Here is a 70,273-nt window from a genome sequence, read left to right as displayed (position 1 = left end):
GAGAGGCAGGGTATCAGAGGCGGGTAATCAGAGGCGTGGAATCAGAGGCGGGGATTCAGAGACACAGAAAGAGAGGCGTGGAATCAGAGGTGCGGAATCAGAGCCGGTGAATCTGAGCCGGGAAATCAGAAGCAGAGCAACAGAGGCGGTGAAACATGGGTGCGGAATCGGACGCGGGGAATCAGAGGTGGGGACTCAGAGGCAGGGAATCAGAGGCAGGTTATCAGAGGCGGGGAATCAGAGGCGGGGAATCAGAAGTGGGGAATCAGAGGTGGGGAATAAGAGGCGGGGAATCAGATGCGGAGAATCAGAGGCGGGCAATCAGATGCAGGGAATCAGGGGCAGGGAATCAGACGCAGAGAATCAGAGGCAGGGAATCTGAGGCAGGGTCTCAGAGGTGGGGAATCAGAGGCGGGGAATCAGAGGCAGGGAATCAGATGAAGGGAATCTGATGCAGGGAATCTGATGCAGGGAATCTGAGGCAGGGAAACTGAGGCAGGGAATCTGTGGCAGGGAATCTGATGCGGGTTATCAGAAGGGGGAAATGAGATGTGGGAAACGAGATGCAGAGAAAGAGGCACGGAAATAGAGGAAGGGAAAGAGAGGCAGGGAATCAGACGCGGGGAATCAGAGGCGGGGAATCAGAGGAGGGGAATCAGAGGCGGGGAATCAGAGGGGGGAATCAGAGGTGGGGAATCAGAGGCGGGGAATCAGAGGCGGGGAATCAGAGGCAGGGAATCAGAGGCAGGGAATCAGATGAAGGGAATCTGATGCAAGGAATCTGAGGCAGGGAATCTGAGGCGGGGAAACAGGCGGGTAAACAGAGGCGGGTAAACATAGGCGGGGAATAAGAGGCGGGGAATCAGAGGTGGGGAATCAGAGGCGGGGAATCAGAGGCGGGGAATCAGAGGCGGGGAATCAGAGGCGGGGAATCAGATGCGGGGAATCAGATGCGGGGAATCAGAGGCGGGGAATAAGAGGCGGGGTATCAGAGGAGGGGAATCAGAGGCGGGGATTTAGAGGCGGGGAATCAGAGGTGGGGAATCAGAGGCGGGGAATCAGAGGCGTGGAATCAGAGGCGGGGAATCAGAGGCGGGGAAAGATATGTGGGGAAAAGTAGGCCAGGAAAGTTGAGCGGAAAGGGAGGCAGTGAATCAGCGGTGGGGAATCAGAGGCGGGGAATCAGAGGCGGGGAATCACAGGCGGGGAATCAGAGGCGGGGAATCAGAAGCGGGGAATCAGAGGTGGGGAATCAGAGGCGGGGAATCAGAGGCGGAGAATCAGAGGCGGGCAATCAGATGCAGGGAATCAGAGGAAGGGAATCAGAGGCAGGGAATCAGAGGCAGGGAATCTGAGGCAGGGAATCTGAGGTGGGGAATCAGAGGCGGGGAAACAGGTGGGTAAACAGAGGCGGGGAATCAGAGGCGGGGAATCAGAGGCGGGGAATCAGAGGCGGGGAATCAGAGGCGGGGAATCAGAGGCGGGCAATCAGATGCAGGGAATCAGAGGCAGTGAATCAGAGGCAGGGAATCAGAGGCAGGGAATCAGAGGTGGGGAATCAGCCGCGGGGAATCAGAGGCAGGGAATCAGATGAAGGGAATCTGATGCAGGGAATCTGAGGCAGGGAATCTGAGGCAGGGAATCTGTGGCAGGGAAACTGATGCGGGTTATCTGAAGGGGGAAATGAGATGTGGGAAACGAGATGCAGAGAAAGAGGCACGGAAATAGAGGCAGGGAAAGATAGGCAGGGAATCAGATGCGGGGAATCAGAGGCGGGGAATCAGAGGCAGGGAATCAGAGGCGGGGAATCAGAGGCGGGGAATCAGAGGCGGGGAATCAGATGCAGGAAATCAGAGGCGGGCAATCAGAGGCGGCGAATCAGAGGCGTGGAATCAGAGGTGGGGAAAGAGATGTGGGTAAACGTAGGCCAGGAAAGTTGCGCGAAAAGGGAGGCGGTGAATCAGAGGCAGGGAATCAGATGCGGGGAATGAGAGGCGAGGAATCAGAGGCGTGGAATCAGAGGTGGGGAAATAGATGTGGGGAAACAGGCGGGTAAACAGAAGCGGGTAAACATAGGTGCATAAATAGAGGCGGCAAAAGAGATGGGCGAAACATAGTGGTTGGAACTTGTATGTTGAAAATGAGGTACACGGAACAGATCAAACAGAGTTGTTGAAATTGAGGGAGGGAAAGAGAGGCACGGAAAGAGTGGAGGGGAAAGAGTGCAGGCAAAAGAGAGGCGTAGAGACAGAGGTGGGGAATCAGAGGCGGCGAATCAGAGGCGGGGAATCAGAGGCGGGGAATCAGAGGCAGGTAATCAGATGAAGGGAATCTGATGCAGGGAATCTGAGGCAGGGAATCTGAGGCAGGGAATCGGAGGCAGGGAATCTGAGGCAGGGAATCAGTAAAAAGTTATCAGAGGCAGGGTATCAGAGGCGGGGAATCAGAGGCGGGGTATCAGATGCGGGTCATCAGAGGCTGGGAATCAGAGGCGGGGAGTCAGAGGCGGGGTATCAGAGGCGGGGAAAGATATGTGGGGAAACGTAGGCCAGGAAAGTTGAGCGGAAAGGGCGGCAGTGAATCAGAGGTGGGGAATCAGAGGCGGGGAATCAGAGGTGGGGAATCAGAGGCGGGGAATCAGAGGCGGGGAATCAGAAGCGGGGAATCAGAGGTGGGGAATCAGAGGCGGGGAATCAGAGGCGGAGAATCAGAGGCGGGCAATCAGATGCAGGGAATCAGAGGCAGGGAATCAGAGGCAGGGAATCAGAGGCAGGGAATCTGAGGTAGGGAATCTGAGGTGGGGAATCAGAGGCGGGGAAACAGGCGTGTAAACAGAGGCAGGTAAACACAGGCGGGGAATCAGAGGCGGGGAATCAGAGGCGGGGAATCAGAGGCGGGGAATCAGAGGCGGGGAATCAGAGGCGGGGAATCAGAGGCGGGGAATCAGATGAGGGGAATCAGAGGCGGGGAATCAGAGTCGGGGTATCAGAGGAGGGGAATCAGAGGCGGGGAATCAGAGGCGGGGAATCAGAGGCATGGAATCAGAGGCGTGGAATCAGAGGCGGGAAATCAGAGGCGGGGAATCAGAAGTGGGGAATCAGAGGTGGGGAATCAGAGGTGGGAAATCAAAGGCAGGGAATCAGAGGCGGGCAATCAGAAGTGGGGAATCAGAGGCGGGGAATCAGAGGCGGGGAATCAGAGGCGGTGAATCAGAGGCGGGGAATCAGAGGCAGGGAATCAGAGGCAGGGAATCAGAGGCGGAGAATCAGAGGCGGGCAATCAGATGCAGGGAATCAGGGGCAGGGAATCAGACGCAGAGAATCAGAGGCAGGGAATCTGAGGCAGGGTCTCAGAGGTGGGCAATCAGAGGCGGGGAATCAGAGGCAGGGAATCAGATGAAGGGAATCTGATGCAGGGAATCTGATGCAGGGAATCTGAGGCAGGGAAACTGAGGCAGGGAATCTGTGGCAGGGAATCTGATGCTGGTTATCAGAAGGGGGAAATGAGATGTGGGAAACGAGATGCAGAGAAAGAGGCACGGAAATAGAAGCAGGGAAAGAGAGGCAGGGTATCAGAGGCGGGTAATCAGAGGCGTGGAATCAGAGGCGGGGATTCAGAGACACAGAAAGAGAGGCGTGGAATCAGAGGTGCGGAATCAGAGCCGGTGAATCTGAGCCGGGAAATCAGAAGCAGAGCAACAGAGGCGGTGAAACATGGGTGCGGAATCGGACGCGGGGAATCAGAGGTGGGGACTCAGAGGCAGGGAATCAGAGGCAGGTTATCAGAGGCGGGGAATCAGAGGCGGGGAATCAGAAGTGGGGAATCAGAGGTGGGGAATAAGAGGCGGGGAATCAGATGCGGAGAATCAGAGGCGGGCAATCAGATGCAGGGAATCAGGGGCAGGGAATCAGACGCAGAGAATCAGAGGCAGGGAATCTGAGGCAGGGTCTCAGAGGTGGGGAATCAGAGGCGGGGAATCAGAGGCAGGGAATCAGATGAAGGGAATCTGATGCAGGGAATCTGATGCAGGGAATCTGAGGCAGGGAAACTGAGGCAGGGAATCTGTGGCAGGGAATCTGATGCGGGTTATCAGAAGGGGGAAATGAGATGTGGGAAACGAGATGCAGAGAAAGAGGCACGGAAATAGAGGAAGGGAAAGAGAGGCAGGGAATCAGACGCGGGGAATCAGAGGCGGGGAATCAGAGGAGGGGAATCAGAGGCGGGGAATCAGAGGGGGGAATCAGAGGTGGGGAATCAGAGGCGGGGAATCAGAGGCGGGGAATCAGAGGCAGGGAATCAGAGGCAGGGAATCAGATGAAGGGAATCTGATGCAAGGAATCTGAGGCAGGGAATCTGAGGCGGGGAAACAGGCGGGTAAACAGAGGCGGGTAAACATAGGCGGGGAATAAGAGGCGGGGAATCAGAGGTGGGGAATCAGAGGCGGGGAATCAGAGGCGGGGAATCAGAGGCGGGGAATCAGAGGCGGGGAATCAGATGCGGGGAATCAGATGCGGGGAATCAGAGGCTGGGAATAAGAGGCGGGGTATCAGAGGAGGGGAATCAGAGGCGGGGATTTAGAGGCGGGGAATCAGAGGTGGGGAATCAGAGGCGGGGAATCAGAGGCGTGGAATCAGAGGCGGGGAATCAGAGGCGGGGAAAGATATGTGGGGAAACGTAGGCCAGGAAAGTTGAGCGGAAAGGGAGGCAGTGAATCAGCGGTGGGGAATCAGAGGCGGGGAATCAGAGGCGGTGAATCACAGGCGGGGAATCAGAGGCGGGGAATCAGAAGCGGGGAATCAGAGGTGGGGAATCAGAGGCGGGGAATCAGAGGCGGAGAATCAGAGGCGGGCAATCAGATGCAGGGAATCAGAGGAAGGGAATCAGAGGCAGGGAATCAGAGGCAGGGAATCTGAGGCAGGGAATCTGAGGTGGGGAATCAGAGGCGGGGAAACAGGTGGGTAAACAGAGGCGGGGAATCAGAGGCGGGGAATCAGAGGCGGGGAATCAGAGGCGGGGAATCAGAGGCGGGGAATCAGAGGCGGGCAATCAGATGCAGGGAATCAGAGGCAGTGAATCAGAGGCAGGGAATCAGAGGCAGGGAATCAGAGGTGGGGAATCAGCCGCGGGGAATCAGAGGCAGGGAATCAGATGAAGGGAATCTGATGCAGGGAATCTGAGGCAGGGAATCTGAGGCAGGGAATCTGTGGCAGGGAAACTGATGCGGGTTATCTGAAGGGGGAAATGAGATGTGGGAAACGAGATGCAGAGAAAGAGGCACGGAAATAGAGGCAGGGAAAGATAGGCAGGGAATCAGATGCGGGGAATCAGAGGCGGGGAATCAGAGGCAGGGAATCAGAGGCGGGGAATCAGAGGCGGGGAATCAGAGGCGGGGAATCAGATGCAGGAAATCAGAGGCGGGCAATCAGAGGCGGCGAATCAGAGGCGTGGAATCAGAGGTGGGGAAAGAGATGTGGGTAAACGTAGGCCAGGAAAGTTGCGCGAAAAGGGAGGCGGTGAATCAGAGGCAGGGAATCAGATGCGGGGAATGAGAGGCGAGGAATCAGAGGCGTGGAATCAGAGGTGGGGAAATAGATGTGGGGAAACAGGCGGGTAAACAGAAGCGGGTAAACATAGGTGCATAAATAGAGGCGGCGAAAGAGATGGGCGAAACATAGTGGTTGGAACTTGTATGTTGAAAATGAGGTACACGGAACAGATCAAACAGAGTTGTTGAAATTGAGGGAGGGAAAGAGAGGCACGGAAAGAGTGGAGGGGAAAGAGTGCAGGCAAAAGAGAGGCGTAGAGACAGAGGTGGGGAATCAGAGGCGGCGAATCAGAGGCGGGGAATCAGAGGCGGGGAATCAGAGGCAGGGAATCAGATGAAGGGAATCTGATGCAGGGAATCTGAGGCAGGGAATCTGAGGCAGGGAATCGGAGGCAGGGAATCTGAGGCAGGGAATCAGTAAAAAGTTATCAGAGGCAGGGTATCAGAGGTGGGGAATCAGAGGCGGGGTATCAGATGCGGGTCATCAGAGGCTGGGAATCAGAGGCGGGGAGTCAGAGGCGGGGTATCAGAGGCGGGGAAAGATATGTGGGGAAACGTAGGCCAGGAAAGTTGAGCGGAAAGGGTGGCAGTGAATCAGAGGTGGGGAATCAGAGGCGGGGAATCAGAGGTGGGGAATCAGAGGCGGGGAATCAGAGGCGGGGAATCAGAAGCGGGGAATCAGAGGTGGGGAATCAGAGGCGGGGAATCAGAGGCGGAGAATCAGAGGCGGGCAATCAGATGCAGGGAATCAGAGGCAGGGAATCAGAGGCAGGGAATCAGAGGCAGGGAATCTGAGGTAGGGAATCTGAGGTGGGGAATCAGAGGCGGGGAAACAGGCGTGTAAACAGAGGCAGGTAAACACAGGCGGGGAATCAGAGGCGGGGAATCAGAGGCGGGGAATCAGAGGCGGGGAATCAGAGGCGGGGAATCAGAGGCGGGGAATCAGAGGCGGGGAATCAGATGAGGGGAATCAGAGGCGGGGAATCAGAGGCGGGGAATCAGAGGCGGGGAATCAGAGGCGGGGAATCAGAGGCGGGGAATCAGATGAGGGGAATCAGAGGCGGGGAATCAGAGTCGGGGTATCAGAGGAGGGGAATCAGAGGCGGGGAATCAGAGGCGGGGAATCAGATGCAGGAAATCAGAGGCGGGCAATCAGAGGCGGCGAATCAGAGGCGTGGAATCAGAGGTGGGGAAAGAGATGTGGGTAAACGTAGGCCAGGAAAGTTGCGCGAAAAGGGAGGCGGTGAATCAGAGGCAGGGAATCAGATGCGGGGAATGAGAGGCGAGGAATCAGAGGCGTGGAATCAGAGGTGGGGAAATAGATGTGGGGAAACAGGCGGGTAAACAGAAGCGGGTAAACATAGGTGCATAAATAGAGGCGGCGAAAGAGATGGGCGAAACATAGTGGTTGGAACTTGTATGTTGAAAATGAGGTACACGGAACAGATCAAACAGAGTTGTTGAAATTGAGGGAGGGAAAGAGAGGCACGGAAAGAGTGGAGGGGAAAGAGTGCAGGCAAAAGAGAGGCGTAGAGACAGAGGTGGGGAATCAGAGGCGGCGAATCAGAGGCGGGGAATCAGAGGCGGGGAATCAGAGGCAGGTAATCAGATGAAGGGAATCTGATGCAGGGAATCTGAGGCAGGGAATCTGAGGCAGGGAATCGGAGGCAGGGAATCTGAGGCAGGGAATCAGTAAAAAGTTATCAGAGGCAGGGTATCAGAGGCGGGGAATCAGAGGCGGGGTATCAGATGCGGGTCATCAGAGGCTGGGAATCAGAGGCGGGGAGTCAGAGGCGGGGTATCAGAGGCGGGGAAAGATATGTGGGGAAACGTAGGCCAGGAAAGTTGAGCGGAAAGGGCGGCAGTGAATCAGAGGTGGGGAATCAGAGGCGGGGAATCAGAGGTGGGGAATCAGAGGCGGGGAATCAGAGGCGGGGAATCAGAAGCGGGGAATCAGAGGTGGGGAATCAGAGGCGGGGAATCAGAGGCGGAGAATCAGAGGCGGGCAATCAGATGCAGGGAATCAGAGGCAGGGAATCAGAGGCAGGGAATCAGAGGCAGGGAATCTGAGGTAGGGAATCTGAGGTGGGGAATCAGAGGCGGGGAAACAGGCGTGTAAACAGAGGCAGGTAAACACAGGCGGGGAATCAGAGGCGGGGAATCAGAGGCGGGGAATCAGAGGCGGGGAATCAGAGGCGGGGAATCAGAGGCGGGGAATCAGAGGCGGGGAATCAGATGAGGGGAATCAGAGGCGGGGAATCAGAGTCGGGGTATCAGAGGAGGGGAATCAGAGGCGGGGAATCAGAGGCGGGGAATCAGAGGCATGGAATCAGAGGCGTGGAATCAGAGGCGGGAAATCAGAGGCGGGGAATCAGAAGTGGGGAATCAGAGGTGGGGAATCAGAGGTGGGAAATCAAAGGCAGGGAATCAGAGGCGGGCAATCAGAAGTGGGGAATCAGAGGCGGGGAATCAGAGGCGGGGAATCAGAGGCGGTGAATCAGAGGCGGGGAATCAGAGGCAGGGAATCAGAGGCAGGGAATCAGACGCAGAGAATCAGAGGCAGGGAATCTGAGGCAGGGTCTCAGAGGTGGGCAATCAGAGGCGGGGAATCAGAGGCAGGGAATCAGATGAAGGGAATCTGATGCAGGGAATCTGATGCAGGGAATCTGAGGCAGGGAAACTGAGGCAGGGAATCTGTGGCAGGGAATCTGATGCTGGTTATCAGAAGGGGGAAATGAGATGTGGGAAACGAGATGCAGAGAAAGAGGCACGGAAATAGAAGCAGGGAAAGAGAGGCAGGGTATCAGAGGCGGGTAATCAGAGGCGTGGAATCAGAGGCGGGGATTCAGAGACACAGAAAGAGAGGCGTGGAATCAGAGGTGCGGAATCAGAGCCGGTGAATCTGAGCCGGGAAATCAGAAGCAGAGCAACAGAGGCGGTGAAACATGGGTGCGGAATCGGACGCGGGGAATCAGAGGTGGGGACTCAGAGGCAGGGAATCAGAGGCAGGTTATCAGAGGCGGGGAATCAGAGGCGGGGAATCAGAAGTGGGGAATCAGAGGTGGGGAATAAGAGGCGGGGAATCAGATGCGGAGAATCAGAGGCGGGCAATCAGATGCAGGGAATCAGGGGCAGGGAATCAGACGCAGAGAATCAGAGGCAGGGAATCTGAGGCAGGGTCTCAGAGGTGGGGAATCAGAGGCGGGGAATCAGAGGCAGGGAATCAGATGAAGGGAATCTGATGCAGGGAATCTGATGCAGGGAATCTGAGGCAGGGAAACTGAGGCAGGGAATCTGTGGCAGGGAATCTGATGCGGGTTATCAGAAGGGGGAAATGAGATGTGGGAAACGAGATGCAGAGAAAGAGGCACGGAAATAGAGGAAGGGAAAGAGAGGCAGGGAATCAGACGCGGGGAATCAGAGGCGGGGAATCAGAGGAGGGGAATCAGAGGCGGGGAATCAGAGGGGGGAATCAGAGGTGGGGAATCAGAGGCGGGGAATCAGAGGCGGGGAATCAGAGGCAGGGAATCAGAGGCAGGGAATCAGATGAAGGGAATCTGATGCAAGGAATCTGAGGCAGGGAATCTGAGGCGGGGAAACAGGCGGGTAAACAGAGGCGGGTAAACATAGGCGGGGAATAAGAGGCGGGGAATCAGAGGTGGGGAATCAGAGGCGGGGAATCAGAGGCGGGGAATCAGAGGCGGGGAATCAGAGGCGGGGAATCAGATGCGGGGAATCAGATGCGGGGAATCAGAGGCGGGGAATAAGAGGCGGGGTATCAGAGGAGGGGAATCAGAGGCGGGGATTTAGAGGCGGGGAATCAGAGGTGGGGAATCAGAGGCGGGGAATCAGAGGCGTGGAATCAGAGGCGGGGAATCAGAGGCGGGGAAAGATATGTGGGGAAACGTAGGCCAGGAAAGTTGAGCGGAAAGGGAGGCAGTGAATCAGCGGTGGGGAATCAGAGGCGGGGAATCAGAGGCGGTGAATCACAGGCGGGGAATCAGAGGCGGGGAATCAGAAGCGGGGAATCAGAGGTGGGGAATCAGAGGCGGGGAATCAGAGGCGGAGAATCAGAGGCGGGCAATCAGATGCAGGGAATCAGAGGAAGGGAATCAGAGGCAGGGAATCAGAGGCAGGGAATCTGAGGCAGGGAATCTGAGGTGGGGAATCAGAGGCGGGGAAACAGGTGGGTAAACAGAGGCGGGGAATCAGAGGCGGGGAATCAGAGGCGGGGAATCAGAGGCGGGGAATCAGAGGCGGGGAATCAGAGGCGGGCAATCAGATGCAGGGAATCAGAGGCAGTGAATCAGAGGCAGGGAATCAGAGGCAGGGAATCAGAGGTGGGGAATCAGCCGCGGGGAATCAGAGGCAGGGAATCAGATGAAGGGAATCTGATGCAGGGAATCTGAGGCAGGGAATCTGAGGCAGGGAATCTGTGGCAGGGAAACTGATGCGGGTTATCTGAAGGGGGAAATGAGATGTGGGAAACGAGATGCAGAGAAAGAGGCACGGAAATAGAGGCAGGGAAAGATAGGCAGGGAATCAGATGCGGGGAATCAGAGGCGGGGAATCAGAGGCAGGGAATCAGAGGCGGGGAATCAGAGGCGGGGAATCAGAGGCGGGGAATCAGATGCAGGAAATCAGAGGCGGGCAATCAGAGGCGGCGAATCAGAGGCGTGGAATCAGAGGTGGGGAAAGAGATGTGGGTAAACGTAGGCCAGGAAAGTTGCGCGAAAAGGGAGGCGGTGAATCAGAGGCAGGGAATCAGATGCGGGGAATGAGAGGCGAGGAATCAGAGGCGTGGAATCAGAGGTGGGTAATAGATGTGGGGAAACAGGCGGGTAAACAGAAGCGGGTAAACATAGGTGCATAAATAGAGGCGGCGAAAGAGATGGGCGAAACATAGTGGTTGGAACTTGTATGTTGAAAATGAGGTACACGGAACAGATCAAACAGAGTTGTTGAAATTGAGGGAGGGAAAGAGAGGCACGGAAAGAGTGGAGGGGAAAGAGTGCAGGCAAAAGAGAGGCGTAGAGACAGAGGTGGGGAATCAGAGGCGGCGAATCAGAGGCGGGGAATCAGAGGCGGGGAATCAGAGGCAGGGAATCAGATGAAGGGAATCTGATGCAGGGAATCTGAGGCAGGGAATCTGAGGCAGGGAATCGGAGGCAGGGAATCTGAGGCAGGGAATCAGTAAAAAGTTATCAGAGGCAGGGTATCAGAGGTGGGGAATCAGAGGCGGGGTATCAGATGCGGGTCATCAGAGGCTGGGAATCAGAGGCGGGGAGTCAGAGGCGGGGTATCAGAGGCGGGGAAAGATATGTGGGGAAACGTAGGCCAGGAAAGTTGAGCGGAAAGGGTGGCAGTGAATCAGAGGTGGGGAATCAGAGGCGGGGAATCAGAGGTGGGGAATCAGAGGCGGGGAATCAGAGGCGGGGAATCAGAAGCGGGGAATCAGAGGTGGGGAATCAGAGGCGGGGAATCAGAGGCGGAGAATCAGAGGCGGGCAATCAGATGCAGGGAATCAGAGGCAGGGAATCAGAGGCAGGGAATCAGAGGCAGGGAATCTGAGGTAGGGAATCTGAGGTGGGGAATCAGAGGCGGGGAAACAGGCGTGTAAACAGAGGCAGGTAAACACAGGCGGGGAATCAGAGGCGGGGAATCAGAGGCGGGGAATCAGAGGCGGGGAATCAGAGGCGGGGAATCAGAGGCGGGGAATCAGAGGCGGGGAATCAGATGAGGGGAATCAGAGGCGGGGAATCAGAGTCGGGGTATCAGAGGAGGGGAATCAGAGGCGGGGAATCAGAGGCGGGGAATCAGAGGCATGGAATCAGAGGCGTGGAATCAGAGGCGGGAAATCAGAGGCGGGGAATCAGAAGTGGGGAATCAGAGGTGGGGAATCAGAGGTGGGAATTCAAAGGCAGGGAATCAGAGGCGGGCAATCAGAAGTGGGGAATCAGAGGCGGGGAATCAGAGGCGGGGAATCAGAGGCGGTGAATCAGAGGCGGGGAATCAGAGGCAGGGAATCAGAGGCAGGGAATCAGAAGTGGGGAATCAGAGGTGGGGAATCAGAGGCGGTGAATCAGAGGCTGGGAATCAGAGGCGGGCAATCAGATGCAGGAAATCAGAGGCAGGGAATCAGAGGCAGGGAATCAGGGGCAGGGAATCTGAGGCAGGGAATCTGTGGTGGGGAATCAGAGGCGGGAAAACAGGCGGGTAAACAGAGGCGTGTAAACATAGGCGGGGAATCAGAGGCGGGGAATCAGAGTCGGGGAATCAGACACGGGGAATCAGAGGCGGGGAATCAGAGGCGGGGAATCTGAGGCGGGGAATCAGATGCAGGGATTCAGAGGCGGGGAATCAGAGGCGGGGTATCAGAGGCGGGGAATCAGATGTGGGGAATCAGAGGCGGGGAATCAGAGGCGTGGAATCAGAGGCGGGGAATCAGAGGCGGGGAATCAGAAGTGGGGAATCAGAGGTGGGGAATCAGAGGCAAGGAATCAGAGGCGGGGAATCAGAGGCGGGGAATCAGAGGCAGGGAATCAGAGGCGGGAAATCAGATGCAGGGAATCAGAGGCAGGGAATCAGAGGCAGGGAATCAGAGGCAGGGAATCTGACGCAGGGAATCTGTGGCAGGGAATCTGATGCTGGTTATCAGAAGGGGGAAATGAGATGTGGGAAACGAGATGCAGAGAAAGAGGCACGGAAATAGAAGCAGGGAAAGAGAGGCAGGGTATCAGAGGCGGGTAATCAGAGGCGTGGAATCAGAGGCGGGGATTCAGAGACACAGAAAGAGAGGCGTGGAATCAGAGGTGCGGAATCAGAGCTGGTGAATCTGAGCCAGGAAATCAGAAGCAGAGCAACAGAGGCGGTGAAACATGGGTGCGGAATCGGACGCGGGGAATCAGAGGTGGGGACTCAGAGGCAGGGAATCAGAGGCAGGGAATCAGAGGCAGGTTATCTGAGGCAGGGCACCAGAGGCGGGTAATCAGAGGCGGGGAATCAGAGGCGGAGAATCAGAGGCGGGGAATCAGAGGCGGGGAATCAGAGGCGGAGAATCAGAGGCGGGCAATCAGATGCAGGAAATCAGAGGCAGGGATTCAGAGGCAGGGTATCAGAGGCTGGGAATCTGAGGCAGGGAATCAAAGGTGGGGAATCAGATGAAGGGAATCTGATGCAGGGAATCTGAGGCAGGGAATTTGAGGCAGGGAATCGGAGGCAGGGAATCTGAGGCAGGGAATCAGTAAAAAGTTATCAGAGGCAGGGTATCAGAGGCGGAGAATCAGAGGCGGGTTATCAGATGCGGGGAATCAGAGGCGGGGAATCAGAGGCGGGGAATCAGAGGCAGGGTATCAGAGGCGGGGAAAGATATGTGGGGAAACGTAGGTCAGGAAAGTTGTGCAGAAAGCAAGGCAGTGAATCAGAGGTGGGGAATCAGAGACGGGGAATCAGAGGCGGGTAATCAGAGGGGGGAAATCAGAGGCGGGGAATCAGAAGCGGGGAATCAGAGGCGGGGAATCAGAGGCGGGGAATCAGAGGCGGGGAATCAGAGGCGGAGAATCAGAGGCGGGCAATCAGATGCAGGAAATCAGAGGCAGGGAATCAGAGGCAGGGAATCAGAGGTAGGGGATCTGAGGCAGGGAATCAGAGGTGGGGAATCAGAGGCGGGGAATCAGAGGCAGGGAATCAGATGAAGGGATTCTGATGCAGGGAATCTGAGGCAGGGAATCTGAGGCAGGGAATCTGTGGCAGGGAATCTGATGAGGGTTATCAGAAGGGGGAAATGAGATGTGGGAAACGAGATGCAGAGAAAGAGGCACGGAAATAGAGGCAGGGAAAGAGAGGCAGGGAATCAGAGGTTGGGAATCAGAGGTGGGGAATCAGAGGCGGGGAATCAGAGGCGGGGAATCAGAGGGGGGAATCAGAGGCAGGGAATCAGAGGCGGGGAATCAGAGGCAGGGAATCAGAGCCGGGAAATCAGAGGCGGGGTATCTGAGGCGGGGAATCAGATGCAGGGAATCAGATGCGGGGAATCAGAGGCGGGGTATCAGAGACAGGGAATCTGAGGCAGGGAATCAGAGGTGGGGAATCAGAGGCGGGGAATCAGAGGCAGGGAATCAGAGGCAGGGAAATCAGAGGCGGGGAATCATAAGCGGGGAATCAGAGGTGGGGAATCAGAGGCGGGGAATCAGAGGCGGAGAATCAGAGGCGGGAAATCAGAGGCACGAAATCAGAAGCGGGGAATCAGAGGTGGGGAATCAGAGGCGGGGAATCAGAGGCGGAGAATCAGAGGCCGGCAATCAGATGCAGGGAATCAGAGGCAGGGAATCAGAGGCAGGGAATCAGAGGCAGGGAATCTGAGGCAGGGAATCAGAGGTGGGGAATCAGAGGCGGGGAATCAGAGGCAGGGAATCAGAGGCAGGGAATCTGAGGAAGGGAATCAGAGGTGGGAAATCAAAGGCGGGGAATCAGAGGCAGGGAATCAGATGAAGGGAATCTGTGGCAGGGAATCTGATGAGGGTTATCATAAGGGGGAAATGAGATGTGGGAAACGAGATGCAGAGAAAGAGGCACGGAAATAGAGGCAGGGAAAGAGAGGCAGGGAATCAGAGGCGGGGAATCAGAGGTGGGGAATCAGAGGCGGGGAATCAGAGGCGGGGAATCAGAGGGGGGAATCAGAGGCGGGGAAACAAAGGCGGGGAATCAGAGGCAGGGAATCAGAGGCGGGAAATCAGAGGCGGCGAATCTGAGGCGTGGAATCAGAGGTGGGGAAAGAGATGTGGGGAATCAGGCGGGAAAACTATAGCGGTAAACATAGGTGCATAAATAGAGGCAGCGAAAGAGATGGGCGAAACATAGTGGTTGGAACTTGTGTGTTGAAAATTAGGTACACAGAACAGATCAAACAGAGTTGTTGAAATTGAGGGAGGGAAAGAGAGGCACGGAAAGAGTGGAGGGGAAAGAGTGCAGGCAAATGAGAGGCGTAGAGACAGCGGTGGGGAATCAGAGGCAGGGAATCAGAGGCGGGGAATCAGAGGCAGGGAATCAGATGAAGGGAATCTGATGCAGGGAATCTGAGGCAGGGAATTTGAGGCAGGGAATCGGAGGCAGGGAATCTGAGGCAGGGAATCATTAAAAAGTTATCAGAGTCAGGGTATCAGAGGCGGAGAATCAGAGGCGGGGTATCAGATGCGGGGAATCAGAGGCGGGGAATCAGAGGCGGGGAATCAGAGGCAGGTTATCAGAAGCGGGGAAAGATATGTGGGGAAACGTAGGTCAGGAAAGTTGTGCGGAAAGCTAGGCTGTGAATCAGAGGTGGGGAATCAGAGACGGGGAATCAGAGGCGGGTAATCAGAGGCGGGAAATCAGAGGCGGGGAATCAGAAGCGGGGAATCAGAGGTTGGGAATCAGAGGCGGGGAATCAGAGGCGGAGAATCAGAGGCCGGCAATCAGATGCAGGGAATCAGAGGCAGGGAATCAGAGGCAGGGAATCTGAGGCAGGGAATTAGAGGTGGGGAATCAGAGACGGGTAATCAGAGGCAGGGAATCAGATGAAGGGAATCTGATGCAGGGAATCTGAGGCAGGGAATCTGAGGCAGGGAATCTGTGGCATGGAATCTGATGCGGGTTATCAGAAGGGGGTAATGAGATGTGGGAAACGAGATGCAGAGAAAGAGGCACGGAAATAGAGGCAGGGACAGAGAGGCAGGGAATCAGAGGCGGGGAATCAGAGGCGGGGAATCAGAGGTGGGGAATCAGAGGCGGGGAATCAGAGGCGGGGAATCAGAGGTGGGGAATCAGAGGCGGTGAATCAGAGGCGGGGAATCAGATGCAGGGAATCAGAGGCAGGGAATCGGAGGCAGGGAATCAGAGGCAGGGAACCTGAGGCGGCGAATATGAGGTGGTGAATCAGAGGCGGGGAATCAGAGGCAGTGAATCAAATGAAGGGAATCTGATGCAGGGAATGTGAGGCAGGGAATCTGAGGCAGGGAATCTGTGGCAGGGAATCTGATGCGGGATATCAGAAGGGGGAAATGAGATGTGGGAAACGAGATGCAGAGAAAGAGGCACGGAAATAGAGGCAGGGAAAGAGAGGCAGGGTATCAGAGGCAGGTAATCAGAGGCGTGGAATCAGAGGCGGGGAATCAGAGACACAGAAAGAGAGGCGTGGAATCAGAGGTGCGGAATCAGAGCCGGTGAATCTGAGCTGGGAAATCAGAAGCAGAGCAACAGAGGCGGTGAAACATGGGTGCGGAATCGGACGCGGGGAATCAGAAGTGGGGACTCAGAGGCAGGGAATCAGAGGCAGGTTATCAGAGGAAGGGAATCAGAGGCGGGGAATCAGAGGCGAGGAATCAGAGGCGGGGAATCAGAGGCGGGGAATCAGAGGCGGGGAATCAGAGGCGGAGAATCAGAGGCGGGCAATCAGATACAGGGAATCAGAGGCAGGGAATCAGAGGCAGAGAATCAGAGGCAGGGAATCTGAGGCAGGGACTCAGAGGTGGGGAATCAGAGGCGGGTAATCAGAGGCAGGGAATCAGATGAAGGGAATCTGATGCAGGGAATCTGAGGCAGGGAATCTGAGGCTGGGAATCTGTGGCAGGGAATCTGATGCCGGTTATCTGAAGGGGGAAATGAGATGTGGGAAACGAGATGCAGAGAAAGAGGCACGGAAATAGAGGCAGGGAAAAAGAGGCAGGGAATAAGAGGCGGGGAATCAGAGGCGGGGAATCAGAGGCGGGGAATCAGAGGCGGGGAATCAGAGGCGGGGAATTAGAGGCGGGGAATCAGAGGCGGGGAATCAGAGGCAGGGAATCAGAGGCGGGCAATCAGAGGCGGCGAATCAGAGGCGTGGAATCAGAGGTGGTGAAAGAGATGTGGGGAAACGTAGGCCAGGAAAGTTGCGCGGAAAGGGAGGCGGTGAATCAGAGGCGGGGAATCAGAGGCGGGGAATGAGAGGCGGGGAATCAGAGGCGTGGAATCAGAGGTGGGGAAAGAGATGTGGGGAAACAGGCGGGTAAACAGAAGCGGGTAAACATAGGTGCATAAATAGAGGCGGCGAAAGAGATGGGCGAAACATAGTGGTTGGAACTTGTATGTTGAAAATGAGGTACACAGAACAGATCAAACAGAGTTGTTGAAATTGAGGGAGGGAAAGAGAGGCACGGAAAGAGTGGAGGGGAAAGAGTGCAGGCAAAAGAGAGGCATAGAGACAGAGGTGGGGAATCAGAGGCGGGGAATCAGAGGCGAGGAATCAGAGGCGGGGAATCAGAGGCGGGGAATCAGAGGCGGGGAATCAGAGGCGGAGAATCAGAGATGGGCAATCAGATGCAGGGAATCAGAGGAAGGGAATCAGAGGCAGAGAATCAGAGGCAGGGAATCTGAGGCAGGGACTCAGAGGTGGGGAATCAGAGGCGGGTAATCAGAGGCAGGGAATCAGATGAAGGGAATCTGATGCAGGGAATCTGAGGCAGGGAATCTGAGGCTGGGAATCTGTGGCAGGGAATCTGATGCCGGTTATCTGAAGGGGGAAATGAGATGTGGGAAACGAGATGCAGAGAAAGAGGCACGGAAATAGAGGCAGGGAAAAAGAGGCAGGGAATCAGAGGCGGGGAATCAGAGGCGGGGAATCAGAGGCAGGGAATCAGAGGCGGGGAATCAGAGGCGGGGAATTAGAGGCGGGGAATCAGAGGCGGGGAATCAGAGTCAGGGAATCAGAGGCGGGCAATCAGAGGCGGCGAATCAGAGGCGTGGAATCAGAGGTGGGGAAAGAGATGTGGGGAAACGTAGGCCAGGAAAGTTGCGCGGAAAGGGAGGCGGTGAATAAGAGGCGGGGAATCAGAGGCGGGGAATGAGAGGTGGGGAATCAGAGGCGTGGAATCAGAGGTGGGGAAAGAGATGTGGGGAAACAGGCGGGTAAACAGAAGCGGGTAAACATAGGTGCATAAATAGAGGCGGCGAAAGAGATGGGCGAAACATAGTGGTTGGAACTTGTATGTTGAAAATGAGGTACACAGAACAGATCAAACAGAGTTGTTGAAATTGAGGGAGGGAAAGAGAGGCACGGAAAGAGTGGAGGGGAAAGAGTGCAGGCAAAAGAGAGGCATAGAGACAGAGGTGGGGAATCAGAGGCTGGGAATCTGAGGCGGGGAATCAGAGGCAGGGAATCAGATGAAGGGAATCTGATGCAGGGAATCTGAGGCAGGGAATCTGAGGCAGGGAATCGGAGGCAGGGAATCTGAGGCAGGGAATCAGTAAAAAGTTATCAGAGGCAGGGTATCAGAGGCGGGGAATCAGAGGCGGGGTATCAGATGCGGGTCATCAGAGGCGGGGAATCAGAGGCGGGGAATCAGAGGCGGGGTATCAGAGGCGGGGAAAGATATGTGGGGAAACGTAGGCCAGGAAAGTTGAGCGGAAAGGGAGGCAGTGAATCAGAGGTGGGGAATCAGAGGCGGGGAATGAGAGGTGGGGAATGAGAGTCGGGGAATCAGAGGCGGGGAATCAGAAGCGGGGAATCATAGGTGGGGAATCAGAGGCGGGGAATCAGAGGCGGAGAATCAGAGGCGGGCAATCAGATGCAGAGAATCAGAGGCAGGGAATCAGAGGCAGGGAATCAGAGGCAGGGAATCTGAGGTAGGGAATCTGAGGTGTGGAATGAGAGGCGGGGAAACAGGCGGGTAAACAGAGGCGGGTAAACATAGGCGGGGAATCAGAGGCGGGTAATCAGAGGCGGGGAATCAGAGGCGGGGAATCAGAGGCGGGGAATAAGAGGCTGGGAATCAGAGGCGGGGAATCAGATGCGGGGAATCAGAGGCGGGGAATCAGAGGCGGGGTATCAGAGGTGGGGAATCAGACGCAGGGAATCAGAGGCTGGGAATCAGAGGTGGGGAATCAGAGGCGTGGAATCAGAGGCGGGGAATCAGAGGCGGGGAATCAGAAGTGGGGAATCAGATGTGGGGAATCAGAGGCGTGGAATCATAGGCAGGGAATCAGAGGCGGGCAATCAGAAGTGGGGAATCAGAGGCGGGGACTCAGAGGCGGGGAATCAGAGGCGGTGAATCAGAGGCGGGGAATCAGAGGCGGGGAATCAGAGGCGGGGAATCAGAAGTGGGGAATCAGAGGTGGGGAATCAGAGGCGGGGAATCAGAGGCGGGGAATCAGAGGCGGGCAATCAGATGCAGTGAATCAGAGGCAGGGAATCAGAGGCAGGGAATCAGAGGCAGGGAATCTGAGGCAGGGAATCTGTGGTGGGGAATCAGAGGCGGGAAAACAGGCGGGTAAACAGAGGCGGGTAAACATAGGTGGGGAATCAGAGGCGGAGAATCAGAGTCGGGGAATCAGAGGCGGGGAATCAGAGCCGGGAAATCAGAGGCGGGGAATCTGAGGCGGGGAATCAGATGCGGGGAATCAGAGGCGGGGTATCAGAGGCGTGGAATCAGAGGCGGGGTATCGGAGGCGGGGAATCAGAGGCGTGGAATCAGAGGCGGGGAATCAGAGGCGGGGAATCAGAAGTGGGGAATCAGAGGTAGGGAATCAGAGGCGGGGAATCAGAGGTGGGGAATCAGAGGCGGGGAATCAGAGGCAGGGAATCAGAGGCGGGCAATCAGATGCAGGGAATCTGAGGCAGGGAATCAGAGGCAGGGAATCAGAGGCAGGGAATCTGAGGCGGCGAATATGAGGTGGTGATTCAGAGGCGGGGAAACAGGCGGGTAAACAGAGGCGCGGAATCAGAGGCAGGGAATCAGAGGCGGGGAATCAGAGGCAGGGAATCAGATGAAGGGAATCTGATGCAGGGAATCTGAGGCCGGGAATCTGAGGCAGGGAATCTGTGGCAGGGAATCCGATGCGGGTTATCAGAAGGGGGAAATGAGATGTGGGAAACGAGATGCAGAGAAAGAGGCACGGAAATAGGGGCAGGGAAAGAGTGGCAGGGTATCAGAGGCGGGTAATCAGAGGCGTGGAATCAGAGGCGGGGTATCAGAGACACAGAAAGAGAGGCGTGGAATCAGAGGTGCAGAATCAGAGCGGGTGAATCTGAGCCGGGAAATCAGAAGCAGTGCAACAGAGGCGGTGAAACATGGGTGCGGAATCGGACGCGGGGAATCAGAAGTGGGGACTCAGAGGCAGGGAATCAGAGGCAGGGAATCAGAGGCAGGGAATCAGAAGCAGGTTATCAGAGGCAGGGAATCAGAGGCGGGGAATCAGAGGCGAGGAATCAGAGGCGGGGAATCAGAGGAGGGGAATCAGAGGCGGGGAATCAGATGCGGAGAATCAGAGGCGGGCAATCAGATGCAGGGAATCAGGGGAAGGGAATCAGACGCAGAGAATCAGAGGCAGGGAATCTGAGGCAGGGTCTCAGAGGTGGGGAATCAGAGGTGGGGAATCAGAGGCAGGGAATCAGATGAAGGGAATCTGATGCAGGGAATCTGATGCAGGGAATCTGAGGCAGGGAAACTGAGGCAGGGAATCTGTGGCAGGGAATCTGATGCGGGTTATCAGAAGGGGGAAATGAGATGTGGGAAATGAGATGCCGAGAAAGAGGCACGGAAATAGAGGAAGGGAAAGAGAGGCAGGGTATCAGACGCGGGGAATCAGAGGCGGGGAATCAGAGGAGGGGAATCAGAGGCGGGGAATCAGAGTGGGGAATCAGAGGTGGGGAATCAGAGGCGGGGAATCAGAGGCGGGGAATCAGAGGCAGGGAATCAGATGCAGGGAATCAGATGAAGGGAATCTGATGCAAGGAATCTGAGGCAGGGAATCTGAGGCGGGGAAACAGGCGGGTAAACAGAGGCGGGTAAACATAGGCGGGGAATAAGAGGCGGGGAATCAGAGGCGGGGAATCAGAGGCGCGGAATCAGAGGCGGGGAATCAGAGGCGGGGAATCAGAGGCGGGGAATCAGATGCGGGGAATCAGATGCGGGGAATCAGAGGCGGGGAATCAGAGGCGGGGTATCAGAGGAGGGGAATCAGAGGCGGGGAATTAGAGGCGGGGAATCAGAGGTGGGGAATCAGAGGCGGGGAATCAGAGGCGTGGAATCAGAGGCGGGGAATCAGAGGCGGGGAAAGATATGTGGGGAAACGTAGGCCAGGAAAGTTGAGCGGAAAGGGAGGCAGTGAATCAGAGGTGGGGAATCAGAGGCGGGGAATCAGAGGCGGGGAATCAGAGGCGGGGAATCAGAGGCGGGGAATCTGAAGCGGGGAATCAGAGGTGGGGAATCAGAGGCGGGGAATCAGAGGCGGAGAATCAGAGGCGGGCAATCAGATGCAGGGAATCAGAGGAAGGGAATCAGAGGCAGGGAATCAGAGGCAGGGAATCTGAGGCAGGGAATCTGAGGTGGGGAATCAGAGGCGGGGAAACAGGTGGGTAAACAGAGGCGGGGAATCAGAGGCGGGGAATCAGAGGCGGGGAATCAGAGGCGTGGAATCAGAGGCGGGGAATCAGAGGCGTGGAATCAGAGACGGGGAATCAGAGGCGGTGAATCAGAAGTGGGGAATCAGAGGTGGGGAATCAGAGGTGGGGAATCAGAGGCGGGGAATCAGAGGCGGGGAATCAGAGGCAGGGAATCAGAGGCGGGCAATCAGATGCAGGGAATCAGAGGCAGTGAATCAGAGGCAGGGAATCAGAGGCAGGGAATCAGAGGTGGGGAATCAGCCGCGGGGAATCAGAGGCAGGGAATCAGATGAAGGGAATCTGATGCAGGGAATCTGAGGCAGGGAATCTGAGGCAGGGAATCTGTGGCAGGGAAACTGATGCGGGTTATCTGAAGGGGGAAATGAGATGTGGGAAACGAGATGCAGAGAAAGAGGCACGGAAATAGAGGCAGGGAAAGATAGGCAGGGAATCAGATGCGGGGAATCAGAGGCGGGGAATCAGAGGCAGGGAATCAGAGGCGGGGAATCAGAGGCGGGGAATCAGAGGCGGGGAATCAGATGCAGGAAATCAGAGGCGGGCAATCAGAGGCGGCGAATCAGAGGCGTGGAATCAGAGGTGGGGAAAGAGATGTGGGTAAACGTAGGCCAGGAAAGTTGCGCGGAAAGGGAGGCGGTGAATCAGAGGTGGGGAATCAGATGCGTGGAATGAGAGGCGGGGAATCAGAGGCGTGGAATCAGAGGTGGGGAAAGAGATGTGGGGAAACAGGCGGGTAAACAGAAGCGGGTAAACATAGGTGCATAAATAGAGGCGGCGAAAGAGATGGGCGAAACATAGTGGTTGGAACTTGTATGTTGAAAATGAGGTACACGGAACAGATCAAACAGAGTTGTTGAAATTGAGGGAGGGAAAGAGAGGCACGGAAAGAGTGGAGGGGAAAGAGTGCAGGCAAAAGAGAGGCGTAGAGAAAGAGGTGGGGAATCAGAGGCGGGGAATCAGAGGCGGTGAATCAGAGGCGGGGAATCAGAGGCGGGGAATCAGAAGCGGGGAATCAGAGGTGGGGAATCAGAGGCGGGGAATCAGAGGCGGAGAATCAGAGGCGGGCAATCAGATGCAGGGATTCAGAGGCAGGGAATCAGAGGCAGGGAATCAGAGGCAGGGAATCTGAGGTAGGGAATCTGAGGTGGGGAATCAGAGGCAGGGAAACAGGCGTGTAAACAGAGGCAGGTAAACACAGGCGGGGAATCAGAGGCGGGGAATCAGAGGCGGGGAATCAGAGGCGGGGAATCAGAGGCGGGGAATCAGAGGCAGGGAAGCAGAGCCGGGAAATCAGAGGCGGGGTATCTGAGGCGGGGAATCAGATGCAGGGAATCAGAGGTGGGGAATCAGTGGCGGGGAATCAGAGGCAGGGAATCAGAGGCAGGGAAATCAGAGGCGGGGAATCATAAGCGGGGAATCAGAGGTGGGGAATCAGAGGCGGGGAATCAGAGGCGGAGAATCAGAGGCGGGAAATCAGAGGCACGAAATCAGAAGCGGGGAATCAGAGGTGGGGAATCAGAGGCGGGGAATCAGAGGCGGAGAATCAGAGGCCGGCAATCAGATGCAGGGAATCAGAGGCAGGGAATCAGAGGCAGGGAATCAGAGGCAGGGAATCTGAGGCAGGGAATCAGAGGTGGGGAATCAGAGGCGGAGAATCAGAGGCAGGGAATCAGAGGCAGGGAATCTGAGGCAGGGAATCAGAGGTGGGGATTCAGAGGCGGGGAATCAGAGGCAGGGAATCAGATGAAGGGAATCTGTGGCAGGGAATCTGATGAGTGTTATCAGAAGGGGGAAATGAGATGTGGGAAACGAGATGCAGAGAAAGAGGCACGGAAATAGAGGCAGGGAAAGAGAGGCAGGGAATCAGAGGCGGGGAATCAGAGGTGGGGAATCAGAGGCGGGGAATCAGAGGCGGGGAATCAGAGGGGGGAATCAGAGGCGGGGAATCAGAGGCGGGGAATCAGAGGCAGGGAATCAGAGGCGGGAAATCAGAGGCGGCGAATCTGAGGCGTGGAATCAGAGGTGGGGAAAGAGATGAGGGGAAACGTAGGCCAGGAAAGTTGCGCGTAAAGGGAGGCGGTGAATCAGAGGCGGGGTATCAGAGGCGGGGAATCAGAGGCGGGGAATCAGAGGCGTGGAATCATAGGTGGGGAAAGAGATGTGGGGAATCAGGCGGGAAAACTATAGCGGTAAACATAGGTGCATAAATAGAGGCAGCGAAAGAGATGGGCGAAACATAGTGGTTGGAACTTGTGTGTTGAAAATTAGGTACACAGAACAGATCAAACAGAGTTGTTGAAATTGAGGGAGGGAAAGAGAGGCACGGAAAGAGTGGAGGGGAAAGAGTGCAGGCAAATGAGAGGCGTAGAGACAGCGGTGGGGAATCAGAGGCAGGGAATCAGAGGCGGGGAATCAGAGGCGGGGAATTAGAGGCGGGGAATCAGAGGCGGGGAATCAGAGGCAGGGAATCAGAGGCGGGCAATCAGAGGCGGCGAATCAGAGGCGTGGAATCAGAGGTGGTGAAAGAGATGTGGGGAAACGTAGGCCAGGAAAGTTGCGCGGAAAGGGAGGCGGTGAATCAGAGGCGGGGAATCAGAGGCGGGGAATGAAAGGCGGGGAATCAGAGGCGTGGAATCAGAGGTGGGGAAAGAGATGTGGGGAAACAGGCGGGTAAACAGAAGCGGGTAAACATAGGTGCATAAATAGAGGCGGCGAAAGAGATGGGCGAAACATAGTGGTTGGAACTTGTATGTTGAAAATGAGGTACACAGAACAGATCAAACAGAGTTGTTGAAATTGAGGGAGGGAAAGAGAGGCACGGAAAGAGTGGAGGGGAAAGAGAGCAGGCAAAAGAGAGGCATAGAGACAGAGGTGGGGAATCAGAGGCGGGGAATCAGAGGCGAGGAATCAGAGGCGGGGAATCAGAGGCGGGGAATCAGAGGCGGGGAATCAGAGGCGGAGAATCAGAGATGGGCAATCAGATGCAGGGAATCAGAGGAAGGGAATCAGAGGCAGAGAATCAGAGGCAGGGAATCTGAGGCAGGGACTCAGAGGTGGGGAATCAGAGGCGGGTAATCAGAGGCAGGGAATCAGATGAAGGGAATCTGATGCAGGGAATCTGAGGCAGGGAATCTGAGGCTGGGAATCTGTGGCAGGGAATCTGATGCCGGTTATCTGAAGGGGGAAATGAGATGTGGGAAACGAGATGCAGAGAAAGAGGCACGGAAATAGAGGCAGGGAAAAAGAGGCAGGGAATCAGAGGCGGGGAATCAGAGGCGGGGAATCAGAGGCGGGGAATCAGAGGCGGGGAATCAGAGGCGGGGAATTAGAGGCGGGGAATCAGAGGCGGGGAATCAGAGTCAGGGAATCAGAGGCGGGCAATCAGAGGCGGCGAATCAGAGGCGTGGAATCAGAGGTGGGGAAAGAGATGTGGGGAAACGTAGGCCAGGAAAGTTGCGCGGAAAGGGAGGCGGTGAATAAGAGGCGGGGAATCAGAGGCGGGGAATGAGAGGTGGGGAATCAGAGGCGTGGAATCAGAGGTGGGGAAAGAGATGTGGGGAAACAGGCGGGTAAACAGAAGCGGGTAAACATAGGTGCATAAATAGAGGCGGCGAAAGAGATGGGCGAAACATAGTGGTTGGAACTTGTATGTTGAAAATGAGGTACACAGAACAGATCAAACAGAGTTGTTGAAATTGAGGGAGGGAAAGAGAGGCACGGAAAGAGTGGAGGGGAAAGAGTGCAGGCAAAAGAGAGGCATAGAGACAGAGGTGGGGAATCAGAGGCTGGGAATCTGAGGCGGGGAATCAGAGGCAGGGAATCAGATGAAGGGAATCTGATGCAGGGAATCTGAGGCAGGGAATCTGAGGCAGGGAATCGGAGGCAGGGAATCTGAGGCAGGGAATCAGTAAAAAGTTATCAGAGGCAGGGTATCAGAGGCGGGGAATCAGAGGCGGGGTATCAGATGCGGGTCATCAGAGGCGGGGAATCAGAGGCGGGGAATCAGAGGCGGGGTATCAGAGGCGGGGAAAGATATGTGGGGAAACGTAGGCCAGGAAAGTTGAGCGGAAAGGGAGGCAGTGAATCAGAGGTGGGGAATCAGAGGCGGGGAATGAGAGGTGGGGAATGAGAGTCGGGGAATCAGAGGCGGGGAATCAGAAGCGGGGAATCATAGGTGGGGAATCAGAGGCGGGGAATCAGAGGCGGAGAATCAGAAGTGGGGAATCAGAGGTGGGGAATCAGAGGCGGGGAATCAGAGGCGGGGAATCAGAGGCGGGCAATCAGATGCAGTGAATCAGAGGCAGGGAATAAGAGGCAGGGAATCAGAGGCAGGGAATCTGAGGCAGGGAATCTGTGGTGGGGAATCAGAGGCGGGAAAACAGGCGGGTAAACAGAGGCGGGTAAACATAGGTGGGGAATCAGAGGCGGAGAATCAGAGTCGGGGAATCAGAGGCGGGGAATCAGAGCCGGGAAATCAGAGGCGGGGAATCTGAGGCGGGGAATCAGATGCGGGGAATCAGAGGCGGGGTATCAGAGGCGTGGAATCAGAGGCGGGGTATCGGAGGCGGGGAATCAGAGGCGTGGAATCAGAGGCGGGGAATCAGAGGCGGGGAATCAGAAGTGGGGAATCAGAGGTAGGGAATCAGAGGCGGGGAATCAGAGGCGGGGAATCAGAGGCGGGGAATCAGAGGCAGGGAATCAGAGGCGGGCAATCAGATGCAGGGAATCTGAGGCAGGGAATCAGAGGCAGGGAATCAGAGGCAGGGAATCTGAGGCGGCGAATATGAGGTGGTGATTCAGAGGCGGGGAAACAGGCGGGTAAACAGAGGCGGGGAATCAGAGGCAGGGAATCAGAGGCGGGGAATCAGAGGCAGGGAATCAGATGAAGGGAATCTGATGCAGGGAATCTGAGGCCGGGAATCTGACGCAGGGAATCTGTGGCAGGGAATCCGATGCGGGTTATCAGAAGGGGGAAATGAGATGTGGGAAACGAGATGCAGAGAAAGAGGCACGGAAATAGGGGCAGGGAAAGAGAGGCAGGGTATCAGAGGCGGTTAATCAGAGGCGTGGAATCAGAGGCGGGGTATCAGAGACACAGAAAGAGAGGCGTGGAATCAGAGGTGCAGAATCAGAGCGGGTGAATCTGAGCCGGGAAATCAGAAGCAGTGCAACAGAGGCGGTGAAACATGGGTGCGGAATCGGACGCGGGGAATCAGAAGTGGGGACTCAGAGGCAGGGAATCAGATGAAGGGAATCTGATGCAGGGAATCTGAGGCAGGGAATCTGAGGCTGGGAATCTGTGGCAGGGAATCTGATGCCGGTTATCTGAAGGGGGAAATGAGATGTGGGAAACGAGATGCAGAGAAAGAGGCACGGAAATAGAGGCAGGGAAAAAGAGGCAGGGAATCAGAGGCGGGGAATCAGAGGCGGGGAATCAGAGGCGGGGAATCAGAGGCGGGGAATCAGAGGCGGGGAATTAGAGGCGGGGAATCAGAGGCGGGGAATCAGAGTCAGGGAATCAGAGGCGGGCAATCAGAGGCGGCGAATCAGAGGCGTGGAATCAGAGGTGGGGAAAGAGATGTGGGGAAACGTAGGCCAGGAAAGTTGCGCGGAAAGGGAGGCGGTGAATAAGAGGCGGGGAATCAGAGGCGTGGAATGAGAGGTGGGGAATCAGAGGCGTGGAATCAGAGGTGGGGAAAGAGATGTGGGGAAACAGGCGGGTAAACAGAAGCGGGTAAACATAGGTGCATAAATAGAGGCGGCGAAAGAGATGGGCGAAACATAGTGGTTGGAACTTGTATGTTGAAAATGAGGTACACAGAACAGATCAAACAGAGTTGTTGAAATTGAGGGAGGGAAAGAGAGGCACGGAAAGAGTGGAGGGGAAAGAGTGCAGGCAAAAGAGAGGCATAGAGACAGAGGTGGGGAATCAGAGGCTGGGAATCTGAGGCGGGGAATCAGAGGCAGGGAATCAGATGAAGGGAATCTGATGCAGGGAATCTGAGGCAGGGAATCTGAGGCAGGGAATCGGAGGCAGGGAATCTGAGGCAGGGAATCAGTAAAAAGTTATCAGAGGCAGGGTATCAGAGGCGGGGAATCAGAGGCGGGGTATCAGATGCGGGTCATCAGAGGCGGGGAATCAGAGGCGGGGAATCAGAGGCGGGGTATCAGAGGCGGGGAAAGATATGTGGGGAAACGTAGGCCAGGAAAGTTGAGCGGAAAGGGAGGCAGTGAATCAGAGGTGGGGAATCAGAGGCGGGGAATGAGAGGTGGGGAATGAGAGTCGGGGAATCAGAGGCGGGGAATCAGAAGCGGGGAATCATAGGTGGGGAATCAGAGGCGGGGAATCAGAGGCGGAGAATCAGAGGCGGGCAATCAGATGCAGTGAATCAGAGGCAGGGAATCAGAGGCAGGGAATCAGAGGCAGGGAATCTGAGGTAGGGAATCTGAGGTGTGGAATGAGAGGCGGGGAAACAGGCGGGTAAACAGAGGCGGGTAAACATAGGCGGGGAATCAGAGGCGTGTAATCAGAGGCGGGGAATCAGAGGCGGGGAATCAGAGGCGGGGAATAAGAGGCTGGGAATCAGAGGCGGGGAATCAGATGCGGGGAATCAGAGGCGGGGAATCAGAGGCGGGGTATCAGAGGTGGGGAATCAGACGCAGGGAATCAGAGGCTGGGAATCAGAGGTGGGGAATCAGAGGCGTGGAATCAGAGGCGGGGAATCAGAGGCGGGGAATCAGAAGTGGGGAATCAGATGTGGGGAATCTGAGGCGTGGAATCATAGGCAGGGAATCAGAGGCGGGCAATCAGAAGTGGGGAATCAGAGGCGGGGACTCAGAGGCGGGGAATCAGAGGCGGTAATCAGAGGCGGGGAATCAGAGGCGGGGAATCAGAGGCGGGGAATCAGAAGTGGGGAATCAGAGGTGGGGAATCAGAGGCGGGGAATCAGAGGCGGGGAATCAGAGGCGGGCAATCAGATGCAGTGAATCAGAGGCAGGGAATCAGAGGCAGGGAATCAGAGGCAGGGAATCTGAGGCAGGGAATCTGTGGTGGGGAATCAGAGGCGGGAAAACAGGCGGGTAAACAGAGGCGGGTAAACATAGGTGGGGAATCAGAGGCGGAGAATCAGAGTCGGGGAATCAGAGGCGGGGAATCAGAGCCGGGAAATCAGAGGCGGGGAATCTGAGGCGGGGAATCAGATGCGGGGAATCAGAGGCGGGGTATCAGAGGCGTGGAATCAGAGGCGGGGTATCGGAGGCGGGGAATCAGAGGCGTGGAATCAGAGGCGGGGAATCAGAGGCGGGGAATCAGAAGTGGGGAATCAGAGGTAGGGAATCAGAGGCGGGGAATCAGAGGCGGGGAATCAGAGGCGGGGAATCAGAGGCAGGGAATCAGAGGCGGGCAATCAGATGCAGGGAATCTGAGGCAGGGAATCAGAGGCAGGGAATCAGAGGCAGGGAATCTGAGGCGGCGAATATGAGGTGGTGATTCAGAGGCGGGGAAACAGGCGGGTAAACAGAGGCGGGGAATCAGAGGCAGGGAATCAGAGGCGGGGAATAAGAGGCAGGGAATCAGATGAAGGGAATCTGATGCAGGGAATCTGAGGCCGGGAATCTGAGGCAGGGAATCTGTGGCAGGGAATCCGATGCGGGTTATCAGAAGGGGGAAATGAGATGTGGGAAACGAGATGCAGAGAAAGAGGCACGGAAATAGGGGCAGGGAAAGAGAGGCAGGGTATCAGAGGCGGTTAATCAGAGGCGTGGAATCAGAGGCGGGGTATCAGAGACACAGAAAGAGAGGCGTGGAATCAGAGGTGCAGAATCAGAGCGGGTGAATCTGAGCCGGGAAATCAGAAGCAGTGCAACAGAGGCGGTGAAACATGGGTGCGGAATCGGACGCGGGGAATCAGAAGTGGGGACTCAGAGGCAGGGAATCAGAGGCAGGGAATCAGAGGCAGGGAATCAGAAGCAGGTTATCAGAGGCAGGGAATCAGAGGCGGGGAATCAGAGGCGAGGAATCAGAGGCGGGGAATCAGAGGAGGGGAATCAGAGGCGGGGAATCAGATGCGGAGAATAAGAGGCGGGCAATCAGATGCAGGGAATCAGGGGAAGGGAATCAGACGCAGAGAATCAGAGGCAGGGAATCTGAGGCAGGGTCTCAGAGGTGGGGAATCAGAGGTGGGGAATCAGAGGCAGGGAATCAGATGAAGGGAATCTGATGCAGGGAATCTGATGCAGGGAATCTGAGGCAGGGAAACTGAGGCAGGGAATCTGTGGCAGGGAATCTGATGCGGGTTATCAGAAGGGGGAAATGAGATGTGGGAAACGAGATGCCGAGAAAGAGGCACGGAAATAGAGGAAGGGAAAGAGAGGCAGGGTATCAGACGCGGGGAATCAGAGGCGGGGAATCAGAGGAGGGGAATCAGAGGCGGGGAATCAGAGGGGGGAATCAGAGGTGGGGAATCAGAGGCGGGGAATCAGAGGCGGGGAATCAGAGGCAGGGAATCAGATGCAGGGAATCAGATGAAGGGAATCTGATGCAAGGAATCTGAGGCAGGGAATCTGAGGCGGGGAAACAGGCGGGTAAACAGAGGCGGGTAAACATAGGCGGGGAATAAGAGGCGGGGAATCAGAGGCGGGGAATCAGAGGCGCGGAATCAGAGGCGGGGAATCAGAGGCGGGGAATCAGAGGCGGGGAATCAGATGCGGGGAATCAGATGCGGGGAATCAGAGGCGGGGAATCAGAGGCGGGGTATCAGAGGAGGGGAATCAGAGGCGGGGAATTAGAGGCGGGGAATCAGAGGTGGGGAATCAGAGGCGGGGAATCAGAGGCGTGGAATCAGAGGCGGGGAATCAGAGGCGGGGAAAGATATGTGGGGAAACGTAGGCCAGGAAAGTTGAGCGGAAAGGGAGGCAGTGAATCAGAGGTGGGGAATCAGAGGCGGGGAATCAGAGGCGGGGAATCAGAGGCGGGGAATCAGAGGCGGGGAATCAGAAGCGGGGAATCAGAGGTGGGGAATCAGAGGCGGGGAATCAGAGGCGGAGAATCAGAGGCGGGCAATCAGATGCAGGGAATCAGAGGAAGGGAATCAGAGGCAGGGAATCAGAGGCAGCGAATCTGAGGCAGGGAATCTGAGGTGGGGAATCAGAGGCGGGGAAACAGGTGGGTAAACAGAGGCGGGGAATCAGAGGCGGGGAATCAGAGGCGGGGAATCAGAGGCGTGGAATCAGAGGCGGGGAATCAGAGGCGTGGAATCAGAGACGGGGAATCAGAGGCGGCGAATCAGAAGTGGGGAATCAGAGGTGGGGAATCAGAGGCGGGGAATCAGAGGCGGGGAATCAGAGGCGGGGAATCAGAGGCAGGGAATCAGAGGCGGGCAATCAGATGCAGGGAATCAGAGGCAGGGAATCTGAGGCAGGGAATCTGTTGTGGGTAATCAGAGGCGGGAAAACAGGCGGGTAAACAGAGGCGTGTAAACATAGGCGGGGAATCAGAGGCGTGGAATCAGAGTCGGGGAATCAGAGACAGGGAATCAGAGGCGGGGAATCAGAGGCGGGGAATCTGAGGCGGGGAATCAGATGCAGGGAATCAGAGGCGGGGAATCAGAGGCGGGGTATCAGAGGCGGGGAATCAGAGGTGGGGAATCAGAGGCGGGGAATCAGAGGCGTGGAATCAGAGGCGGGGAATCAGAGGCGGGGAATCAGAAGTGGGGAATCAGAGGTGGGGAATCAGAGGCGGGGAATCAGAGGCGGGGAATCAGAGGCGGGGAATCAGAGGCAGGGAATCAGAGGCGGGAAATCAGATGCAGGGAATCAGAGGCAGGGAATCAGAGGCAGGGAATCAGAGGCAGGGAATCTGAGGAGGCGAATATGAGGTGGTGAATCAGAGGCGGGGAAACAGGCGGGTAAACAGAGGCGGGGAATCAGAGGCAGGGAATCAACCGCGGGGAATCAGAGGCAGGGAATCAGATGAAGGGAATCTGATGCAGGGAATCTGAGTCAGGGAATCTGACGCAGGGAATCTGTGGCAGGGAATCTGATGCTGGTTATCAGAAGGGGGAAATGAGATGTGGGAAACGAGATTCAGAGAAAGAGGCACGGAAATAGAAGCAGGGAAAGAGAGGCAGGGTATCAGAGGCGGGTAATCAGAGGCGTGGAATCAGAGGCGGGGATTCAGAGACACAGAAAGAGAGGCGTGGAATCAGAGGTGCGGAATCAGAGCCGGTGAATCTGAGCCGGGATATCAGAAGCAGAGCAACAGAGGCGGTGAAACATGGGTGGGGAATCGGACGCGGGGAATCAGAGGTGGGGACTCAGAGGCAGGGAATCAGAGGCAGGGAATCAGAGGCAGGTTATCTGAGGCAGGGAATCAGAGGCGGGTAATCAGAGGCGGGGAATCAGAGGCGGAGAATCAGAGGCGGGGAATCAGAGGCGGGGAATCAGAGGCGGAGAATCAGAGGCGGGCAATCAGATGCAGGAAATCAGAGGCAGGGAATCAGAGGCAGGGAATCAGAGGCAGGGAATCTGAGGCAGGGAATCAGAGGTGGGGAATCAGAGGCGGGGAATCAGAGGCAGGGAATCAGTAAAAAGTTATCAGAGGCAGGGTATCAGAGGCGGGGAATCAGAGGAAGGGTATCAGAGTGGGGGAAAGATATGTGGGGAAACGTAGGTCAGGAAAGTTGTGCAGAAAGCTAGGCAGTGAATCAGAGGTGGGGAATCAGAGGCGGGGAATCAGAGGCAGGGAATCAGAGGCAGGGAAATCAGAGGCGGGGAATCATAAGCGGGGAATCAGAGGTGGGGAATCAGAGGCGGGGAATCAGATGCGGAGAATCAGAGGCGGGAAATCAGAGGCACGAAATCAGAAGCGGGGAATCAGAGGTGGGGAATCAGAGGCGGGGAATCAGAGGCGGAGAATCAGAGGCCGGCAATCAGATGCAGGGAATCAGAGGCAGGGAATCAGAGGCAGGGAATTAGAGGCAGGGAATCTGAGGCAGGGAATCAGAGGTGGGGAATCAGAGGCGGGGAATCAGAGGCAGGGAATCAGAGGCAGGGAATCTGAGGCAGGGAATCAGAGGTGGGGAATCAGAGGCGGGGAATCAGAGGCAGGGAATCTGAGGCGTCGAATATGAGGTGGTGATTCAGAGGCGGGGAAACAGGCGGGTAAACAGAGGCGGGGAATCAGAGGCAGGGAATCAGAGGCGGGGAATCAGAGGCAGGGAATCAGATGAAGGGAATCTGATGCAGGGAATCTGAGGCAGGGAATCTGAGGCAGGGAATCTGTGGCAGGGAATCCGATGCGGGTTATCAGAAGGGGGAAATGAGATGTGGGAAACGAGATGCAGAGAAAGAGGCACGGAAATAGAGGCAGGGAAAGAGAGGCAGGGTATCAGAGGCGGGTAATCAGAGGCGTGGAATCAGAGGCGGGGTATCAGAGACACAGAAAGAGAGGCGTGGAATCAGAGGTGCGGAATCAGAGCGGGTGAATCTGAGCCGGGAAATCAGAAGCAGTGCAACAGAGGCGGTGAAACATGGGTGCGGAATCGGACGCGGGGAATCAGAAGTGGGGACTCAGAGGCAGGGAATCAGAGGCAGGGAATCAGAGGCAGGGAATCAGAGGCAGGTTATCAGAGGCAGGGAATCAGAGGCGGGGAATCAGAGGCGAGGAATCAGAGGCGGGGAATCAGAGGTGGGGAATCAGAGGCGGGGAATCAGATGCGGAGAATCAGAGGCGGGCAATCAGATGCAGGGAATCAGGGGCAGGGAATCAGACGCAGAGAATCAGAGGCAGGGAATCTGAGGCAGGGTCTCAGAGGTGGGGAATCAGAGGCGGGGAATCAGAGGCAGGGAATCAGATGAAGGGAATCTGATGCAGGGAATCTGAGGCAGGGAAACTGAGGCAGGGAATCTGTGGCAGGGAATCTGATGCGGGTTATCAGAAGGGGGAAATGAGATGTGGGAAACGAGATGCAGAAAAAGAGGCACGGAAATAGAGGAAGGGAAAGAGAGGCAGGGTATCAGACGCGGGGAATCAGAGGCGGGGAATCAGAGGAGGGGAATCAGAGGCGGGGAATCAGAGGGGGGAATCAGAGGTGGGGAATCAGAGGCGGGGAATCAGAGGCGGGGAATCAGAGGCAGGGAATCAGATGCAGGGAATCAGATGAAGGGAATCTGATGCAAGGAATCTGAGGCAGGGAATCTGAGGCGGGGAAACAGGCGGGTAAACAGAGGCGGGTAAACATAGGCGGGGAATAAGAGGCGGGGAATCAGAGGCGGGGAATCAGAGGCGGGGAATCAGAGGCGGGAAATCAGAGGCGGGGAATCAGAGGCGGGGAATCAAATGCGGGGAATCAGATGCGGGGAATCAGAGGCGGGGAATCAGAGGCGGGGTATCAGAGGAGGGGTATCAGAGGCGGGGAATTAGAGGCGGGGAATCAGAGGTGGGGAATCAGAGGCGGGGAATCAGAGGCGTGGAATCAGAGGCGGGGAATCAGAGGCGGGGAAAGATATGTGGGGAAACGTAGGCCAGGAAAGTTGAGCGGAAAGGGAGGCAGTGAATCAGAGGTGGGGAGTCAGAGGCGGGGAATCAGAGGCGGGGAATCAGAGGCGGGGATTCAGAGGCGGGGAATCAGAAGCGGGGAATCAGAGGTGGGGAATCAGAGGCGGGGAATCAGAGGCGGAGAATCAGAGGCGGGCAATCAGATGCAGGGAATCAGAGGAAGGGAATCAGAGGCAGGGAATCAGAGGCAGGGAATCTGAGGCAGGGAATCTGAGGTGGGGAATCAGAGGCGGGGAAACAGGTGGGTAAACAGAAGCGGGGAATCAGAGGCGGGGAATCAGAGGCGGGGAATCAGAGGCGCGGAATCAGAGGCGGGGAATCAGAGGCGTGGAATCAGAGACGGGGAATCAGAGGCGGCGAATCAGAAGTGGGGAATCAGAGGTGGGGAATCAGAGGCGGGGAATCAGAGGCGGGGAATCAGAGGCGGGGAATCAGAGGCAGGGAATCAGAGGCGGGCAATCAGATGCAGGGAATCAGAGGCAGTTAATCAGAGGCAGGGAATCAGAGGCAGGGAATCAGAGGTGGGGAATCATCCGCGGGGAATCAGAGGCAGGGAATCAGATGAAGGGAATCTGATGCAGGGAATCTGAGGCAGGGAATCTGAGGCAGGGAATCTGTGGCAGGGAAACTGATGCGGGTTATCTGAAGGGGGAAATGAGATGTGGGAAACGAGATGCAGAGAAAGAGGCACGGAAATAGAGGCAGGGAAAGAGAGGCAGGGAATCAGATGCGGGGAATCAGAGGCGGGGAATCAGAGGCAGGGAATCAGACGCGGGGAATCAGAGGCGGGGAATCAGAGGCGGGGAATCAGATGCAGGAAATCAGAGGCGGGCAATCAGAGGCGGCGAATCAGAGGTGTGGAATCAGAGGTGGGGAAAGAGATGTGGGTAAACGTAGGCCAGGAAAGTTGCGCAGAAAGGGAGGCGGTGAATCAGAGGCGGGGAATCAGATGCGGGGAATGAGAGGCGGGGAATCAGAGGCGTGGAATCAGAGGTGGGGAAAGAGATGTGGGGAAACAGGCGGGTAAACAGAAGCGGGTAAACATAGGTGCATAAATAGAGGCGGCGAAAGAGATGGGCGAAACATTGTGGTTGGAACTTGTATGTTGAAAATGAGGTACACGGAACAGATCAAACAGAGTTTTTGAAATTGAGGGAGGGAAAGAGAGGCACGGAAAGAGTGGAGGGGAAAGAGTGCAGGCAAAAGAGAGGCGTAGAGACAGAGGTGGGGAATCAGAGGCGGGGAATCAGAGGCGGGGAATCAGAGGCGGGGAATCAGAGGCAGGGAATCAGATGAAGGGAATCTGATGCAGGGAATCTGAGGCAGGGAATCTGAGGCAGGGAATCGGAGGCAGGGAATCTGAGGCAGGGAATCAGTAAAAAGTTATCAGAGGGAGGGTATCAGAGGCAGGGAATCAGAGGCGGGGTATCAGATGCGGGTCATCAGAGGCGGGGAATCAGAGGCGGGGAGTCAGAGGCGGGGTATCAGAGGCGGGGAAAGATATGTGGGGAAACGTAGGCCAGGAAAGTTGAGCGGAATGGGCGGCAGTGAATCAGAGGTGGGGAATCAGAGGTGGGGAATCAGAGGCGGGGAATCAGAGGCGGGGAATCAGAGGCGGGGAATCAGAAGCGGGGAGTCAGAGGCGGAGAATCAGAGGCGGGCAACAGATGCAGGGAATCAGAGGCAGGGAATCAGAGGCAGGGAATCAGAGGCAGGGAATCTGAGGTAGGGAATCTGAGGTGGGGAATCAGAGGCGGGGAAACAGGCGTGTAAACAGAGGCAGGTAAACACAGGCGGGGAATCAGAGGCGGGGAATCAGAGGCGGGGAATCAGAGGCGGGGAATCAGAGGCGGGGAATCAGAGGCGGGGAATCAGAGGCGGGGAATCAGATGCGGGGAATCAGAGGCGGGGAATCAGAGTCGGGGTATCAGAGGAGGGGATTCAGAGGCGGGGAATCAGAGGCGGGGAATCAGAGGCGTGGAATCAGAGGCGTGGAATCAGAGGCGGGGAATCAGAGGCGGGGAATCAGAAGTGCGGAATCAGAGGTGGGGAATCAGAGGTGGGAAATCAGAGGTGGGAAATCAGAGGCAGGGAATCAGAGGCGGGCAAACAGAAGTGGGGAATCAGAGTCGGGGAATCAGAGGCGGGGAATCAGAGGCGGTGAATCAGAGGCGGGGAATCAGAGGCGGGGAATCAGAAGTGGGGATCAGAGGTGGGGAATCAGAGGTGGGGATCAGAGGCAGGGAATCAGAGGCGGGCAATCAGAAGTGGGGAATCAGAGGCGGGGAATCAGAGGCGGGGAATCAGAGGCGGTGAATCAGAGGCGGGGAATCAGAGGCGGGGAATCAGAGGCGGGGAATCAGAAGTGGGGAATCAGAGGCGGGCAATCAGATGCAGGGAATCAGAGGCAGGGAATCAGAGGCAGGGAATCAGGGGCAGGGAATCTGAGGCAGGGAATCTGTTGTGGGTAATCAGAGGCGGGAAAACAGGCGGGTAAACAGAGGCGTGTAAACATAGGCGGGGAATCAGAGGCGTGGAATCAGAGTCGGGGAATCAGAGACAGGGAATCAGAGGCGGGGAATCAGAGGCGGGGAATCTGAGGCGGGGAATCAGATGCAGGGAATCAGAGGCGGGGAATCAGAGGCGGGGTATCAGAGGCGGGGAATCAGAGGTGGGGAATCAGAGGCGGGGAATCAGAGGCGTGGAATCAGAGGCGGGGAATCAGAGGCGGGGAATCAGAAGTGGGGAATCAGAGGTGGGGAATCAGAGGCGGGGAATCAGAGGCGGGGAATCAGAGGCGGGGAATCAGAGGCAGGGAATCAGAGGCGGGAAATCAGATGCAGGGAATCAGAGGCAGGGAATCAGAGGCAGGGAATCAGAGGCAGGGAATCTGAGGAGGCGAATATGAGGTGGTGAATCAGAGGCGGGGAAACAGGCAGGTAAACAGAGGCGGGGAATCAGAGGCAGGGAATCAGCCGCGGGGAATCACAGGCAGGGAATCAGATGAAGGGAATCTGATGCAGGGAATCTGAGTCAGGGAATCTGACACAGGGAATCTGTGGCAGGGAATCTGATGCTGGTTATCAGAAGGGGGAAATGAGATGTGGGAAACGAGATTCAGAGAAAGAGGCACGGAAATAGAAGCAGGGAAAGAGAGGCAGGGTATCAGAGGCGGGTAATCAGAGACGTGGAATCAGAGGCGGGGATTCAGAGACACAGAAAGAGAGGCGTGGAATCTGAGGTGCGGAATCAGAGCCGGTGAATCTGAGCCGGGATATCAGAAGCAGAGCAACAGAGGCGGTGAAACATGGGTGGGGAATCGGACGCGGGGAATCAGAGGTGGGGACTCAGAGGCAGGGAATCAGAGGCAGGGAATCAGAGGCAGGTTATCTGAGGCAGGGAATCAGAGGCGGGTAATCAGAGGCGGGGAATCAGAGGCGGAGAATCAGAGGCGGGGAATCAGAGGCGGGGAATCAGAGGCGGAGAATCAGAGGCGGGCAATCAGATGCAGGAAATCAGAGGCAGGGAATCAGAGGCAGGGAATCAGAGGCAGGGAATCTGAGGCAGGGAATCAGAGGTGGGGAATCAGAGGCGGGGAATCAGAGGCAGGGAATCAGTAAAAAGTTATCAGAGGCAGGGTATCAGAGGCGGGGAATCAGAGGAAGGGTATCAGAGTGGGGGAAAGATATGTGGGGAAACGTAGGTCAGGAATGTTGTGCAGAAAGCTAGGCAGTGAATCAGAGGTGGGGAATGAGAGGCGGGGAATCAGAGGCAGGGAATCAGAGGCAGGGAAATCAGAGGCGGGGAATCATAAGCGGGGAATCAGAGGTGGGGAATCAGAGGCGGGGAATCAGATGCGGAGAATCAGAGGCGGGAAATCAGAGGCACGAAATCAGAAGCGGGGAATCAGAGGTGGGGAATCAGAGGCGGGGAATCAGAGGCAGAGAATCAGAGGCCGGCAATCAGATGCAGGGAATCAGAGGCAGGGAATCAGAGGCAGGGAATTAGAGGCAGGGAATCTGAGGCAGGGAATCAGAGGTGGGGAATCAGAGGCGGGGAATCAGAGGCAGGGAATCAGAGGCAGGGAATCTGAGGCAGGGAATCAGAGGTGGGGAATCAGAGGCGGGGAATCAGAGGCAGGGAGTCAGATGAAGGGAATCTGATGCAGGGAATCTGAGGCATGGAATCTGAGGCAGGGAATCTGTGGCAGGGAATCTGATGAGGGTTATCAGAAGGGGGAAATGAGATGTGGGAAACGAGATGCAGAGAAAGAGGCACGGAAATAGAGGCAGGGAAAGAGAGGCAGGGAATCAGAGGCGGGGAATCAGAGGTGGGGAATCAGAGGCGGGGAATCAGAGGCGGGGAATCAGAGGGGGGAATCAGAGGCGGGGAATAAGAGGCGGGGAATCAGAGGCAGGGAATCAGAGGCAGGAAATCAGAGGCGGCGAATCTGAGGCGTGGAATCAGAGGTGGGGAAAGAGATGTGGGGAAACGTAGGCCAGGAAAGTTGCGCGTAAAGGGAGGTGGTGAATCAGAGGCGGGGTATCAGAAGCGGGGAATCAGAGGCGGGGAATCAGAGGTGTGGAATCAGAGGTGGGGAAAGAGATGTGGGGTATCAGAGGCGGGGAATCAGAGGCGGGGAATCAGAGGCGGGGAATCAGAGGCGGGGAATCAGAGGCGGGGAATCAGAAGTGGGGAATCAGAGGAGGGGAATCAGAGGCGGGGTATCAGAGGCGGGGAATCAGAGGCGGGCAATCAGATGCAGTGAATCAGAGGCAGGGAATCAGAGGCAGGGAATCAGAGGCAGGGAATCTGAGGCTGGGAATCTGTGGTGGGGAATCAGAGGCGGGAAAACAGGCGGGTAAACAGAGGCGTGGAATCAGAGGCGGGGTATCAGAGACACAGAAAGAGAGGCGTGGAATCAGAGGTGCGGAATCAGAGCGGGTGAATGTGAGCCGGGAAATCAGAAGCAGTGCAACAGAGGCGGTGAAACATGGGTGCGGAATCGGACGCGGGGAATCAGAAGTGGGGACTCAGAGGCAGGGAATCAGAGGCAGGGAATCAGAGGCAGGGAATCAGAGGCAGGTTATCAGAGGCAGGGAATCAGAGGCGGGGAATCAGAGGCGAGGAATCAGAGGCGGGGAATCAGAGGTGGGGAATCAGAGGCGGGGAATCAGATGCGGAGAATCAGAGGCGGGCAATCAGATGCAGGGAATCAGGGGCAGGGAATCAGACGCAGAGAATCAGAGGCAGGGAATCTGAGGCAGGGTCTCAGAGGTGGGGAATCAGAGGCGGGGAATCAGAGGCAGGGAATCAGATGAAGGGAATCTGATGCAGGGAATCTGATGCAGGGAATCTGAGGCAGGGAAACTGAGGCAGGGAATCTGTGGCAGGGAATCTGATGCGGGTTATCAGAAGGGGGAAATGAGATGTGGGAAACGAGATGCAGAGAAAAAGGCACGGAAATAGAGGAAGGGAAAGAGAGGCAGGGTATCAGACGCGGGGAATCAGAGGCGGGGAATCAGAGGAGGGGAATCAGAGGCGGGGAATCAGAGGGGGGAATCAAAGGTGGGGACTCAGAGGCGGGGAATCAGAGGCGGGGAATCAGAGGCAGGGAATCAGATGCAGGGAATCAGATGAAGGGAATCTGATGCAAGGAATCTGAGGCAGGGAATCTGAGGCGGGGAAACAGGCGGGTAAACAGAGGCGGGTAAACATAGGCGGGGAATAAGAGGCGGGGAATCAGAGGCGGGGAATCAGAGGCGGGGAATCAGAGGCGGGGAATCACAGGCGGGGAATCAGAGGCGGGGAATCAGATGCGGGGAATCAGATGCGGGGAATCAGAGGCGGGGAATCAGAGGCGGGGTATCAGAGGAGGGGAATCAGAGGCGGGGAATTAGAGGCGGGGAATCAGAGGTTGGGAATCAGAGGCGGGGAATCAGAGGCGTGGAATCAGAGGCGGGGAATCAGAGGCGGGGAAAGATATGTGGGGAAACGTAGGCCAGGAAAGTTGAGCGGAAAGGGAGGCAGTGAATCAGAGGTGGGGAATCAGAGGCGGGGAATCAGAGGCGGGGAATCAGAGGCGGGGAATCAGAGGCGGGGAGTCAGAAGCGGGGAATCAGAGGTGGGGAATCAGAGGCGGGGAATCAGAGGCGGAGAATCAGAGGCGGGCAATCAGATGCAGGGAATCAGAGGAAGGGAATCAGAGGCAGGGAATCAGAGGCAGGGAATCTGAGGCAGGGAATCTGAGGTGGGGAATCAGAGGCGGGGAAACAGGTGGGTAAACAGAGGCGGGGAATCAGAGGCGGGGAATCAGAGGCGGGGAATCAGAGGCGCGGAATCAGAGGCGGGGAATCAGAGGCGTGGAATCAGAGACGGGGAATCAGAGGCGGCGAATCAGAAGTGGGGAATCAGAGGTGGGGAATCAGAGGCGGGGAATCAGAGGCGGGGAATCAGAGGCGGGGAATCAGAGGCAGGGAATCAGAGGCGGGCAATCAGATGCAGGGAATCAGAGGCAGTTAATCAGAGGCAGGGAATCAGAGGCAGGGAATCAGAGGTGGGGAATCAGCCGCGGGGAATCAGAGGCAGGGAATCAGATGAAGGGAATCTGATGCAGGGAATCTGAGGCAGGGAATCTGAGGCAGGGAATCTGTGGCACGGAAACTGATGCGGGTTATCTGAAGGGGGAAATGAGATGTGGGAAACGAGATGCAGAGAAAGAGGCACGGAAATAGAGGCAGGGAAGAGAGGCAGGGAATCAGATGCGGGGAATCAGAGGCGGGGAATCAGAGGCAGGGAATCAGACGCGGGGAATCAGAGGCGGGGAATCAGAGGCGAGGAATCAGATGCAGGAAATCAGAGGCGGGCAATCAGAGGCGGCGAATCAGAGGCGTGGAATCAGAGGTGGGGAAAGAGATGTGGGTAAACGTAGGCCAGGAAAGTTGCGCGGAAAGGGAGGTGGTGAATCAGAGGCGGGGTATCAGAAGCGGGGAATCAGAGGCGGGGAATCAGAGGTGTGGAATCAGAGGTGGGGAAAGAGATGTGGGGTATCAGAGGCGGGGAATCAGAGGCGGGGAATCAGAGGCGGGGAATCAGAGGCGGGGAATCAGAGGCGGGGAATCAGAAGTGGGGAATCAGAGGAGGGGAATCAGAGGCGGGGTATCAGAGGCGGGGAATCAGAGGCGGGCAATCAGATGCAGTGAATCAGAGGCAGGGAATCAGAGGCAGGGAATCAGAGGCAGGGAATCTGAGGCAGGGAATCTGTGGTGGGGAATCAGAGGCGGGAAAACAGGCGGGTAAACAGAGGCGTGGAATCAGAGGCGGGGTATCAGAGACACAGAAAGAGAGGCGTGGAATCAGAGGTGCGGAATCAGAGCGGGTGAATGTGAGCCGGGAAATCAGAAGCAGTGCAACAGAGGCGGTGAAACATGGGTGCGGAATCGGACGCGGGGAATCAGAAGTGGGGACTCAGAGGCAGGGAATCAGAGGCAGGGAATCAGAGGCAGGGAATCAGAGGCAGGTTATCAGAGGCAGGGAATCAGAGGCGGGGAATCAGAGGCGAGGAATCAGAGGCGGGGAATCAGAGGTGGGGAATCAGAGGCGGGGAATCAGATGCGGAGAATCAGAGGCGGGCAATCAGATGCAGGGAATCAGGGGCAGGGAATCAGACGCAGAGAATCAGAGGCAGGGAATCTGAGGCAGGGTCTCAGAGGTGGGGAATCAGAGGCGGGGAATCAGAGGCAGGGAATCAGATGAAGGGAATCTGATGCAGGGAATCTGATGCAGGGAATCTGAGGCAGGGAAACTGAGGCAGGGAATCTGTGGCAGGGAATCTGATGCGGGTTATCAGAAGGGGGAAATGAGATGTGGGAAACGAGATGCAGAGAAAAAGGCACGGAAATAGAGGAAGGGAAAGAGAGGCAGGGTATCAGACGCGGGGAATCAGAGGCGGGGAATCAGAGGAGGGGAATCAGAGGCGGGGAATCAGAGGGGGGAATCAGAGGTGGGGACTCAGAGGCGGGGAATCAGAGGCGGGGAATCAGAGGCAGGGAATCAGATGCAGGGAATCAGATGAAGGGAATCTGATGCAAGGAATCTGAGGCAGGGAATCTGAGGCGGGGAAACAGGCGGGTAAACAGAGGCGGGTAAACATAGGTGGGGAATAAGAGGCGGGGAATCAGAGGCGGGGAATCAGAGGCGGGGAATCAGAGGCGGGGAATCACAGGCGGGGAATCAGAGGCGGGGAATCAGATGCGGGGAATCAGATGCGGGGAATCAGAGGCGGGGAATCAGAGGCGGGGTATCAGAGGAGGGGAATCAGAGGCGGGGAATTAGAGGCGGGGAATCAGAGGTTGGGAATCAGAGGCGGGGAATCAGAGGCGTGGAATCAGAGGCGGGGAATCAGAGGCGGGGAAAGATATGTGGGGAAACGTAGGCCAGGAAAGTTGAGCGGAAAGGGAGGCAGTGAATCAGAGGTGGGGAATCAGAGGCGGGGAATCAGAGGCGGGGAATCAGAGGCGGGGAATCAGAGGCGGGGAGTCAGAAGCGGGGAATCAGAGGTGGGGAATCAGAGGCGGGGAATCAGAGGCGGAGAATCAGAGGCGGGCAATCAGATGCAGGGAATCAGAGGAAGGGAATCAGAGGCAGGGAATCAGAGGCAGGGAATCTGAGGCAGGGAATCTGAGGTGGGGAATCAGAGGCGGGGAAACAGGTGGGTAAACAGAGGCGGGGAATCAGAGGCGGGGAATCAGAGGCGGGGAATCAGAGGCGCGGAATCAGAGGCGGGGAATCAGAGGCGTGGAATCAGAGACGGGGAATCAGAGGCGGCGAATCAGAAGTGGGGAATCAGAGGTGGGGAATCAGAGGCGGGGAATCAGAGGCGGGGAATCAGAGGCGGGGAATCAGAGGCAGGGAATCAGAGGCGGGCAATCAGATGCAGGGAATCAGAGGCAGTTAATCAGAGGCAGGGAATCAGAGGCAGGGAATCAGAGGTGGGGAATCAGCCGCGGGGAATCAGAGGCAGGGAATCAGATGAAGGGAATCTGATGCAGGGAATCTGAGGCAGGGAATCTGAGGCAGGGAATCTGTGGCAGGGAAACTGATGCGGGTTATCTGAAGGGGGAAATGAGATGTGGGAAACGAGATGCAGAGAAAGAGGCACGGAAATAGAGGCAGGGAAGAGAGGCAGGGAATCAGATGCGGGGAATCAGAGGCGGGGAATCAGAGGCAGGGAATCAGACGCGGGGAATCAGAGGCGGGGAATCAGAGGCGAGGAATCAGGTGCAGGAAATCAGAGGCGGGCAATCAGAGGCGGCGAATCAGAGGCGTGGAATCAGAGGTGGGGAAAGAGATGTGGGTAAACGTAGGCCAGGAAAGTTGCGCGGAAAGGGAGGCGGTGAATCAGAGGCGGGGAATCAGATGCGGGGAATGAGAGGCGGGGAATCAGAGGCGTGGAATCAGAGGTGGGGAAAGAGATGTGGGGAAACAGGCGGGTAAACAGAAGCGGGTAAACATAGGTGCATAAATAGAGGCGGCGAAAGAGATGGGCGAAACATAGTGGTTGGAACTTGTATGTTGAAAATGAGGTACACGGAACAGATCAAACAGAGTTGTTGAAATTGAGGGAGGGAAAGAGAGGCACGGAAAGAGTGGAGGGGAAAGAGTGCAGGCAAAAGAGAGGCGTAGAGACAGAGGTGGGGAATCAGAGGCGGGGAATCAGAGGCGGGGAATCAGAGGCGGGGAATCAGAGGCAGGGAATCAGATGAAGGGAATCTGATGCAGGGAATCTGAGGCAGGGAATCTGAGGCAGGGAATCGGAGGCAGGGAATCTGAGGCAGGGAATCAGTAAAAAGTTATCAGAGGCAGGGTATCAGAGGCAGGGAATCAGAGGCGGGGTATCAGATGCGGGTCATCAGAGGCGGGGAATCAGAGGCGGGGAGTCAGAGGCGGGGTATCAGAGGCGGGGAAAGATATGTGGGGAAACGTAGGCCAGGAAAGTTGAGCGGAAAGGGCGGCAGTGAATCAGAGTTGGGGAATCAGAGGCGGGGAATCAGAGGCGGGGAATCAGAGGCGGGGAATCAGAGGCGGGGAATCAGAAGCGGGGAGTCAGAGGCGGAGAATCAGAGGCGGGCAATCAGATGCAGGGAATCAGAGGCAGGGAATCAGAGGCAGGGAATCAGAGGCAGGGAATCTGAGGTAGGGAATCTGAGGTGGGGAATCAGAGGCGGTGAAACAGGCGTGTAAACAGAGGCAGGTAAACACAGGCGGGGAATCAGAGGCGGGGAATCAGAGGCGGGGAATCAGAGGCGGGGAATCAGAGGCGGGGAATCAGAGGCGGGGAATCAGAGGCGGGGAATCAGATGCGGGGAATCAGAGGCGGGGAATCAGAGGCGGTGAATCAGAGGCGGGGAATCAGAGGCGGGGAATCAGAAGTGGGGAATCAGAGGTGGGGAATCAGAGGTGGGGAATCAGAGGTGGGAAATCAGAGGCAGGGAATCAGAGGCGGGCAATCAGAAGTGGGGAATCAGAGGCGGGGAATCAGAGGCGGGGAATCAGAGGCGGTGAATCAGAGGCGGGGAATCAGAGGCGGGGAATCAGAGGCGGGGAATCAGAAGTGGGGAATCAGAGGCGGGCAATCAGATGCAGGGAATCAGAGGCAGGGAATCAGAGGCAGGGAATCAGGGGCAGGGAATCTGAGGCAGGGAATCTGTTGTGTGGAATCAGAGGCGGGAAAACAGGCGGGTAAACAGAGGCGTGTAAACATAGGCGGGGAATCAGAGGCGTGGAATCAGAGTCGGGGAATCAGAGACGGGGAATCAGAGGCGGGGAATCAGAGGCGGGGAATCTGAGGCGGGGAATCAGATGCAGGGAATCAGAGGCAGGGAATCTGAGGAGGCGAATATGAGGTGGTGAATCAGAGGCGGGGAAACAGGCGGGTAAACAGAGGCGGGGAATCAGAGGCAGGGAATCAGCCGCTGGGAATCAGAGGCAGGGAATCAGATGAAGGGAATCTGATGCAGGGAATCTGAGGCAGGGAATCTGACGCAGGGAATCTGTGGCAGGGAATCTGATGCTGGTTATCAGAAGGGGAAATGAGATGTGGGAAACGAGATTCAGAGAAAGAGGCACGGAAATAGAAGCAGGGAAAGAGAGGCAGGGTATCAGAGGCGGGTAATCAGAGGCGTGGAATCAGAGGCGGGGATTCAGAGACACAGAAAGAGAGGCGTGGAATCAGAGGTGCGGAATCAGAGCCGGTGAATCTGAGCCAGGATATCAGAAGCAGAGCAACAGTGGCGGTGAAACATGGGTGGGGAATCGGACGCGGGGAATCAGAGGTGGGGACTCAGAGGCAGGGAATCAGAGGCAGGGAATCAGAGGCAGGTTATCTGAGGCAGGGAATCAGAGGCGGGTAATCAGAGGCGGGGAATCAGAGGCGGAGAATCAGAGGCGGGGAATCAGAGGCGGGGAATCAGAGGCGGAGAATCAGAGGCGGGCAATCAGATGCAGGAAATCAGAGGCAGGGAATCAGAGGCAGGGAATCAGAGGCAGGGAATCTGAGGCAGGGAATCAGAGGTGGGGAATAAGAGGCGGGGAATCAGAGGCAGGGAATCAGTAAAAAGTTATCAGAGGCAGGGTATCAGAGGCGGGGAATCAGAGGAAGGGTATCAGAGCGGGGGAAAGATATGTGGGGAAACGTAGGTCAGGAAAGTTGTGCAGAAAGCTAGGCAGTGAATCAGAGGTGGGGAATCAGAGACGGGGAATCAGAGGCGGGTAATCAGAGGCGGGAAATCAGAGGCGGGGAATCAGAAGCGGGGAATCAGAGGCGGGGAATCAGAGGCGGGGAATCAGAGGCGGGGAATCAGAGGCGGAGAATCAGAGGCGGGCAATCAGATGCAGGAAATCAGAGGCAGGGAATCAGAGGAAGGGAATCAGAGGTAGGGAATCTGAGGCAGGGAATCAGAGGTGGGGAATCAGAGGCGGGGAATCAGAGGCAGGGAATCAGATGAAGGGATTCTGATGCAGGGAATCAGAGGCAGGGAATCTGAGGCAGGGAATCTGTGGCAGGGAATCTGATGAGGGTTATCAGAAGGGGGAAATGAGATGTGGTAAACGAGATGCAGAGAAAGAGGCACGGAAATAGAGGCAGGGAAAGAGAGGCAGGGAATCAGAGGTGGGGAATCAGAGGTGGGGAATCAGAGGCCGGGAATCAGAGGCGGGGAATCAGAGGGGGGAATCAGAGGCGGGGAATCAGAGGCGGGGAATCAGAGGCAGGGAATCAGAACAGGGAAATCAGAGGCGGGGAATCTGAGGCGGGGAATCAGATGCAGGGAATCAGATGCGGGGAATCAGAGGCGGGGTATCAGAGACAGGGAATATGAGGCAGGGAATCAGAGGTGGGGAATCAGAGGCGGGGAATCAGAGGCAGGGAATCAGAGGCAGGGAAATCAGAGGCGGGGAATCATAAGCGGGGAATCAGAGGTGGGGAATCAGAGGCGGGGAATCAGAGGCGGAGAATCAGAGGCGGGGAATCAGAGGCGGAGAATCAGAGGCCGGCAATCAGATGCAGGGAATCAGAGGCAGGGAATCAGAGGCAGGGAATTAGAGGCAGGGAATCTGAGGCAGGGAATCAGAGGTGGGGAATCAGAGGCGGGGAATCAGAGGCAGGGAATCAGAGGCAGGGAATCTGAGGCAGGGAATCAGAGGTGGGGAATCAGAGGCGGGGAATCAGAGGCAGGGAATCAGATGAAGGGAATCTGATGCAGGGAATCTGAGGCATGGAATCTGAGGCAGGGAATCTGTGGCAGGGAATCTGATGAGGGTTATCAGAAGGGGGAAATGAGATGTGGGAAACGAGATGCAGAGAAAGAGGCACGGAAATAGAGGCAGGGAAAGAGAGGCAGGGAATCAGAGGCGGGGAATCAGAGGTGGGGAATCAGAGGCGGGGAATCAGAGGCGGGGAATCAGAGGGGGGAATCAGAGGCGGGGAATCAGAGGCGGGGAATCAGAGGCGGGGAATCAGAGGCAGGGAATCAGAGGCGGGAAATCAGAGGCGGCGAATCTGAGGCGTGGAATCAGAGGTGGGGAAAGAGATGTGGGGAAACGTAGGCCAGGAAAGTTGCGCGTAAAGGGAGGCGGTGAATCAGAGGCGGGGTATCAGAAGTGGGGAATCAGAGGCGGGGAATCAGAGGCGTGGAATCAGAGGTGGGGAAAGAGATGTGGGGAAACAGGCGGGAAAACTATAGCGGTAAACATAGGTGCATAAATAGAGGCAGCGAAAGAGATGGGCGAAACATAGTGGTTGGAACTTGTATGTTGAAAATGAGGTACACGGAACAGATCAAACAGAGTTGTTGAAATTGAGGGAGGGAAAGAGAGGCACGGAAAGAGTGGAGGGGAAAGAGTGCAGGCAAAAGAGAGGCGTAGAGACAGAGGTGGGGAATCAGAGGCGGGGAATCAGAGGCGGGGAATCAGAGGCGGGGAATCAGAGGCAGGGAATCAGATGAAGGGAATCTGATGCAGGGAATCTGAGGCAGGGAATCTGAGGCAGGGAATCGGAGGCAGGGAATCTGAGGCAGGGAATCAGTAAAAAGTTATCAGAGGCAGGGTATCAGAGGCAGGGAATCAGAGGCGGGGTATCAGATGCGGGTCATCAGAGGCGGGGAATCAGAGGCGGGGAGTCAGAGGCGGGGTATCAGAGGCGGGGAAAGATATGTGGGGAAACGTAGGCCAGGAAAGTTGAGCGGAAAGGGCGGCAGTGAATCAGAGGTGGGGAATCAGAGGCGGGGAATCAGAGGCGGGGAATCAGAGGCGGGGAATCAGAGGCGGGGAATCAGAAGCGGGGAGTCAGAGGCGGAGAATCAGAGGCGGGCAATCAGATGCAGGGAATCAGAGGCAGGGAATCAGAGGCAGGGAATCAGAGGCAGGGAATCTGAGGTAGGGAATCTGTTGTGGGGAATCAGAGGCGGGAAAACAGGCGGGTAAACAGAGGCGTGTAAACATAGGCGGGGAATCAGAGGCGTGGAATCAGAGTTGGGGAATCAGAGACGGGGAATCAGAGGCGGGGAATCAGAGGCGGGGAATCTGAGGCGGGGAATCAGATGCAGGGAATCAGAGGCAGGGAATCTGAGGAGGCGAATATGAGGTGGTGAATCAGAGGCGGGGAAACAGGCGGGTAAACAGAGGCGGGGAATCAGAGGCAGGGAATCAGCCGCGGGGAATCAGAGGCAGGGAATCAGATGAAGGGAATCTGATGCAGGGAATCTGAGGCAGGGAATCTGACGCAGGGAATCTGTGGCAGGGAATCTGATGCTGGTTATCAGAAGGGGGAAATGAGATGTGGGAAACGAGATTCAGAGAAAGAGGCACGGAAATAGAAGCAGGGAAAGAGAGGCAGGGTATCAGAGGCGGGTAATCAGAGGCGTGGAATCAGAGGCGGGGATTCAGAGACACAGAAAGAGAGGCGTGGAATCAGAGGTGCGGAATCAGAGCCGGTGAATCTGAGCCAGGATATCAGAAGCAGAGCAACAGTGGCGGTGAAACATGGGTGGGGAATCGGACGCGGGGAATCAGAGGTGGGGACTCAGAGGCAGGGAATCAGAGGCAGGGAATCAGAGGCAGGTTATCTGAGGCAGGGAATCAGAGGCGGGTAATCAGAGGCGGGGAATCAGAGGCGGAGAATCAGAGGCGGGGAATCAGAGGCGGGGAATCAGAGGCGGAGAATCAGAGGCGGGCAATCAGATGCAGGAAATCAGAGGCAGGGAATCAGAGGCAGGGAATCAGAGGCAGGGAATCTGAGGCAGGGAATCAGAGGTGGGGAATAAGAGGCGGGGAATCAGAGGCAGGGAATCAGTAAAAAGTTATCAGAGGCAGGGTATCAGAGGCGGGGAATCAGAGGAAGGGTATCAGAGCGGGGGAAAGATATGTGGGGAAACGTAGGTCAGGAAAGTTGTGCAGAAAGCTAGGCAGTGAATCAGAGGTGGGGAATCAGAGACGGGGAATCAGAGGCGGGTAATCAGAGGCGGGAAATCAGAGGCGGGGAATCAGAAGCGGGGAATCAGAGGCGGGGAATCAGAGGCGGGGCATCAGAGGCGGGGAATCAGAGGCGGAGAATCAGAGGCGGGCAATCAGATGCAGGAAATCAGAGGCAGGGAATCAGAGGCAGGGAATCAGAGGTAGGGAATCTGAGGCAGGGAATCAGAGGTGGGGAATCAGAGGCGGGGAATCAGAGGCAGGGAATCAGATGAAGGGATTCTGATGCAGGGAATCTGAGGCAGGGAATCTGAGGCAGGGAATCTGTGGCAGGGAATCTGATGAGGGTTATCAGAAGGGGGAAATGAGATGTGGGAAACGAGATGCAGAGAAAGAGGCACGGAAATAGAGGCAGGGAAAGAGAGGCAGGGAATCAGAGGTGGGGAATCAGAGGTGGGGAATCAGAGGCGGGGAATCAGAGGCGGGGAATCAGAGGGGGGAATCAGAGGCGGGGAATCAGAGGCGGGGAATCAGAGGCAGGGAATCAGAACCGGGAAATCAGAGGCGGGGAATCTGAGGCGGGGAATCAGATGCAGGGAATCAGATGCGGGGAATCAGAGGCGGGGTATCAGAGACAGGGAATCTGAGGCAGGGAATCAGAGGTGGGGAATCAGAGGCGGGGAATCAGAGGCAGGGAATCAGAGGCAGGGAAATCAGAGGCGGGGAATCATAAGCGGGGAATCAGAGGTGGGGAATCAGAGGCGGGGAATCAGAGGCGGAGAATCAGAGGCGGGGAATCAGAGGCGGAGAATCAGAGGCCGGCAATCAGATGCAGGGAATCAGAGGCAGGGAATCAGAGGCAGGGAATTAGAGGCAGGGAATCTGAGGCAGGGAATCAGAGGTGGGGAATCAGAGGCGGGGAATCAGAGGCAGGGAATCAGAGGCAGGGAATCTGAGGCAGGGAATCAGAGGTGGGGAATCAGAGGCGGGGAATCAGAGGCAGGGAATCAGATGAAGGGAATCTGATGCAGGGAATCTGAGGCATGGAATCTGAGGCAGGGAATCTGTGGCAGGGAATCTGATGAGGGTTATCAGAAGGGGGAAATGAGATGTGGGAAACGAGATGCAGAGAAAGAGGCACGGAAATAGAGGCAGGGAAAGAGAGGCAGGGAATCAGAGGCGGGGAATCAGAGGTGGGGAATCAGAGGCGGGGAATCAGAGGCGGGGAATCAGAGGGGGGAATCAGAGGCAGGGAATCAGAGGCGGGGAATCAGAGGCGGGGAATCAGAGGCAGGGAATCAGAGGCGGGAAATCAGAGGCGGCGAATCTGAGGCGTGGAATCAGAGGTGGGGAAAGAGATGTGGGGAAACGTAGGCCAGGAAAGTTGCGCGTAAAGGGAGGCGGTGAATCAGAGGCGGGGTATCAGAAGCGGGGAATCAGAGGCGGGGAATCAGAGGCGTGGAATCAGAGGTGGGGAAAGAGATGTGGGGAAACAGGCGGGAAAACTATAGCGGTAAACATAGGTGCATAAATAGAGGCAGCGAAAGAGATGGGCGAAACATAGTGGTTGGAACTTGTGTGTTGAAAATTAGGTACACAGAACAGATCAAACAGAGTTGTTGAAATTGAGGGAGGGAAAGAGAGGCACGGAAAGAGTGGAGGGGAAAGAGTGCAGGCAAATGAGAGGCGTAGAGACAGCGGTGGGGAATCAGAGGCAGGGAATCAGAGGCGGGGAATCAGAGGCAGGGAATCAGATGAAGGGAATCTGATGCAGGGAATCTGAGGCAGGGAATTTGAGGCAGGGAATCGGAGGCAGGGAATCTGAGGCAGGGAATCAGTAAAAAGTTATCAGAGGCAGGGTATCAGAGGCGGAGAATCAGAGGCGGGGTATCAGATGCGGGGAATCAGAGGCGGGGAATCAGAGGCGGGGAATCAGAGGCAGGGTATCAGAGGCGGGGAAAGATATGTGGGGAAACGTAGGTCAGGAAAGTTGTGCGGAAAGCTAGGCAGTAGAATCAGAGGTGGGGAATCAGAGACGGGGAATCAGAGGCGGGGAATCAGAGGCGGGAAATCAGAGGCGGGGAATCACAAGCGGGGAATCAGAGGTGGGGAATCAGAGGCGGGGAATCAGAGGCGGAGAATCAGAGGCGGGGAATCAGAGGCGGGGAATCAGAGGCGGAGAATCAGAGGCGGGCAATCAGATGCAGGAAATCAGAGGCAGGGAATCAGAGGCAGGGAATCAGAGGCAGGGAATCTGAGGCAGGGAATCAGAGGTGGGGAATAAGAGGCGGGGAATCAGAGGCAGGGAATCAGTAAAAAGTTATCAGAGGCAGGGTATCAGAGGCGGGGAATCAGAGGAAGGGTATCAGAGCGGGGGAAAGATATGTGGGGAAACGTAGGTCAGGAAAGTTGTGCAGAAAGCTAGGCAGTGAATCAGAGGTGGGGAATCAGAGACGGGGAATCAGAGGCGGGTAATCAGAGGCGGGAAATCAGAGGCGGGGAATCAGAAGCGGGGAATCAGAGGCGGGGAATCAGAGGCGGGGAATCAGAGGCGGGGAATCAGAGGCGGAGAATCAGAGGCGGGCAATCAGATGCAGGAAATCAGAGGCAGGGAATCAGAGGCAGGGAATCAGAGGTAGGGAATCTGAGGCAGGGAATCAGAGGTGGGGAATCAGAGGCGGGGAATCAGAGGCAGGGAATCAGATGAAGGGATTCTGATGCAGGGAATCTGAGGCAGGGAATCTGAGGCAGGGAATCTGTGGCAGGGAATCTGATGAGGGTTATCAGAAGGGGGAAATGAGATGTGGGAAACGAGATGCAGAGAAAGAGGCACGGAAATAGAGGCAGGGAAAGAGAGGCAGGGAATCAGAGGTGGGGAATCAGAGGTGGGGAATCAGAGGCGGGGAATCAGAGGCGGGGAATCAGAGGGGGGAATCAGAGGCGGGGAATCAGAGGCGGGGAATCAGAGGCAGGGAATCAGAACCGGGAAATCAGAGGCGGGGAATCTGAGGCGGGGAATCAGATGCAGGGAATCAGATGCGGGGAATCAGAGGCGGGGTATCAGAGACAGGGAATCTGAGGCAGGGAATCAGAGGTGGGGAATCAGAGGCGGGGAATCAGAGGCAGGGAATCAGAGGCAGGGAAATCAGAGGCGGGGAATCATAAGCGGGGAATCAGAGGTGGGGAATCAGAGGCGGGGAATCAGAGGCGGAGAATCAGAGGCGGGGAATCAGAGGCGGAGAATCAGAGGCCGGCAATCAGATGCAGGGAATCAGAGGCAGGGAATCAGAGGCAGGGAATTAGAGGCAGGGAATCTGAGGCAGGGAATCAGAGGTGGGGAATCAGAGGCGGGGAATCAGAGGCAGGGAATCAGAGGCAGGGAATCTGAGGCAGGGAATCAGAGGTGGGGAATCAGAGGCGGGGAATCAGAGGCAGGGAATCAGATGAAGGGAATCTGATGCAGGGAATCTGCGGCATGGAATCTGAGGCAGGGAATCTGTGGCAGGGAATCTGATGAGGGTTATCAGAAGGGGGAAATGAGATGTGGGAAACGAGATGCAGAGAAAGAGGCACGGAAATAGAGGCAGGGAAAGAGAGGCAGGGAATCAGAGGCGGGGAATCAGAGGTGGGGAATCAGAGGCGGGGAATCAGAGGCGGGGAATCAGAGGGGGGAATCAGAGGCGGGGAATCAGAGGCGGGGAATCAGAGGCGGGGAATCAGAGGCAGGGAATCAGAGGCGGGAAATCAGAGGCGGCGAATCTGAGGCGTGGAATCAGAGGTGGGGAAAGAGATGTGGGGAAACGTAGGCCAGGAAAGTTGCGCGTAAAGGGAGGCGGTGAATCAGAGGCGGGGTATCAGAAGCGGGGAATCAGAGGCGGGGAATCAGAGGCGTGGAATCAGAGGTGGGGAAAGAGATGTGGGGAAACAGGCGGGAAAACTATAGCGGTAAACATAGGTGCATAAATAGAGGCAGCGAAAGAGATGGGCGAAACATAGTGGTTGGAACTTGTGTGTTGAAAATTAGGTACACAGAACAGATCAAACAGAGTTGTTGAAATTGAGGGAGGGAAAGAGAGGCACGGAAAGAGTGGAGGGGAAAGAGTGCAGGCAAATGAGAGGCGTAGAGACAGCGGTGGGGAATCAGAGGCAGGGAATCAGAGGCGGGGAATCAGAGGCAGGGAATCAGATGAAGGGAATCTGATGCAGGGAATCTGAGGCAGGGAATTTGAGGCAGGGAATCGGAGGCAGGGAATCTGAGGCAGGGAATCAGTAAAAAGTTATCAGAGGCAGGGTATCAGAGGCGGAGAATCAGAGGCGGGGTATCAGATGCGGGGAATCAGAGGCGGGGAATCAGAGGCGGGGAATCAGAGGCAGGGTATCAGAGGCGGGGAAAGATATGTGGGGAAACGTAGGTCAGGAAAGTTGTGCGGAAAGCTAGGCAGTAGAATCAGAGGTGGGGAATCAGAGACGGGGAATCAGAGGCGGGGAATCAGAGGCGGGAAATCAGAGGCGGGGAATCACAAGCGGGGAATCAGAGGTGGGGAATCAGAGGCGGGGAATCAGAGGCGGAGAATCAGAGGCCGGCAATCAGATGCAGGGAATCAGAGGCAGGGAATCAGAGGCAGGGAATCAGAGGCAGAGAATCTGAGGCAGGGAATCAGAGGTGGGGAATCAGAGACGGGTAATCAGAGGCAGGGAATCAGATGAAGGGAATCTGATGCAGGGAATCTGAGGCAGGGAATCTGAGGCAGGGAATCTGTGGCATGGAATCTGATGCGGGTTATCAGAAGGGGGTAATGAGATGTGGGAAACGAGATGCAGAGAAAGAGGCACGGAAATAGAGGCAGGGAAAGAGAGGCAGGGAATCAGAGGCGGGGAATCAGAGGCGGGGAATCAGAGGCGGGGAATCAGAGGCGGGGAATCAGAGGCGGGGAATCAGAGGCGGGGAATCAGAGGCGGTGAATCAGAGGCGGGGAATCAGATGCAGGGAATCAGAGGCAGGGAATCGGAGGCAGGGATTCAGAGGCAAGGAACCTGAGGCGGCGAATATGAGGTGGTGAATCAGAGGCGGGGAATCAGAGGCAGGGAATCAAATGAAGGGAATCTGATGCAGGGAATGTGAGGCAGGGAATCTGAGGCAGGGAATCTGTGGCAGGGAATCTGATGCGGGTTATCAGAAGGGGGAAATGAGATGTGGGAAACGAGATACAGAGAAAGAGGCACGGAAATAGAGGCAGGGAAAGAGAGGCAGGGTATCAGAGGCAGGTAATCAGAGGCGTGGAATCAGAGGCGGGGAATCAGAGACACAGAAAGAGAGGCGTGGAATCAGAGGTGCGAATCAGAGCCGGTCAATCTGAGCCGGGAAATCAGAAGCAGAGCAACAGAGGTGGTGAAACATGGGTGCGGAATCGGACGCGGGGAATCAGAAGTGGGGACTCAGAGGCAGGGAATCAGAGGCAGGTTATCAGAGGCAGGGAATCAGAGGCGGGGAATCAGAGGCGAGGAATCAGAGGCGGGGAATCAGAGGCGGGGAATCAGAGGGGGGGAATCAGAGGCGGAGAATCAGAGGCGGGCAATCAGATGCAGGCAATCAGAGGCAGGGAATCAGAGGCAGAGAATCAGAGGCAGGGAATCTGAGGCAGGGACTCAGAGGTGGGGAATCAGACGCGGGTAATCAGAGGCAGGGAATCAGATGAAGGGAATCTGATGCAGGGAATCTGAGGCAGGGAATCTGAGGCTGGGAATCTGTGGCAGGGAATCTGATGCCGGTTATCTGAAGGGGGAAATGAGATGTGGGAAACGAGATGCAGAGAAAGAGGCACGGAAATAGAGGCAGGGAAAGAGAGGCAGGGTATCAGAGGCAGGTAATCAGAGGCGTGGAATCAGAGGCGGGGAATCAGAGACACAGAAAGAGAGGCGTGGAATCAGAGGTGCGAATCAGAGCCGGTGAATCTGAGCCGGGAAATCAGAAGCAGAGCAACAGAGGTGGTGAAACATGGGTGCGGAATCGGACGCGGGGAATCAGAAGTGGGGACTCAGAGGCAGGGAATCAGAGGCAGGTTATCAGAGGCAGGGAATCAGAGGCGGGGAATCAGAGGCGAGGAATCAGAGGCGGGGAATCAGAGGCGGGGAATCAGAGGCGGGGAATCAGAGGCGGAGAATCAGAGGCGGGCAATCAGATGCAGGCAATCAGAGGCAGGGAATCAGAGGCAGAGAATCAGAGGCAGGGAATCTGAGGCAGGGACTCAGAGGTGGGAAATCAGAGGCGGGTAATCAGAGGCAGGGAATCAGATGAAGGGAATCTGATGCAGGGAATCTGAGGCAGGGAATCTGAGGCTGGGAATCTGTGGCAGGGAATCTGATGCCGGTTATCTGAAGGGGGAAATGAGATGTGGGAAACGAGATGCAGAGAAAGAGGCACGGAAATAGAGGCAGGGAAAAAGAGGCAGGGAATCAGAGGCGGGGAATCAGAGGCAGGGAATCAGAGGCGGGGAATCAGAGGCGGCGAATCTGAGGCGTGGAATCAGAGGTGGGGAAAGAGATGTGGGGAAACGTAGGCCAGGAAAGTTGCGCGTAAAGGGAGGCGGTGAATCAGAGGCGGGGTATCAGAAGCGGGGAATCAGAGGCGGGGAATCAGAGGCGTGGAATCAGAGGTGGGGAAAGAGATGTGGGGAAACAGGCGGGAAAACTATAGCGGTAAACATAGGTGCATAAATAGAGGCAGCGAAAGAGATGGGCGAAACATAGTGGTTGGAACTTGTGTGTTGAAAATTAGGTACACAGAACAGATCAAACAGAGTTGTTGAAATTGAGGGAGGGAAAGAGAGGCACGGAAAGAGTGGAGGGGAAAGAGTGCAGGCAAATGAGAGGCGTAGAGACAGCGGTGGGGAATCAGAGGCAGGGAATCAGAGGCGGGGAATCAGAGGCAGGGAATCAAATGAAGGGAATCTGATGCAGGGAATCTGAGGCAGGGTATTTGAGGCAGGGAATCGGAGGCAGGGAATCTGAGGCAGGGAATCAGTAAAAAGTTATCAGAGGCAGGGTATCAGAGGCGGAGAATCAGAGGCGGGGTATCAGATGCGGGGAATCAGAGGCGGGGAATCAGAGGCGGGGAATCAGAGGCAGGGTATCAGAGGCGGGGAAAGATATGTGGGGAAACGTAGGTCAGGAAAGTAGTGCAGAAAGCTAGGCAGTAGAATCAGAGGTGGGGAATCAGAGGCGGGGAATCAGAGGCGGGTAATCAGAGGCGGGAAATCAGAGGCGGGGAATCAGAAGCGGGGAATCAGAGGCGGGGAATCAGAGGCGGGGAATCAGAGGCGGGGAATCAGAGGCGGAGAATCAGAGGCGGGCAATCAGATGCAGGAAATCAGAGGCAGGGAATCAGAGGCAGGGAATCAGAGGTAGGGAATCTGAGGCAGGGAATCAGAGGTGGGGAATCAGAGGCGGGGAATCAGAGGCAGGGAATCAGATGAAGGGATTCTGATGCAGGGAATCTGAGGCAGGGAATCTGAGGCAGGGAATCTGTGGCAGGGAATCTGATGAGGGTTATCAGAAGGGGGAAATGAGATGTGGGAAACGAGATGCAGAGAAAGAGGCACGGAAATAGAGGCAGGGAAAGAGAGGCAGGGAATCAGAGGTGGGGAATCAGAGGTGGGGAATCAGAGGCGGGGAATCAGAGGCGGGGAATCAGAGGGGGGAATCAGAGGCGGGGAATCAGAGGCGGGGAATCAGAGGCAGGGAATCAGAACCGGGAAATCAGAGGCGGGGAATCTGAGGCGGGGAATCAGATGCAGGGAATCAGATGCGGGGAATCAGAGGCGGGGTATCAGAGACAGGGAATCTGAGGCAGGGAATCAGAGGTGGGGAATCAGAGGCGGGGAATCAGAGGCAGGGAATCAGAGCCAGGGAAATCAGAGGCGGGGAATCATAAGCGGGGAATCAGAGGTGGGGAATCAGAGGCGGGGAATCAGAGGCGGAGAATCAGAGGCGGGGAATCAGAGGCGGAGAATCAGAGGCCGGCAATCAGATGCAGGGAATCAGAGGCAGGGAATCAGAGGCAGGGAATTAGAGGCAGGGAATCTGAGGCAGGGAATCAGAGGTGGGGAATCAGAGGCGGGGAATCAGAGGCAGGGAATCAGAGGCAGGGAATCTGAGGCAGGGAATCAGAGGTGGGGAATCAGAGGCGGGGAATCAGAGGCAGGGAATCAGATGAAGGGAATCTGATGCAGGGAATCTGCGGCATGGAATCTGAGGCAGGGAATCTGTGGCAGGGAATCTGATGAGGGTTATCAGAAGGGGGAAATGAGATGTGGGAAACGAGATGCAGAGAAAGAGGCACGGAAATAGAGGCAGGGAAAGAGAGGCAGGGAATCAGAGGCGGGGAATCAGAGGTGGGGAATCAGAGGCGGGGAATCAGAGGCGGGGAATCAGAGGGGGGAATCAGAGGCGGGGAATCAGAGGCGGGGAATCAGAGGCGGGGAATCAGAGGCAGGGAATCAGAGGCGGGAAATCAGAGGCGGCGAATCTGAGGCGTGGAATCAGAGGTGGGGAAAGAGATGTGGGGAAACGTAGGCCAGGAAAGTTGCGCGTAAAGGGAGGCGGTGAATCAGAGGCGGGGTATCAGAAGCGGGGAATCAGAGGCGGGGAATCAGAGGCGTGGAATCAGAGGTGGGGAAAGAGATGTGGGGAAACAGGCGGGAAAACTATAGCGGTAAACATAGGTGCATAAATAGAGGCAGCGAAAGAGATGGGCGAAACATAGTGGTTGGAACTTGTGTGTTGAAAATTAGGTACACAGAACAGATCAAACAGAGTTGTTGAAATTGAGGGAGGGAAAGAGAGGCACGGAAAGAGTGGAGGGGAAAGAGTGCAGGCAAATGAGAGGCGTAGAGACAGCGGTGGGGAATCAGAGGCAGGGAATCAGAGGCGGGGAATCAGAGGCAGGGAATCAGATGAAGGGAATCTGATGCAGGGAATCTGAGGCAGGGAATTTGAGGCAGGGAATCGGAGGCAGGGAATCTGAGGCAGGGAATCAGTAAAAAGTTATCAGAGGCAGGGTATCAGAGGCGGAGAATCAGAGGCGGGGTATCAGATGCGGGGAATCAGAGGCGGGGAATCAGAGGCGGGGAATCAGAGGCAGGGTATCAGAGGCGGGGAAAGATATGTGGGGAAACGTAGGTCAGGAAAGTTGTGCGGAAAGCTAGGCAGTAGAATCAGAGGTGGGGAATCAGAGACGGGGAATCAGAGGCGGGGAATCAGAGGCGGGAAATCAGAGGCGGGGAATCACAAGCGGGGAATCAGAGGTGGGGAATCAGAGGCGGGGAATCAGAGGCGGAGAATCAGAGGCCGGCAATCAGATGCAGGGAATCAGAGGCAGGGAATCAGAGGCAGGGAATCAGAGGCAGAGAATCTGAGGCAGGGAATCAGAGGTGGGGAATCAGAGACGGGTAATCAGAGGCAGGGAATCAGATGAAGGGAATCTGATGCAGGGAATCTGAGGCAGGGAATCTGAGGCAGGGAATCTGTGGCATGGAATCTGATGCGGGTTATCAGAAGGGGGTAATGAGATGTGGGAAACGAGATGCAGAGAAAGAGGCACGGAAATAGAGGCAGGGAAAGAGAGGCAGGGAATCAGAGGCGGGGAATCAGAGGCGGGGAATCAGAGGCGGGGAATCAGAGGCGGGGAATCAGAGGCGGGGAATCAGAGGCGGGGAATCAGAGGCGGTGAATCAGAGGCGGGGAATCAGATGCAGGGAATCAGAGGCAGGGAATCGGAGGCAGGGATTCAGAGGCAAGGAACCTGAGGCGGCGAATATGAGGTGGTGAATCAGAGGCGGGGAATCAGAGGCAGGGAATCAAATGAAGGGAATCTGATGCAGGGAATGTGAGGCAGGGAATCTGAGGCAGGGAATCTGTGGCAGGGAATCTGATGCGGGTTATCAGAAGGGGGAAATGAGATGTGGGAAACGAGATACAGAGAAAGAGGCACGGAAATAGAGGCAGGGAAAGAGAGGCAGGGTATCAGAGGCAGGTAATCAGAGGCGTGGAATCAGAGGCGGGGAATCAGAGACACAGAAAGAGAGGCGTGGAATCAGAGGTGCGAATCAGAGCCGGTCAATCTGAGCCGGGAAATCAGAAGCAGAGCAACAGAGGTGGTGAAACATGGGTGCGGAATCGGACGCGGGGAATCAGAAGTGGGGACTCAGAGGCAGGGAATCAGAGGCAGGTTATCAGAGGCAGGGAATCAGAGGCGGGGAATCAGAGGCGAGGAATCAGAGGCGGGGAATCAGAGGCGGGGAATCAGAGGCGGGGAATCAGAGGCGGAGAATCAGAGGCGGGCAATCAGATGCAGGCAATCAGAGGCAGGGAATCAGAGGCAGAGAATCAGAGGCAGGGAATCTGAGGCAGGGACTCAGAGGTGGGGAATCAGACGCGGGTAATCAGAGGCAGGGAATCAGATGAAGGGAATCTGATGCAGGGAATCTGAGGCAGGGAATCTGAGGCTGGGAATCTGTGGCAGGGAATCTGATGCCGGTTATCTGAAGGGGGAAATGAGATGTGGGAAACGAGATGCAGAGAAAGAGGCACGGAAATAGAGGCAGGGAAAGAGAGGCAGGGTATCAGAGGCAGGTAATCAGAGGCGTGGAATCAGAGGCGGGGAATCAGAGACACAGAAAGAGAGGCGTGGAATCAGAGGTGCGAATCAGAGCCGGTGAATCTGAGCCGGGAAATCAGAAGCAGAGCAACAGAGGTGGTGAAACATGGGTGCGGAATCGGACGCGGGGAATCAGAAGTGGGGACTCAGAGGCAGGGAATCAGAGGCAGGTTATCAGAGGCAGGGAATCAGAGGCGGGGAATCAGAGGCGAGGAATCAGAGGCGGGGAATCAGAGGCGGGGAATCAGAGGCGGGGAATCAGAGGCGGAGAATCAGAGGCGGGCAATCAGATGCAGGCAATCAGAGGCAGGGAATCAGAGGCAGAGAATCAGAGGCAGGGAATCTGAGGCAGGGACTCAGAGGTGGGAAATCAGAGGCGGGTAATCAGAGGCAGGGAATCAGATGAAGGGAATCTGATGCAGGGAATCTGAGGCAGGGAATCTGAGGCTGGGAATCTGTGGCAGGGAATCTGATGCCGGTTATCTGAAGGGGGAAATGAGATGTGGGAAACGAGATGCAGAGAAAGAGGCACGGAAATAGAGGCAGGGAAAAAGAGGCAGGGAATCAGAGGCGGGGAATCAGAGGCAGGGAATCAGAGGCGGGGAATCAGAGGCGGCGAATCTGAGGCGTGGAATCAGAGGTGGGGAAAGAGATGTGGGGAAACGTAGGCCAGGAAAGTTGCGCGTAAAGGGAGGCGGTGAATCAGAGGCGGGGTATCAGAAGCGGGGAATCAGAGGCGGGGAATCAGAGGCGTGGAATCAGAGGTGGGGAAAGAGATGTGGGGAAACAGGCGGGAAAACTATAGCGGTAAACATAGGTGCATAAATAGAGGCAGCGAAAGAGATGGGCGAAACATAGTGGTTGGAACTTGTGTGTTGAAAATTAGGTACACAGAACAGATCAAACAGAGTTGTTGAAATTGAGGGAGGGAAAGAGAGGCACGGAAAGAGTGGAGGGGAAAGAGTGCAGGCAAATGAGAGGCGTAGAGACAGCGGTGGGGAATCAGAGGCAGGGAATCAGAGGCGGGGAATCAGAGGCAGGGAATCAGATGAAGGGAATCTGATGCAGGGAATCTGAGGCAGGGTATTTGAGGCAGGGAATCGGAGGCAGGGAATCTGAGGCAGGGAATCAGTAAAAAGTTATCAGAGGCAGGGTATCAGAGGCGGAGAATCAGAGGCGGGGTATCAGATGCGGGGAATCAGAGGCGGGGAATCAGAGGCGGGGAATCAGAGGCAGGGTATCAGAGGCGGGGAAAGATATGTGGGGAAACGTAGGTCAGGAAAGTAGTGCAGAAAGCTAGGCAGTAGAATCAGAGGTGGGGAATCAGAGACGGGGAATCAGAGGTGGGTAATCAGAGGCGGGAAATCAGAGGCGGGGAATCACAAGCGGGGAATCAGAGGTGGGGAATCAGAGGCGGGGAATCAGAGGTGGAGAATCAGAGGCCGGCAATCAGATGCAGGGAATCAGAGGCAGGGAATCAGAGGCAGGGAATCAGAGGCAGGGAATCTGAGGCAGGGAATCAGAGGTGGGGAATCAGAGACGGGTAATCAGAGGCAGGGAATCAGATGAAGGGAATCTGATGCAGGGAATCTGAGGCAGGGAATCTGAGGCAGGGAATCTGTGGCATGGAATCTGATGCGGGTTATCAGAAGGGGGTAATGAGATGTGGGAAACGAGATGCAGAGAAAGAGGCACGGAAATAGAGGCAGGGAAAGAGAGGCAGGGAATCAGAGGCGGGGAATCAGAGGCGGGGAATTAGAGGCGGGGAATCAGAGGCGGGGAATCAGAGGCGGGGAATCAGAGGCGGGGAATCAGAGGCGGTGAATCAGAGGCGGGGAATCAGATGCAGGGAATCAGAGGCAGGGAATCGGAGGCAGGGATTCAGAGGCAGGGAACCTGAGGCGGCGAATATGAGGTGGTGAATCAGAGGCGGGGAATCAGAGGCAGGGAATCAAATGAAGGGAATCTGATGCAGGGAATGTGAGGCAGGGAATCTGAGGCAGGGAATCTGTGGCAGGGAATCTGATGCGGGTTATCAGAAGGGGGAAATGAGATGTGGGAAACGAGATGCAGAGAAAGAGGCACGGAAATAGAGGCAGGGAAAGAGAGGCAGTGTATCAGAGGCAGGTAATCAGAGGCGTGGAATCAGAGGCGGGGAATCAGAGACACAGAAAGAGAGGCGTGGAATCAGAGGTGCGGAATCAGAGCCGGTGAATCTGAGCCGGGAAATCAGAAGCAGAGCAACAGAGGCGGTGAAACATGGGTGCGGAATCGGACGCGGGGAATCAGAAGTGGGGACTCAGAGGCAGAGAATCAGAGGCAGGTTATCAGAGGCAGGGAATCAGAGGCGGGGAATCAGAGGCGGGGAATCAGAGGCGGAGAATCAGAGGCGGGCAATCAGATGCAGGGAATCTGATGCAGGGAATCTGAGGCAGGGAATCTGAGGCAGGGAATCAGAGGCGTGGAATCAGAGGTGGGGAAAGAGATGTGGGGAAACAGGCGGGTAAACAGAAGCGGGTAAACATAGGTGCATAAATAGAGGCGGCGAAAGAGATGGGCGAAACATAGTGGTTGGAACTTGTATGTTGAAAATGAGGTACACAGAACAGATCAAACAGAGTTGTTGAAATTGAGGGAGGGAAAGAGAGGCACGGAAAGAGTGGAGGGGAAAGAGTGCAGGCAAAAGAGAGGCATAGAGACAGAGGTGGGGAATCAGAGGCTGGGAATCTGAGGCGGGGAATCAGAGGCAGGGAATCAGATGAAGGGAATCTGATGCAGGGAATCTGAGGCAGGGAATCTGAGGCAGGGAATCGGAGGCAGGGAATCTGAGGCAGGGAATCAGTAAAAAGTTATCAAAGGCAGGGTATCAGAGGCGGGGAATCAGAGGCGGGGTATCAGATGCGGGTCATCAGAGGCGGGGAATCAGAGGCGGGGAATCAGAGGCGGGGTATCAAAGGCGGGGAAAGATATGTGGGGAAACGTAGGCCAGGAAAGTTGAGCGGAAAGGGAGGCAGTGAATCAGAGGTGGGGAATCAGAGGCGGGGAATCAGAGGCGGGGAATGAGAGGCGGGGAATCAGAGGCGGGGAATCAGAAGCGGGGAATCATAGGTGGGGAATCAGAGGCGGGGAATCAGAGGCGGAGAATAAGAGGCGGGCAATCAGATGCAGTGAATCAGAGGCAGGGAATCAGAGGCAGGGAATCAGAGGCAGGGAATCTGAGGTAGGGAATCTGAGGTGGGGAATGAGAGGCGGGGAAACAGGCGGGTAAACAGAGGCGGGTAAACATAGGCGGGGAATCAGAGGCGGTGAATCAGAGGCGGGGAATCAGAGGCGGGGAATCAGAGGCGGGGAATCAGAGGCGGAGAATCAGAGGCGGGCAATCAGATGCAGGCAATCAGAGGCAGGGAATCAGAGGCAGAGAATCAGAGGCAGGGAATCTGAGGCAGGGACTCAGAGGTGGGAAATCAGAGGCGGGTAATCAGAGGCAGGGAATCAGATGAAGGGAATCTGATGCAGGGAATCTGAGGCAGGGAATCTGAGGCTGGGAATCTGTGGCAGGGAATCTGATGCCGGTTATCTGAAGGGGGAAATGAGATGTGGGAAACGAGATGCAGAGAAAGAGGCACGGAAATAGAGGCAGGGAAAAAGAGGCAGGGAATCAGAGGCGGGGAATCAGAGGCAGGGAATCAGAGGCGGGGAATCAGAGGCGGCGAATCTGAGGCGTGGAATCAGAGGTGGGGAAAGAGATGTGGGGAAACGTAGGCCAGGAAAGTTGCGCGTAAAGGGAGGCGGTGAATCAGAGGCGGGGTATCAGAAGCGGGGAATCAGAGGCGGGGAATCAGAGGCGTGGAATCAGAGGTGGGGAAAGAGATGTGGGGAAACAGGCGGGAAAACTATAGCGGTAAACATAGGTGCATAAATAGAGGCAGCGAAAGAGATGGGCGAAACATAGTGGTTGGAACTTGTGTGTTGAACATTAGGTACACAGAACAGATCAAACAGAGTTGTTGAAATTGAGGGAGGGAAAGAGAGGCACGGAAAGAGTGGAGGGGAAAGAGTGCAGGCAAATGAGAGGCGTAGAGACAGCGGTGGGGAATCAGAGGCAGGGAATCAGAGGCGGGGAATCAGAGGCAGGGAATCAGATGAAGGGAATCTGATGCAGGGAATCTGAGGCAGGGTATTTGAGGCAGGGAATCGGAGGCAGGGAATCTGAGGCAGGGAATCAGTAAAAAGTTATCAGAGGCAGGGTATCAGAGGCGGAGAATCAGAGGCGGGGTATCAGATGCGGGGAATCAGAGGCGGGGAATCAGAGGCGGGGAATCAGAGGCAGGGTATCAGAGGCGGGGAAAGATATGTGGGAAAACGTAGGTCAGGAAAGTAGTGCAGAAAGCTAGGCAGTAGAATCAGAGGTGGGGAATCAGAGACGGGGAATCAAAGGTGGGTAATCAGAGGCGGGAAATCAGAGGCGGGGAATCACAAGCGGGGAATCAGAGGTGGGGAATCAGAGGCGGGGAATCAGAGGTGGAGAATCAGAAGCCGGCAATCAGATGCAGGGAATCAGAGGCAGGGAATCAGAGGCAGGGAATCAGAGGCAGGGAATCTGAGGCAGGGAATCAGAGGTGGGGAATCAGAGACGGGTAATCAGAGGCAGGGAATCAGATGAAGGGAATCTGATGCAGGGAATCTGAGGCAGGGAATCTGAGGCAGGGAATCTGTGGCATGGAATCTGATGCGGGTTATCAGAAGGGGGTAATGAGATGTGGGAAACGAGATGCAGAGAAAGAGGCACGGAAATAGAGGCAGGGAAAGAGAGGCAGGGAATCAGAGGCGGGGAATCAGAGGCGGGGAATCAGAGGCGGGGAATCAGAGGCGGGGAATCAGAGGCGGGGAATCAGAGGCGGGGAATCAGAGGCGGTGAATCAGAGGCGGGGAATCAGATGCAGGGAATCAGAGGCAGGGAATCGGAGGCAGGGATTCAGAGGCAGGGAACCTGAGGCGGCGAATATGAGGTGGTGAATCAGAGGCGGGGAATCAGAGGCAGGGAATCAAATGAAGGGAATCTGATGCAGGGAATGTGAGGCAGGGAATCTGAGGCAGGGAATCTGTGGCAGGGAATCTGATGCGGGTTATCAGAAGGGGGAAATGAGATGTGGGAAACGAGATGCAGAGAAAGAGGCACGGAAATAGAGGCAGGGAAAGAGAGGCAGTGTATCAGAGGCAGGTAATCAGAGGCGTGGAATCAGAGGCGGGGAATCAGAGACACAGAAAGAGAGGCGTGGAATCAGAGGTGCGGAATCAGAGCCGGTGAATCTGAGCCGGGAAATCAGAAGCAGAGCAACAGAGGCGGTGAAACATGGGTGCGGAATCGGACGCGGGGAATCAGAAGTGGGGACTCAGAGGCAGAGAATCAGAGGCAGGTTATCAGAGGCAGGGAATCAGAGGCGGGGAATCAGAGGCGAGGAATCAGAGGCGGGGAATCAGAGGCGGGGAATCAGAGGCGGGGAATCAGAGGCGGAGAATCAGAGGCGGGCAATCAGATGCAGGGAATCTGATGCAGGGAATCTGAGGCAGGGAATCTGAGGCAGGGAATCAGAGGCGTGGAATCAGAGGTGGGGAAAGAGATGTGGGGAAACAGGCGGGTAAACAGAAGCGGGTAAACATAGGTGCATAAATAGAGGCGGCGAAAGAGATGGGCGAAACATAGTGGTTGGAACTTGTATGTTGAAAATGAGGTACACAGAACAGATCAAACAGAGTTGTTGAAATTGAGGGAGGGAAAGAGAGGCACGGAAAGAGTGGAGGGGAAAGAGTGCAGGCAAAAGAGAGGCATAGAGACAGAGGTGGGGAATCAGAGGCTGGGAATCTGAGGCGGGGAATCAGAGGCAGGGAATCAGATGAAGGGAATCTGATGCAGGGAATCTGAGGCAGGGAATCTGAGGCAGGGAATCGGAGGCAGGGAATCTGAGGCAGGGAATCAGTAAAAAGTTATCAAAGGCAGGGTATCAGAGGCGGGGAATCAGAGGCGGGGTATCAGATGCGGGTCATCAGAGGCGGGGAATCAGAGGCGGGGAATCAGAGGCGGGGTATCAAAGGCGGGGAAAGATATGTGGGGAAACGTAGGCCAGGAAAGTTGAGCGGAAAGGGAGGCAGTGAATCAGAGGTGGGGAATCAGAGGCGGGGAATCAGAGGCGGGGAATGAGAGGCGGGGAATCAGAGGCGTGGAATCAGAAGCGGGGAATCATAGGTGGGGAATCAGAGGCGGGGAATCAGAGGCGGAGAATAAGAGGCGGGCAATCAGATGCAGTGAATCAGAGGCAGGGAATCAGAGGCAGGGAATCAGAGGCAGGGAATCTGAGGTAGGGAATCTGAGGTGGGGAATGAGAGGCGGGGAAACAGGCGGGTAAACAGAGGCGGGTAAACATAGGCGGGGAATCAGAGGCGGTGAATCAGAGGCGGGGAATCAGAGGCGGGGAATCAGAGGCGGGGAATAAGAGGCTGGGAATCAGAGGCGGGGAATCAGATGCGGGGAATCAGAGGCGGGGAATCAGATTCGGGGTATCAGAGGAGGGGAATCAGAGGCACGGAATCAGAGGCGGGGAATCAGAGGTGGGGAATCAGAGTCGTGGAATCAGAGGCGGGGAATCAGAGGCGGGGAATCAGAAGTGGGGAATCAGATGTGGGGAATCAGAGGCGGGGAATCATAGGCAGGGAATCAGAGGCGGGCAATCAGAAGTGGGGAATCAGAGGCGGGGACTCAGAGGCGGGGAATCAGAGGCGGTGAATCAGAGGTGGGGAATCAGAGGCGGGGAATCAGAGGCGGGGAATCAGAAGTGGGGAATCAGAGGTGGGGAATCAGAGGCGGGGTATCAGAGGCGGGGAATCAGAGGCGGGCAATCAGATGCAGTGAATCAGAGGCAGGGAATCAGAGGCAGGGAATCAGAGGCAGGGAATCTGAGGCAGGGAATCTGTGGTGGGGAATCAGAGGCGGGGAATCAGAGGCAGGGAATCAGAGGCGGGGAATCAGAGCCGGGAAATCAGAGGCGGGGAATCAGAGGCGGGGAATCAGAGCCGGGAAATCAGAGGCGGGGAATCTGAGGCGGGGAATCAGATGCGGGGAATCAGAGGCGGGGTATCAGAGGCGTGGAATCAGAGGCGTGGAATCGGAGGCGGGGAATCAGAGGCGAGGAATCAGAGGCGGGGAATCAGAGGCGGGGAATCAGAAGTGGGGAATCAGAGGTAGGGAATCAGAGGCGGGGAATCAGAGGCGGGGAATCAGAGGCGGGGAATCAGAGGCAGGGAATCAGAGGCGGGCAATCAGATGCAGGGAATCTGAGGCAGGGAATCAGAGGCAGGGAATCAGAGGCAGGGAATCTGAGGCGGCGAATATGAGGTGGTGATTCAGAGGCGGGGAAACAGGCGGGTAAACAGAGGCGGGGAATCAGAGGCAGGGAATCAGAGGCGGGGAATAAGAGGCAGGGAATCAGATGAAGGGAATCTGATGCAGGGAATCTGAGGCAGGGAATCTGAGGCAGGGAATCTGTGGCAGGGAATCCGATGCGGGTTATCAGAAGGGGGAAATGAGATGTGGGAAACGAGATGCAGAGAAAGAGGCACGGAAATAGAGGCAGGGAAAGAGAGGCAGGGTATCAGAGGCGGGTAATCAGTGCGTGGAATCAGAGGCGGGGTATCAGAGACACAGAAAGAGAGGCGTGGAATCAGAGGTGCGGAATCAGAGCGGGTGAATCTGAGCCGGGAAATCAGAAGCAGTGCAACAGAGGCGGTGAAACATGGGTGCGGAATTGGACGCGGGGAATCAGAAGTGGGGACTCAGAGGCAGGGAATCAGAGGCAGGGAATCAGAGGCAGGGAATCAGAGGCAGGTTATCAGAGGCAGGGAATCAGAGGAGGGGAATCAGAGGCGAGGAATCAGAGGCGGGGAATCAGAGGTGGGGAATCAGAGGCGGGGAATCAGATGCGGAGAATCAGAGGCGGGCAATCTGAGGCAGGGAATCTGAGGTGGGGAATCAGAGGCGGGGAAACAGGTGGGTAAACAGAGGCGGGGAATCAGAGGCGGGGAATCAGAGGCGGGGAATCAGAGGCGCGGAATCAGAGGCGGGGAATCAGAGGCGTGGAATCAGAGACGGGGAATCAGAGGCGGCGAATCAGAAGTGGGGAATCAGAGGTGGGGAATCAGAGGCGGGGAATCAGAGGCGGGGAATCAGAGGCGGGGAATCAGAGGCAGGGAATCAGAGGCGGGCAATCAGATGCAGGGAATCAGAGGCAGTGAATCAGAGGCAGGGAATCAGAGGCAGGGAATCAGAGGTGGGGAATCAGCCGCGGGGAATCAGAGGCAGGGAATCAGATGAAGGGAATCTGATGCAGGGAATCTGAGGCAGGGAATCTGAGGCAGGGAATCTGTGGCAGGGAAACTGATGCGGGTTATCTGAAGGGGGAAATGAGATGTGGGAAACGAGATGCAGAGAAAGAGGCACGGAAATAGAGGCAGGGAAAGATAGGCAGGGAATCAGATGCGGGGAATCAGAGGCGGGGAATGAGAGGCAGGGAATCAGACGCGGGGAATCAGAGGCGGGGAATCAGAGGCGGGGAATCAGATGCAGGAAATCAGAGGCGGGCAATCAGAGGCGGCGAATCAGAGGCGTGGAATCAGAGGTGGGGAAAGAGATGTGGGTAAACGTAGGCCAGGAAAGTTGCGCGGAAAGGGAGACGGTGAATCTGAGGCGGGGAATCAGATGCGGGGAATGAGAGGCGGGGAATCAGAGGCGTGGAATCAGAGGTGGGGAAAGAGATGTGGGGAAACAGGCGGGTAAACAGAAGTGGGTAAACATAGGTGCATAAATAGAGGCGGCGAAAGAGATGGGCGAAACATAGTGGTTGGAACTTTTATGTTGAAAATGAGGTACACGGAACAGATCAAACAGAGTTGTTGAAATTGAGGGAGGGAAAGAGAGGCACGGAAAGAGTGGAGGGGAAAGAGTGCAGGCAAAAGAGAGGCGTAGAGACAGAGGTGGGGAATCAGAGGTGGGGAATCAGAGGCGGGGAATCGGAGGCGGGGAATCAGAGGCAGGGAATCAGATGAAGGGAATCTGATGCAGGGAATCTGAGGCAGGGAATCTGAGGCAGGGAATCGGAGGCAGGGAATCTGAGGCAGGGAATCAGTAAAAAGTTATCAGAGGCAGGGTATCAGAGGCGGGGAATCAGAGGCGGGGTATCAGATGCGGGTCATCAGAGGCGGGGAATCAGAGGCGGGGAGTCAGAGGTGGGGTATCAGAGGCGGGGAAAGATATGTGGGGAAACGTAGGCCAGGAAAGTTGAGCGGAAAGGGCGGCAGTGAATCAGAGGTGGGGAATCAGAGGCGGGGAATCAGAGGCGGGGAATCAGAGGCGGGGAATCAGAGGCGGGAAATCAGAAGCGGGGAATCAGAGGTGGGGAATCAGAGGCGGGGAATCAGAGGCGGAGAATCAGAGGCGGGCAATCAGATGCAGGGAATCAGAGGCAGGGAATCAGAGGCAGGAAATCAGAGGCAGGGAATCTGAGGTAGGGAATCTGAGGTGGGGAATCAGAGGCGTGGAATCAGAGGCGTGGAATCAGAGGCGGGGAATCAGAGGCGGGGAATCAGAAGTGGGGAATCAGAGGTGGGGAATCAGAGGTGGAAAATCAGAGGCAGGGAATCAGAGGCGGGCAATCAGAAGTGGGGAATCAGAGGCGGGGAATCAGAGGCGGGGAATCAGAGGCGGTGAATCAGAGGCGGGGAATCAGAGGCGGGGAATCAGAGGCGGGGAATCAGAAGTGGGGATTCAGATGTGGGGAATCAGAGGCGGGGAATCAGAGGCGGGCAATCAGATGCAGGGAATCAGAGGCAGGGAATCAGAGGCAGGGAATCAGGGGCAGGGAATCTGAGGCAGGGAATCTTTGGTGGGGAATCAGAGGCGGGAAAACAGGCGGGTAAACAGAGGCGTGTAAACATAGGCGGGGAATCAGAGGCGGGGAATCAGAGTCGGGGAATCAGAGACGGGGAATCAGAGGCGGGGAATCAGAGGCGGGGAATCTGAGGCGGGGAATCAGATGCAGGGAATCAGAGGCGGGGAATCAGAGGCGGGGTATCAGAGGCGGGGAATCAGAGGTGGGGAATCAGAGGCGGGGAATCAGAGGCGGGGAATCAGAGGCAGGGAATCAGATGAAGGGAATCTGATGCAGGGAATCTGAGGCAGGGAATCTGAGGCAGGGAATCGGAGGCAGGGAATCTGAGGCAGGGAATCAGTAAAAAGTTATCAGAGGCAGTGTATCAGAGGCGGGGATTCAGAGGCGGGATATCAGATGCGGGTCATCAGAGGCGGGGAATCAGAGGCGGGGAATCAGAGGCGGGGTATCAGAGGCGGGGAAAGATATATGGGGAAACGTAGGCCAGGAAAGTTGAGCGGAAAGGGAGGCAGTGAATCAGAGGTGGGGAATCAGAGGTGGGGAATCAGAGGCAGGGAATCAGAGGCGGGCAATCAGAAGTGGGGAATCAGAGGCGGGGAATCAGAGGCGGGGAATCAGAGGCGGTGAATCAGAGGCGGGGAATCAGAGGCGGGGAATCAGAGGCGGGGAATCAGAAGTGGGGAATCAGAGGTGGGGAATCAGAGGCGGGGAATCAGAGGCGGGGAATCAGAGGTGGGCAATCAGATGCAGGGAATCAGAGGCAGGGAATCAGAGGCAGGGAATCAGAGGCAAGGAATCTGAGGCAGGGAATCTGTGGTGGGGAATCAGAGGCGGGAAAACAGGCGGGTAAACAGAGGCGGGTAAACATAGGTGGGGTATCAGAGGCGGGGAATCAGAGTCAGGGAATCAGAGGCGGAGAATCAGAGCCGGGAAATCAGAGGCGGGGAATCTGAGGCGGGGAATCAGATGCAGGGAATCAGATGTGGGGAATCAGAGACGGGGTATCAGAAGCGGGGAATCAGAGGCGGGGAATCGGAGGCGGGGAATCAGAGGCGTGGAACCAGAGGCGGGGAATCAGAGGCGGGGAATCAGAAGTGGGGAATCAGAGGTAGGGAATCAGAGGCGGGGAATCAGAGGCGGGGAATCAGAGGCAGGAAATCAGAGGCGGGCAATCAGATGCAGGGAATCTGAGGGAGGGAAACAG

The sequence above is a fragment of the Narcine bancroftii genome, chromosome 8, assembly GCF_036971445.1.
Source record: "Narcine bancroftii isolate sNarBan1 chromosome 8, sNarBan1.hap1, whole genome shotgun sequence".
NCBI lineage: Eukaryota > Metazoa > Chordata > Chondrichthyes > Torpediniformes > Narcinidae > Narcine > Narcine bancroftii.
This window is presented reverse-complemented; position numbering follows the sequence as displayed.